The sequence below is a fragment of the Vicia villosa genome, linkage group LG1 (assembly GCF_029867415.1).
Source record: "Vicia villosa cultivar HV-30 ecotype Madison, WI linkage group LG1, Vvil1.0, whole genome shotgun sequence".
Taxonomy (NCBI): Eukaryota; Viridiplantae; Streptophyta; class Magnoliopsida; order Fabales; family Fabaceae; genus Vicia; species Vicia villosa.
In genome coordinates, this window is record NC_081180.1 from 27,332,954 (window position 1) to 27,405,042 (window position 72,089).

A 72,089-nucleotide genomic window follows, 5' to 3' on the forward strand; every position below is an offset into this window, starting at 1 on the left:
TATGCTTCAAACGACGATTGCACAGACACATACGATTGTGATCGTGTCGAAGAGATTGCAGAAGCGCTGGAAGAAGATCTAGCGGATTGTCCCAAAATGTTTGAGAGGTTGGTAAGCGATGCAGAGAAACCGTTGTATGATGGTTGTTCAAAATTCACAAGATTGTCTGCGGTGTTAAAGTTGTACAACTTAAAGGCGGACAATGGATGGTCGGATAAAAGTTTCACAGAGTTATTAGCCCTTATGAAAGATATGCTACCAGAGGATAATGTTCTTCCCAATCGAACGTATGAAGCCAAAAAGATGTTGTCTTCTATTGGAATGAGCTATGATAAGATACACGCATGTCCAAACGATTGCGTTTTGTTTCGAAACGAGTATGCAGCGTTGAATGAGTGTCCTAAATGTGGTGCCCCTCGATATAAGAAAAAGTTGTCTCCTGCTAAAGTCTTATGGTATTTTCCTATAATTCCGAGATTTAGACGCATGTATCGTAGTGAGACCGATTCAAGACACTTGACTTGGCATGCAGATGAAAGAATTATTGATGGAAAGTTGCGACATCCGGCAGACTCACCACAATGGAGTAAAGTTGATACTGAATATCCTGAATTTGGAAAAGAAGCAAGAAACCTTCGGTTGTCATTGTCTACTGATGGAATGAACCCGCATGGTATTCAAAGTATCTCGCATAGCACATGGCCTGTGATTCTTATGATTTATAACTTACCTCCGTGGCTATGTATGAAGCGTAAGTACATGATGTTATCTATGCTAATTTCTGGGCCTAAACAACCAGGGAATGACATAGACGTATACTTGGCACCCTTAATCGAAGATTTAAAGTTTTTGTGGGAGAGAGGTGTGGAGGTTTACGATGGGTATAGGAAAGAAAGTTTCAACTTGAGGGCGATGTTGTTTGGAACAATTAATGATTTTCCAGCATACGGAAATCTATCCGGGTACAGCAACAAGGGTCAAAAGGCGTGTCCTGTTTGTGAAGATGAAACCGATACGACACGATTGGCGCTTTGTCAGAAGAATGTCTTTCTCGGCCATCGTAGATTCTTAAATTCTAATCATCACTACCGTGGGTGGAGAAAAGCATTCAATGGAGAGGCCGAACATCGTACAGCCCCGCCTTTTTTGTCAGGTGATCAAATTTTTGAAAAGGTGAAAGATGTGAGCACTCAGTTTGGCAAGCCTTTTGCACATTCAATTGTCAAGGGTGGGTGGAAGAAGAAGTCAATTTTCTTTGAACTTCCATATTGGAAGTCGTTGTACGTAAGACATTTCCTGGATGTTATGCATATTGAAAAAAATGTATTTGACAGCGTTATAGGTACGCTACTCAATATACAAGGAAAGTCTAAGGATGGCGTTAACATAAGGAAGGACATGGTAAACATGGGGATGAGAACTGAATTGGGGCCCGTGACGAAAGGAAGACGAACATATCTGCCACCTGCTGTTTACACTCTATCTAGAAAGGAGAAGAAAACATTGTGTAAGTTCCTCAGTGAAGTAAAAGTTCCAGAAGGCTACTCTTCAGATATTAGAAGACTTGTGTCCATGAAAGACCTCAAGTTAAAGAGTTTGAAGACGCATGATTGCCATGTTATAATGGAACATTTTTTACCAATAGGTATACGTTCTATTCTGCCAGAAAAAGTAAGAAGCGCAATAACTAAGCTGTGTTTCTTCTTCAGGTCTATTTGCAGTAAGGTGGTCGATCCCGCGATCTTACCAACATTGCAAAATGAGATAGTTGTTACTTTATGTGATCTTGAAATGTATTTTCCTCCCTCGTTTTTTGACATAATGGTTCATCTAGTCGTTCATCTTGTGAAAGAGACACAACTGTGCGGACCAGCTTATATGAGATGGATGTACCCTGCTGAACGTTATATGAAAATATTAAAAGGGTACGTGAAAAACAGAAGTCGACCGGAGGGTTGTATTGCCGAGCGATACGTTGCTGAAGAAGCGGTTGAGTTTTGTACTGAATATCTGTCAAATGTTCAATCAATTGGACTCCCCAAATCTCATATTGTCGAAAAAAAAGAAGGAAAAAGGCTAATTGGAAATAAAGTTGTGACAGTATCAATGGTCGAACGGGATCAAGTGCACTTGTATGTTCTGCACAATGAGATTGAGGTTGAGCCGTTTGTTGAAATGCACAAAGTTGTTCTCCGAGATTTAAATCCAAATAGAAATGAGAACTGGATAGTACGAGAGCACAATCGAAGTTTCATATCGTGGTTTAGAGATCATATTTATTCAAAGTATCGTTCAGATCCTGCTTCAGTAACAGAAAGGTTGAGATGTTTAGCCTATGGTCCATCTGTAATTGTACTTTCTTATAGCGCATACGCAATTAATGGATACACATTTTATACCAAAGAACAGGATGATAAAAGTACTATGCAAAATAGTGGTGTTACCTTGGTAGCTGAAGCTATGCACATATCAAGTGCGAATGACTTAAATCCGAAATTTGCAAATTTGTCATATTTTGGGGTTATCGAGCGCATTTTGGTGTTTGATTACGCGAAGTTTCAGATTCCTGTATTTGGTTGCAAGTGGGTTGAAAATAATAGTGGCGTACGAATGGATAAGTCAGGATTTTTGCAAGTGGATCTCAATAGGGTAGGGTACAAAGATGAGCCTTTCATTCTAGCCTCTCAAGCTAAACAAGTGTTCTATGTCAATGATCCGACAAGTACGAAATGGTCTATAGTGCTTTTATCTAACAAAATAGTTGATGAAAAAATTGAAGATCAAGGTGATATTGGTGTTGGCATTGAATCTTGTACAAGAAACGATCAAAATGAGAATGAATCTTGTATTAGAAATGATCATAATGAGGGTATTTGGATCAATCCAACCGTCCGCATTGTTAAGAGACGCGTAGTACACAAACCTACCAAGAAAAGAAAGAGACGTTAGTGATAAAGGTAATAGTATACATAGTCCGACTAATTTGTTTTATTCAATTTGGTGCATATTCTCGTTTTGTACATAACTTTTGAACCATGTATCCGCTTGTTGACTTCTTTACATGTAACTATACTATTTTGACGATTCCGGAGCTGCTCATGCACTTATCTTTACATTTCGGGACTATTTTTTTATCGGTTTTGCTTCTGCCCGTAATCAAAAGTCGGGCTTAGGGTCTGAATTTCGGAAAACCGACTTTGTTTTTGAGTCCGTGGCGACGTTTTACCATAGCCATGTAAATTTCGTTCAATTCCGATAACTTTCTTTTTTTACGCTTATTTTGATTTGTACCGATTTCGTTTCCGATTTACTTGTACATGCATGGTTTGACTTCCATTTGACTTGTATAGATTGTTAGCTTATTAACAGTGTACTAATGTGCTTTAGTTTGTTTGATACAGGTTCAATGGCTTCAGATAGAGATGCTCCACCTGAAAACCCACCTGAAAACTTACAAGAAAACTCACAAGAAAGAGTTGCTTCGGATACAAATGCTCCACCTGATACTGAAGCAAAAGAGGTTGCACGAGGCATCACTATTATGAGGGATATCATACGACATAGAGACCAAGGATTAGTATACCGATTGGAATGGAATTCTGATAAACAACCAATTGGTCCTAATTCTGCAAAGTTGACAAGTTATATTGGTACACTTGTCCGTATGCATATTCCAGTCTCCATAGCTACCTGGAAATCGAAGACGAAAAATTTAGAATTGGAGGAGAAAAAACAAGCGATTTGGGAAGAGCTTCAGGTATATATCATATATGGTTAATTGTTGTTATTATCTTGACGATAAATTGTTTAAATTATTTATACTAACACACTATGCGTACTCTTTTTGCAGAGGACTTTTGAGATACCAGATGAACGTAAAAGCTACATACTTAGTTTGGCCGGCAAGAGATATAGAGGGTGGAAAAGTTTTTTGACAAACACCTATCTTAAGGATAAAGATGGAAAATTTCTTGAAGTTGCACCGGGACGGCCAACAAAGTATGCGACCTTCATTGATGAAGCAGATTGGGCTGAGTTTGTAAAGCAAAGAGATGAAGCTTTTCAGAAAAAGAGTGCCACGAATAGGGAGAGAGCATCCAAACCCGCGTATCCATACAAAAAAGGGCGTTTGGGATATGCACGCTTAGAGGATAAAATTGTAAGTAAATAGAAATTCGATTTAATTAATTGTCTACATGTGCATGTTTTAATTGACGATTTTATCGTTTGTGTCAATGCATAGTTGGAGGAGACTAAAAGTGAGGAAGCTTCACTTCCTGTACATGTGTTGTGGAAGGAAGCTCGTGTGGGCAAGAATCACGCTGTCGATCCCGATGTTCAGAGAGTTTATACTGAATGTGTAAGTATAATACTGTGTCTTTAATTAAATCAAATGTTTTTTAATATATAAATGACTTTTTATCTCCACTAATAATTATTTAAATGTAAATGAATTACAGGAGACCTTGTCGCAATCGGCATCCACCGGTGAGGAGAGCGTACTTAGTAGAGTACTAGATGCTCCCGAGTATCCCGGTCGGGTGAGGGGTAAGGGTCATGGTGTGACTCCAACCTCTTTTTATAAGAGTTCTAGGAGAAGATCAAATCTTACCAATGAAGAAGTGTTGCAAAAGTTGCAGGAATTGCAAGCACAGGTCTCTGAATTGCAAAGAGATAAAGATATGTATATGAGAGAAAAGTGCAACACTTCATCGGTGAGAGAAACTAGTGATAAGGCTAGTATCAACTATCAAAAGAAATTTCCCGAGGTAATTATAAGTTTTTTTCCTTACAAACTGTTCTATTTTATTAATGATAATGACTTTATATTTACTTTTGGTTTAGGGCATTTCATCTTGCCAACTATACTTATCGGAACCGAATTATCGACTAGTTGGCAAGGGAAAAGTGCACAACACTTCGGGAGATTTACTTCACCACAGACCGCTCCCGGATGGACACCTGAAAGTATCGGTGGATGTTGTATTAGATCGTGATGCGATTCTACCGGTACCTGACATGGTCTCAGAGACGACATTGCTGCGAGATGCAATAGGATCGTTTGTTGCATGGCCCTCGGAGCTCATTACCATTAGTGATGAGGTAAATTGAAAACGATTATGAATCATTTAGTTTTCGAATGTCAATTCTAAACCGTTTATTAATTATGTTTTACATTTTATTTTTAGACTGCTCCTATAAAACCCGCAATTAAGGGTAAAGGGATTTTACAGGAGGAGGAGTCTGTTGCATCGCTAAAAGAGGTACATTTAAAGTGTTAATATATAATCTGAATCAAAATATGCATGATTTTATATTTTACCTAACTTATATGATTTTTAGGCATCCGCTCGGGAGTCACAACAAGTGACGCAGCAGGTTCGTAGCGTACCACCCAGTGGTCCTCGGAAGCAAGCGGCAAGAAAAGGCGGTGCTTTTGTGCCTCGATACCGGGCGACACTCGCAACAATGGTTGATATGTCCGATATGAAGGATGGTGCTTTACGGGAAATCGATATGGATGAAAGTGTCTTCGGTATTGAGTTCAAGTCACATATTACAATTGACGACTTGCAAGAGATTTTTGACCAGGATCAACTAGGCGTCAGTAATATGCAATCATACATCCGGTAATATTCACTCATCCGATATATTATTTAATTAGTCCCACAATATAATTTATTTACACTTTTCAATAAAAAGAATCTAATGTTTATTATGTTTTTATTTAAGGTTGTTGTATGACAGAGTGTTGCGCGGGACTGCATTGTCTAACAGATTCCGGTTCGTGTCTTCCGCCCATTGCAGCGGAATGGAAATTGTTTCGGATCCGGAATCTGTTAGACAGCGCTTAGTCGATAGATTCATGTCCACCGGCAATACAGAATGTCTGCATCTTTGGGCGTATAATACCCGACCAGTAGGGTTAGTTTCTCATTCTTTATTCATCTAATCTCTGTTTCTTTAGTGTATAGCAATATTTTCATATAACCTATTGTTTAAATTTATAGAGCACACTGGTTGCTGCTTGCTATCAACCCGATAAGGGAAGTCGTGTATTATCTGAATTCGGTAAAGGGTGAATGGACCAATTATCCGGCCATGAAGGAAATCGTTGATTTGTAAGTGGGATCGTTCTAAATATATATTCGTGTATATTTATATATTTACTTATTTGTGGGATTGATCTAAACATATGCTTTTATATATTTGTTAATTAGATCAATACAAGTATTCCGTAGTCAACGGGACGCACAGGTATCCCGGACTAAATCAAACAACATCACCTGGATCGAAGTGCAGGTACATTACTTTTCACAAATTTGCTTATAATATTTATGCTACTTGGTAAAACAAGACAACTTATATAGAATCTTATTTGTTTTTCTATGTAGTGTCTGATACAGCGTAACAGTTCAGACTGCGGATACTTTGTATTGAGGTTTATGAAAGAAATCATTCAGGCGAATCAATTAGAGATTCCTCCCACGGTATAAAGTTATAACTTAAGATAATTTCATATAATTTATTACATTTACCTAAATATATTATTCATATTATGTTTTTGTTTTATAGTACCTTGACGAATTCCGTGCTGCTGGGTACTCGAAGCTAAAGTTAGAAGAAATCAAAGAGGAATTGTGTCAATTTTATATTAAGCAATTTTTCATGCAGATTTGAACTATAATATTGTTGATTTTGTAATGATGTATATATATAATTTTGTAATGATGTATATATATATAATTTTGGATATTATAATGGTATATATTAGTATATATATTGTCTTACTGATGGCTGAAATAATATAGTCGAAAATATATTACAGGTCGAAAATATATTACAGGTCGAAAATATTACAGGTCGAAAACATTACAGGTCGACTGGGAGGATTAAATTATAGGCTGCACATAAAAATACCTCATTTAGCAACTACAGCGCTTCTAAAAAGCGCTCTTAAAGGTCCACATACTAGAGCGCTTCTTAGTAAAAGCGCTGGCAAAGACCAGTAAAAAAGCAAAAAAAACTAAAAAATTACGCAGCATACAAAAGCGCTTTGGGAAAAGCGCTCTGGTAGGCCCCCCTATGAGAGCGCTTTGTCTGGAAAAAGCGCTCTCATAGGGGGGCCTACCAGAGCGCTTTTCCAAAAGCGCTTTTGTATGCTGCGTAATTTTTTAATTTTTTTTGCTTTTTTACTGGTCTTTGCCAGCGCTTTTACTAAGAAGCGCTCTTAAAGGGGGGTCTACCAGAGCGCTTTTTCCAGGAAAGCGCTCTTATAGGGGGTCCTACCAGAGCGCTTTTTCCAGGAAAGCGCTCTTAAAGGGGGGGTCTACCAGAGCGCTTTTAAAAGCGCTTTCGTAGCCTACGCCAGCGCTGGCTTTGGCAGCGCTTTAAAGCGCTGTTAAAGGCCAAAAAAAGCGCTGTAAAATTTTAAACGAGTTTGAAAAGAAATCCACCCAGCAGTAGCATTTCTTCTGCAGACTTTCTTAAGTGGAGAAAAAGACATGCATATGTGTTCCATTTTAACAAAACAAAATCTATCTTGTATTTGTTAGATTTATTAGTTTTGTTCATTGAATAAAGTGTTAAGTCTATATACCTCATGTTACATTTAAATATGCAGATTGTCAATATATTCACTTTATTCAATGAATAAAGTGTCAGGACTTTAAGTAGTAATTGTTGTTCTATTTAGGATTATGGGGTGATTTAATTTTGTTGTATTTTCTGATCTAAAGTCTTATAAGTCCACATGTAGCTCCTTATCCTCCCAACCAACTTTCTAAAATAATCTCTGCCTTATTGTTGCATTTTCTTCATTGGAAAAGGTTTTAGATGACTGCTTGCATATGTATTTCCACATAAGGTGAACAATGAGAGAATGAACCTTTTATACTATATTTCTTCATTCAATCTATCATCAAACTACTGGGTTGACTAGTTTTTATTGTGCAAGTCTTCATATAATCTTTTCTTCTAGTTTTAATAGATTGCTTTTTCTAGTAACTTTTCTTATTAACATCAGACTCTTCAAGGAATAACAGTAAACCACCAAACAAAACTGTAAACATTTTCAATAAATCTATTACAATAGCTCATGTGGCATACTGGGCCATATTACCCTACAAATACAGCCAGCCAAGAGTTCATAATACAACATAATTATAAATATAAGAAAAAGATGAAGGCGAATTTTTCACTACCTCTGTCTTTGTGTTATCTATTTAAGCTTGCTCATTATCGTAGGGGAATGAAAGCAGAGACTCTATATACTTGGCCACTTGAGATCCACGTAGATCGTTACAATAGGAACGATGCTCTACCATTTGCCCTTTGTCATCATATTCCACCAATCCAGTACCACCATTTGTTCCGATAATATCACCCCTTTTTGTACAGCAGCACATCGGAGAAAAATACTGAGTGAGAACGTCATCAAGAGGAAGTACAAGAGTCTTAATCCAAGACGAATGCACTTTGTATTCTTTCCTAACCCATATTTCAACGGTATCCTCTCCTACAGCCCATGGACTAAGAAATTCTCCAAATACCCACAAATCACTATAGGTGTAGGATCATGATCAAAATCATCTGGCAACATCTCTAAGAATTTCCTTTCTATTAAATCAAAAGAAACAAAACATTTATCGATAAATCACTACGATTAGCCAACCAATGAACAACCTTGATTTCTATCCATGTATTAGCTCTCAATGAGAAAAAAATTTAATGTGATGAAATTACAACTGCATTTGAATCATGGGACATTGAAACCACCAAGTGGTTATCCATTAAATGGTCATACGCAAAACCATATAGAAAACAGAAACATTAGAAATCAAAATCAATAGGGGACAAAGGTATTTATTGTGAAATCCAGTGGATGGATTACATAGATACACGTTTGAAAAACAGTCCCTTTGCATGAACTTTTAATTTCAATAAAAATAAAGAACGAGGATGCATAAAATTAGGATTGAGTGAAGTAGAAGCAGAATCGTCGGTCAGGGATGCTTCAAAATCTATAGATCTAGCTTCATGAGTTGAAGTTTCTATTAATAGAATTCTACCAATGTGTGTTACAAAGTTAAGTTGAAAATAGGAATTTGCAAAGTGGGGATCATGAGATATAAGAGAAAACCACGACTTACAAACACACTTGGAAGGTCTTGTAAAATTTTCATAAATTATATGATGAAAGCAAAGACCACTTTTGCACAGCATATATAATAGGATTACCGATAGGTGACTTCAAGTGGAATATATGTGTTATCCACTCCGACATGTAATTGTACTTTTGATTTTGATCTTTCTCAATATGCATAAACTCATCATATATTTAATTATATTAAACAATTTCTAGCAGCCACTACTAGGGGTGCTCGCGGTGCGGTTTGGACGGTTTTGACAAAAAAAATCATCCGAACCGCAAGAGAAAAAATAGTGCGGTTTGGTTTGGTTCGGTTGACTTCTAAAAAAAATCCGAACCAACCCAAACCAAACTAATGCGGTTTGGTTCGGTTCGGTTGGTTCGGTTTTTTACAAATATTTTATTGAGTCATACATACACATATATATGACAACATAATTTTATATTTAGACATTCATACACTAACAAATAACAACAAAACTCGTCATATTTTGACAACAATTTTCCATGTAATATGTAAAAATTAAATTAGACAAAAGTGGAATATTAAACATAAAATAATAGCATAAAACAATATAAAATTATTATAATGAAACAAAAAAATAGAAGAGACGAAAGATTAGTGAAGGTGAAAAAGAAAAAGAAAAAGTGTTGAGAGATTAGAGAAGAAGACGTGCGATAAAAATGAAACTGAAATACGGAACATTTACATAAAAATGAGAAGGTGAAAAAGAAAGAATATAGGAGAGTAAATATTATAGAAGAAGATGGAAGATGTATGTAGCAAAGAAGGTGAAATAGTGTTATTAGAGATTTGAGAAGATTGGGACTGAAATTATATGTGTAAGGATGAGAAAATTGTTCGTATTGATAAGGCTAATGTATAATAGGTTTAATTTTGGGTTGAATGTGAGTTAAGTAAAATATAGGTTGTAACATAATGCGGTTTGATTCGGTTTGGTTCGGTTTACAAAATACAAACCGCAAACCGAACCGAACCGTGCGGTTTTGTTAAAAAATGACCCAAACTAATCCGAACCAAATGCGGTTTTTTGCGGTTTCGGTTTGGTTTGGTTTGGTTTGCGGTTTTCTATTGGGTTGGTTTGGTTTTGAGCACCCCTAGCCACTACAATATAAATTAGAACTCAAATCATTTTCATTAGCTCTTTTGGAAGCCTTCGCTAGTTTGTTAGGACTCAGTTCAGCCAAGTCAAGTTTTTTCCATCAGGGTCTAATACAAGAACGTAGATAGCTATAAAAATTCAAACAGTATACAATCTGCTAAACTCATTGGAATAATTTATCTTATAAAACAATTTCAAGCAATAATCAAAACATATATTAGAATAAAATCCAGCTACATACATAAATAACAGTGAATCATACAAACAAAATTGTCAATTTGTTACCATTCAAACATATGATTCAGAAGAACCTCATCTACTTAAACACTTCACTGCAAAGACTATACATACATAGCCATTGTTACATTATGAGTTATGATCTAGTTCATTATAAATATCAAGAAAATAGTGAAGGGGGATATTTCGTAACCTCATTCTTCTTGTTTCTGTCATCTTCTCAAGCTTGCTTGTTATCACCATCACCAGGGAGTGAAAGCAGAGAATTTATATACATAGTCATTTTCCATATAAGATCGTATTTAGGATAAGAATGTAGCTCGAGAAACTGTCCATTTTTATCATACTTCACCAATCTATCGCGTTCACCTGCCCCAATTATATCACCACTTTTTGTACAGCACAATGGAGAAAAGGCCATATTTGGGCAAACGCTGAGATCAATAGTAAGAACAAGAGTCCAAGAGGAGTTCACTTTGTACTCTTTCATCACCCATATTTCAACTTTATCATCAGTATCATTCATAGTATATACGCTGAGATATTCTCCATATACCCACAAACCACCACATTGCAAAGGATCACCGTCAGAATCATGTGGCAAATGCATATATGAAAGTTTCCTTTCCATTAAATCAAATGCAACAATAACATCACTTCGTAAATCATCACGATAAGCCAACCAATGAATAGCTCCCTTATAGAGCAAACCACCTGTGGGCTCAATCTCGGAGCTATAAGGGAAGTGAGGACCCTCAACTTGTTTCCATGTATTAGCTTTCAATGAGAAGTACTCCAAGTGTAATGTAGGCTCATCTGAATAATGATAAGACATTAAAACAACCAAGTAATCTTCGGTTGAATGGTCATACCCAAAACCATAGAAATAATTATCGTCTAAATTGGAACCATATTTGGAACCAAAAGGAGATAAAGGTATTTGTTTGTGAACTCCAGTGGTTGGATTCCATAGATAGATGTTTAAGGAACCGCGGATAAGTACGAAGCCTCTACATGACCCTGTAACTTCAAAATTTGTAGAATCCTCTAGAAACATATAATCAAGGTTGAGTGGAACAGAAGCGCTGTCATCGTCAAGCGATGCTTCAAAATCGATGGATAGAGATTCATGAGTTTTATATGATATTAATAGAATTCTACGATTGGGAGTTGCAGAGCTAAGTTGAAAATGTGAATTAGCAAAGTGAGGATCATGAGAGATGAGAGAAAACCATAACTTACAAACAGACTTGAAACGCAAAAGAGACTTTACCGGCAATCTCAGTAAGATTTCGATAATCAATTCATGAGGAAGAAACATGATCGATCTTCTTAGAAAAATCTTGTTTGGAAGTATTCTTCTCTGCTCGCTGTATCGTCCGTTTACTGAGTTGCAGACATACAGTGCCTCTCTCTAGGTTAGAGATACAGATGAAAGAGGAATTGGCTCCAACGCCACAGCCCACTTATATTTTACTAATACAGCCCAATTATTTTTTTTCACAAAAATAACACAATTTGGAGTATTCAAACTAAAAATAAATTTACTAGAAAAATTAAAAATGTTTTTTTTACCACTATTATTATAAATTAGGTTAAATAAGTTTTTAGTCCCTATAAATATGACATTTTTTATTTTTAGTCTTTACAAAAAATTTCGTCGAATTTTGGTCCTCACAAAATTTTCCGTCACGAAGCTTATGTGACATGCCACATGTCTTGCCACGTCAGACAAAGGCAGAATTAAAGAAAAACAGGCAGATTGTAGGGGTTTTAAACCCCCTTTAAATATCTGAAAAAATAATAATTTCTCACAAACATTTAATCAAACAGTTGGTATGCAAATTGTTTATGCATCATTTCCTTCACTAGTACCTTCAAAACTTCCACTTTCCCCACTACAAATCCAAGATTCTTTATCAGCACTATTTTTCTGAAGGTGGAATATGCATCAAGGTATTGAACCTTGTAATTTGTTTCTAGAAAGATCCAAGATTTTTAGAGATCTGAGTTGGCATAATTGTGAAGGAATATAACCACTCAACATATTTTGTCGCATTCTAAGAACCTGTAATGAAGGGAACGTGTCTATTGTCCGTGATGATGGTATAATTCCAAAAAATTGATTCTCACAAAGATCCAAATAACAAATAGAAGAAACTTTTGATGATGAGGGTGCGAAGATGGTTTTCGCGCGAAGAAATTCGTCGCGGGAGAGAGCTCGTCCGACTGTTGACGGCGGCGGTGGAATGTGGGATCGAGATCGCGAACCCATGGAAGTTGTCGAATGTGTTGTCGGCGGCGGTGGTCCGGTAGATCCGCGATTCCAGTTCTTCTTTTACTTTTTAATTTCGCATTTGTTTCTTTTCTCTTTTTTCTGCAACAAAAAAGAAACTATACAAAATATATTGGTGTTGTGTTATTCAATTTGTACAGGTTCTAAAAGTTGTGAGTTATGGTTTGTATGAATTTTGTTTTGGTTCTATATACAGGTTATTTTTTGGAAGATTTGAAGGAATAAATTTGTGGAGATTATTGGGTCAGTTGATTAATTTTTTGCAGGTTTATGAAAGCTGTGTATTGAAGGTTACATGGCTATTTGGAGTTGTTGTATAGATTAATGAAGGTGAATTCTGCAGAATTTTGGAGAAGGAATTTACAGATTGAATTTGGGAGGAGATTTGTGGGTCATTTCAGTAGAGTTTCTGTACAATTTTTCCTTCTCCCTTAAGGGTCCGTTTGGTTGGAGGGTTTCAGAGGGGAGGGGAGGGAATATTTTAAGTTAAGTATGTTTGGTTCAATTTTTTATGAGGGGAGGGGATTGGAGGTAATCAGATTCCCTCCTGAAGTAACTTTTTCTTCCTCCAAATCGGAGGGATTTGGAGGGGAGGGGAGGGAGAGGAGTTTTGATAAAATCTATTTTTGCTATATTGACAAAATTATCCTTACTTTTTAATTAAAATCTTAAATTATTTTTAATATATATTATACGTTAATTTTTTATCGACTTATTAGAATTCCTCTATTTTTTATGGTAACTCCATTATTTTATATTAATATGGTGACTCAACTTTCTTTATTTTTTCATGTGTTTTATTATATTCATTTTGATTTATTATTTTGTAAGAACTTAATTGTTTTATAAGTTATTGTGTTGTATTACATATTTATATATATATTTTTTGACAGAATTACATATTTATATATAATTGTAGTATATGAGCTATATATATTATCTAAAATTTAATTTTATAAATATTTTATGGAATGAGATGGATCATCAGGATAATAAAATAATTCATTTGATCATGGATCATATGATTATTGTATGAAATTTATTAATATTTTATTTACGCTTTAATATATTTTAAAGTATTTGAAATAGTAAATATTTTGTGTTTGATTATATATATTGTTTATGATTTGGCAAAAAAAAAGTAAGAATATCACATTGTTTTTATTTGATTTAGCATGAGGGTTATATTATTTTAAGGGTTAAAAGGTAAATTAGTTTTAAAATCTCTCCCCTCCCCTCCTGAACCAAATATATTTTTAATTAAAAATTCTCCCTCCCCTTCCCTCCCCTCGTTTGAACCAAACATACTTTTAATTAAAATACCTCCTCTCCCCTCCCTTCCCCTCCCCTTTATTAAATTTCCTCCCCTCCCCTCCGTTGAACCAAACAAACCCTAAGTGTAGATGAGCACATGTATTTATATAAGAAAATTGGTGAAAAAAATAAGAGGGAAATCAATAATTCATCTTTATAAATATGAAGAAATATATTATACAATTCAATTCACTACAACAAATCTGTTTCCATTTTGCCTGATCACAAACACAAACAATTTCGATAATGATTCTAAATCCCTAATATTTGTTTAAATAAACATGTTACCTAATAGGCTAATATACTCTCCTTCACTTTACTTTTTCAATTTTCTGAAATTTCACTCTTTTTCAATTTTCTGAAATTTCACTCTACTTTTTTATTTACTTTCTAAAATATATAAAAATAATAGATAGTCTTTAATTATATAAAAAAATATTCTTTATTAGGTGAACAAATCTAGAATTACATTAACATGATCTAATATATTTTTAAACAATTATTTAATGAATAGTTATTCTAATTTAAGGCACAAAACAAAACCTAATGTTAAAAGGGAAATTATTTCTTAAGATCAATCTATAAATTACTAAAATATAAAAAGTTGTTAAATATTAGAAATAATTGAATAATTCAACACTTTCATTTGCATAAGAGAAAATTCATGAATCGCATTATTTAATTAATCTAAGAGACTTTTTTTAGTGTACAAAGGTACTCGTAATTAGGGGTGTTCAAATCCAAACCAATCCAAATAAAAACCGTAAACCGAACCAAAAAAATCGAAAATCGCAAAAAACTGAAGTTTATTGGATGTGTTTGGATGTCTTTTGGTGAGAACCAAACGGTTCAGATCGGGTTTCGGATTCATTTTTCAAAACCGATCCAAACCAAACCAAACCAAACCGCATGTTTATATTTTTTTACTTTATTTATTTTTTATTAGTATGATATGTTACATAAATTTATTATTATAGGATAATTATTTTATTAATATTATCTATTAGCTTAGTTTAATCTATTTATTTTTATTATTTCATCCATTTCAACAATAATCAATCATTCTCATTTTATAATATTAATTTTTAATATACTATATGATATATATTACATCAAATTTATGATTTATTAGTATTTTTATAATGCTAATAATAATATAATTTGAAATTTGGATATCCAAAAACCGATCCAAATTAAACCGCATTAAATTGGATCGGATCGGATTGGATTTTTTTTAACATATCATCCAAAACCGAACCAAACCGCAAATAAATTTATCTTTGGATCGGATAAGTTTTTGTCTTATAACCGATCCAAACCAAACCGCGAACACCCCTACTCGTAACTAATACAAATATTTTTAAGTGAACTAATATAAGGTACGCAGAATTTTCTAGTGTACTAAGTCTTTGAAATATTGTTAATTACAAAGAATTTAATTGAAATACACGTAAAATCACTTTAAACTATCATCCAATTAGAATGAATCATTTTGACAATAACAGTAGAATAGGGTCAATTTATTTTGGACTCCTAAACTAGGTTGACTTGTGAATATGCTTAAAATTATAATGCAATAAGTGATTTTAAGTAACAATTCCCCAATTAAACAATCCTGCAATAACAGTCAGCAAAGCAAACAATTTCAATGTTAACATCCTGCACAAGCTCCAACACAATTTATATCATCTCTACCAATACATACTCTTATAAGATGATTTAACAGTATAATAATTTGACAGATGTTTTGAACATAGAATAGCATCCTTCCAAAAAAGGAAACCTTATTAAATTCTTCTTTCAAACATTGTTCCAATTCTAATTAACAATTGTCTCTGCAGTGTCTAATTGATATCAAATCATTGTGACACTTGGCATTATTATCAATTAAACTGGCACTCATGATCAAACTATTATCACATAGCTAACACTTCACTGACATGTTTCTTCATTCAATCTATTATCAAACTATTGTTTTGCCTTGTTTTCACTGCACAAATCACAGTTTCTTTAAAGCATGTATGCAAAGCTATCATGTATGCTTTGATTCTAGTTTTAAAAATAAAATGCTTCCAGTAGTAATTTTCTTTCTTATCGATGTAACTCATTAGTTGGAGTTTTTATTTCTAACTTGTAATAGATAAATGGCAAGAGCCAAAGTTACTAGAGTCCACTGAAATTGGAGAACATAACAAATGTGGCCATGATAAAATTTCTAATAAAGTGCTTTGAGTCAGAGTCATGTAATGCTTAAACTCATCAAATAAATTATAAATACAATACAAAACCATTTTTAACATGGATCTCAGCATACAATAGAACTTAATCTGTTACACACATGCATAAATAACAATAACAGTTAACCACACAAACAACACAGGCAATTAAAGGTTACAACATTTTAAACAAACATATTACAAACAGTTGACAGATGAAAATTCCATGACATATTACATGAGCTCAGGTAGCATACTGTCTCATCATATTACCCTCCAATACCTTACTGATTGGAGCATTCCTATAGTTCATACTAGTACAAGATAAATAAGATAAATATAGTATACCTCATTCTTCTTGATTGTGTCATCTTCTTAAGCTTGTTCATTGTCAGAAGGGAGTGAAAGCCAGAGACTCTATATACACAACTACTTGAGATCCTTCAAGATCATTACAATATCAACGATGCTCTAACGATTGTCCTTTGTCATCGTATTTAACCAATCCAGTACCACCATATATTCCAATAATTTCACCATTTCTTGTACAACATATTGGATAAAAGTACCGAGTCGGAACGACAATAATAGACAAAACAAGAGTCTTAGTCCAGGACGAATGCAGTCCGTCTTCTTTCATAACTCATATATTAACAAAAGAACGGTGCTCAATAGCCCATAGACTAAGGAATTCACCAAATACCCACAAATCACAACCAGTTGATTCTTGGTCAAAATCATTTGGAAAAGACATCTCTAAAACTTCTCTTTCCATTAAATGAATGATTATTCTCATCCCTTCTAACAACAACCACCAAGTGTCCCCCATAGTCTCCTTTCAAAACATATGCATCAAATCTTATTAATGGTCTACAACTTTTTACAAATCCAGCTTTACATGTTTGTAAACATACATAAATCCTTTCAAACACAGAACCACTTATTGAATCAGAGCATTGCAGCACAACGTTACTGTTAGGGTTTGAATTTAGTAACTCTTGTGCATAACTCCTTAAATGAGTAAATTGGCCCCTTCCAGCACCTTGTATCAATTCTACTGCTTTTCTTTTAGCTCTACATACCTGGCCAGTTGACAATTTCACTCCCCATCTATCAATTGATTCATCAATTAGCCCAATTGATTTCATGTCAGGACTATGTTTAAGTATGTGGTCAAATTGACAAGCCATTCAGTCTTTATTTGTCTATTATGTACAGTCCTAGAAGATGTATGCTCATCAAATAAAGTTACAACTGGCCAATATTGGTTTTCAACCCTCTTATTGAACCTCATGTAAAACAACTTTGTGAAAAAGTTGAAGTCTTGGGATCCTACTTAAATTTTGGGACCTTTAATTTAAAGACCTACTTATTTTAGATATCATTTACTTTTAAATTTTAGACCCCTAAATTTTTAAGGATAGGTCCTTATTTTAGAAATCATTTACTAATAGACGTATCACTAAACTGATACTACTACCATACTACAACTATGTGATAAGTTTGTGTTGATTGGTTAAAAGACTATTCTTCAAATTTCAAAGAAATTATACCCGAGCCTACATAATGCCTTGTGTAATGTAGTCTACATGATATAATTCTCACAGCTCCTATTTCTATAATATCCAACACTTGGGTACAATCTACTATCATGAATCTCTTTCTCTTCATTTGTTTCTCGGCTTAGTTTCACTTTCTTCCTCAATCAAATTTAGATTTCACCTCTTCTTTATGAGGTTCATCCCTACTCCACTGAATTTCTTGTTCAAATTTCACACTGCTGCACATCGTATTTGCATTTGCATGCATATAAAGCTTTGATATCACTGTATGATTGAGTCAATCAAATAGTTATCTCTATTGTTTTCTTTGAAGCATTCTCCTCTGCAAAATTCAACCACATTTTCTCTGGTCTTTTTTCAGATTTGCCGACTGATTAAAGAACCAATCATGAACGGTATAAAAAAATGTTAAGCTAATTGTTCGTTTTGACAACGGCATCTAAATAAGAAACAAAGCTATCTATGTAAATAAGCTAATTGCAAATAGTTAACCTATAACCATTTCATAACGATATGTTAACAATAAGCTGATTGCATATAGTTAACCAATAAACATTTCATAACATATTACATTAGCTAGTGTGGCATTCTGACTCAAAAACTGTCCACAAACTCAGTACCCTTCAAATCCGTTCAAACTCATATTACTCTATCATTCAGCACCTTACAAATGCATTCATATACCATATGATTTCAGAACTTCATTCTTCTTATTTGTGTCGATCATCTTCTTAAGCTTTTCTAACTTCATCATAACCTCATCAGTACAATCTAATCCATTCTCTTATTTCTACTATCATGAACCTCATCACTTGTTTCACCACTTGCTTCACATTTTCCTCATTAAGTTTTACACAACAATTTCATGACCACCCTAATCAATTTAAATTTCCACCTCTTCCTTATGACTTCTATTCTATCCCAATTCAACCAAGTTTTTTGTTCAAATTTCACATGCCTGCACACAATATTTGCATGCATATAAAACTTTGATATCATTGTATAATTCAGTCAATCAAATAGCTTTCGCTCTTTGTTGTTTTCTTTGAGACATTTTCCTCCATAAAGAACCAGAAATGAACAGGTATAAAAATCGTTAAGTTAATTGTTTATTTTGTCAATGACACCTAATAAAAAACAAGCCTTTAATGCATTCTAAAGTTTTGATTTTCATTATTAGAATGGAAAATACTTTAAAACCATCTCATGAACACAATAAAATATCTCCCACCTGCATGTTTACATAATTTCTGCCTTCCTTTCATCATCTCTTCTTATCTCTAAAAAAAGCAGGTCAACTTAAAATGAAATATACACTCTTTTTGTGAAACAGAATTTCAATCAAACCATGCAAGGACAAGAAACTACTTTAATACAACAACTCTAATCAAACTTAATAAAAAAACTCCAAGTTGTAAGCTAGCACTATTTAGGTTCATGAGGTCCTTTAGTTTTGATGTTTCTTATGATCTAAAAAATTAAAATTCATTAAAGTGGACATGTATAGATCATTAGTTTGAAACACAAAGGACAACAACGAAAATTATTACAGTCCACCGAAATTAGCGAACAAAATCTTCAATGTCATTCAAATACATATGTAATTATGCTCAAATTTTTAATGAATTGCTGAGTCAAAGTCATGGTTGTGATCTTGGTCAACATGCATAAATTCATTGGAATAATTTACCTTATAAGACAATTTCAAGCAGTAATCAAAACATATATTAAAATAAATCCAACTACATACATAAATAACAGTGAATCACACAAAGCTGTCAATATTACCAATAAACAAATAGTTAACCATTCAAACATATGATTTAGAAGAACTTCACTGCAAAGACTCTACACACATAGCCATTGTTACATTATTAGTTATGCTCTAGTTCATTATAAATATCAAGAAAATAGTGAACGGGAATATTTCACAACTTCATTCTTCTTGTTTTTGTCATCTTCTCGAGTTTGCTTGTTATCACCATCACCAGGGAGTGAAAGCAGAGAATCTATATACATGGTCACTTTGCATCTAAGATCGTAATTAGGATAAGAATGTAGATCTAGAAATTGTCCGTTTTGATCATACTTGAACATTCTATCTTCTTCATCTACCCCAATAATATCACCTCTTTTTGTACAGCACAATGGAAAAAAGAGCGCTTTGGGGCAAACAATGAGATCAACGGGAAGAACAAGAATCATAGTCCAAGAGGAGTTCACTTTGTATTCTTTCATCACCCATATTTCAACGGTATGATTTCTATAATCCGTAGTATATAAGCTGAGAAATTCTCCATATACCCACAAAACACCACATTGGAAAGGATGTGGCAAAGGCATATATGAAAGTTTCCTTTCAATTAAATCAAATGCAACAATAGCATTATTGCATAAATCATAACAATAAGCCAACCAATGAATAGCTCCCTTATAGAGAGACCCACCTCTGGGCTCATGCAGTAAGTTATACCTATTGGCAAAAGGGAAGTGAGGAGCCTCAACTTGTTTCCAAGCATTAGCTTTCAATGAGAAGTACTCAAAGTGAGGATCTTCTAAATAATCATGCTGATACGTTGAAACAACCAAGTAATCATCGGTTGATTCGTCATACCCAAAACCAAAGGAATATTCGGCATCGAAATTGGAACCAAAAGGTATCTGTCTGTGACCTCCCGTAGATGGATTCCATATAAAAATGCTTAAATAACAGCGGAAAAGTATGAAGCCTCTGCATGAGCCGTTAATTTCATAACATGTAAAATCCTCTGGAAAGATAGAATCGAGGTTGAGTGAAACAGAAGCACTGTCATTGTGAAGCGATGCTTCACAATCGATGGATAGAGATTCATGAGTTGAGGTTGATATTAATAGAATTCTATGATTTTGTGTTTCAGAGTTAAGTTGAAAATGTGAATTAGCAAAGTGGGAATCATGAGAGATAAGAGAAAACCATAACTTACAAACAGATTTGAAACGAATAAGAGACTTTACCGGCAACCTGAGTAAGATTTGAATGATCAATTCGTGAGGCACAAACATGATTGGTTTTCTGAGTTGCATCGCTATTAGGTTAGAGATGAAATATAAAACAGAGGAATTGGGCTTTAAGTTTAACCATAGAGCCCAGTTATATTTTACTAATATATATATTTGGGTGTAATAAAACACTCTCTTTTTTTATGTTAAAAACTAAAAGTTTAATTGTTGATGAATCTTAATACATGTTTAAATATATTTTTTAACCATTGATTTTCATCAAATTTATTATTCACCTCACGTTTTTAAATTTGGTTTTTGTTATCTCTATAATACAAGTGAAATATGAAATTTCTTTAATCTTCCTCCATGTAATTAGCGAGTCGCTTATTATATAACTAGTAACAAAATCGTGCATATCCACGAGTTCTGATTTGATACGCGCATTTGTTTATATAATATATTTCTTTTAAATAAAATATTTAAAAAGAAAAAATATTTATATCAATAATAAATTTTTTGCATTTTATTTTATAAATTTCCCATTATGGTGATAATGGATCAATTTCCCATAAAAATAATTGTTAAATTAGATTAATTGGAACATAATAAAAATAAATATTAATATTTATTTTTATTATGTTCCAATTATTTTTTTCTGTCAAAAAAAACAATTATTTTTATGTACTTTATTTTGTTTTATTATATAAATGGTTTTATATCAATTATAACCGATATCAATTAGGATTGAATATTAATTTTTTGGTTTTATACCAATTATTATCATATAATTTTGGTTTTATTTCAATATTAATTTTGATTCAATTAATGATATAAATTTCTTCTTCTTATTTTATTTTATGAGCGCATCAAAAAGAAAATTATTCCCATTAAAAAAATGATTCTAATAATATTTATAATTATTGTCTAATTGATACAGATACAAAACGTAAACGGGAGTAAAAGATACAAAACCTTACATTAAAATACATTAAATTTTAAATTTAGGATAATAAATTAATTATTTTGTACTGTTTTATTGAAGATTACCATTAGAATCATCATTATTTTTGTTATCTTTATAAATGTAGCTATATGTAATATTATATTTTTAGAAATTATAAGGAATTATTATTGATTTTAGAATTATTAGAAATAATTATGCATTGTTTAAAAATCGTAATACTACTATACACATCTTAGGGGTTTTTATTCTTTATAACTATTTTTTATTAAAAAATAATTTAATTTAGTTTTATACTTCACTCAATCTTATTTAATAAATCTATATTTATACGGGTTATAGTTTATAATGGGCTTTAGTTTATAACTAAAAGACAATTTAATATTTATAATATATTTTATTTAATATTAAGATTATGCAAATTGAAACTACACATAATTATATAATTATGCAAATTATATTTTTTTAAATGTGCAAACGGGTTAAGTTATGCAATTTTTATTTTTTTAATATTAGTTGACTACTAAGATTAAACGGTCGAAGTTGGTTTCATCGCAATAACGGATTGTGAATTTGTGACACGCTATAACTTATATTTTAAATTACAAATGCAACTTATATCAAAATTATTTATATCAATATATTTCTAATTTTTTAAATTATAATATGATTTACCTTGGGAAATTTTTATATATTAAATTATTAATAAACTAACACAAATTAGATTATTATAACGAGTCAAATTTTTTTAAAACTTACACAAATTATTAATAAATTATAAATAAACAAATTATTTTATAATTTACAAAAAAAAATAGTTAAATTAACTTTTTTATGTATATTATTAATAACAATGACATTATATCTATACAATAGTAATCTAAATATAAGTAAAATTTCTAAATAAATGTTTTTAAAATATATTTTTTACTTAGAAAATATTTAACTTGTGTCTCGCACAGGTCTAATGGTGGTGTTATACCTCATTTTTTTCTCTCTTAAATTTTTTTTATGCATTTTAAAGTCAAATAAAAAATCAACCGTTTCATTTTGTTTCTCATCATTTTTAGTCCATTCATTATGCATCATTTCATTTTTTTTCAAGGTCATTATCAAAAAGTAAATACAAGGTCAAAGTTTGGATTTTGTTTTAAAAAAGTCTTTTTTTAATCAATTTTCAAATTTAAATAAGGCGTTGAATCATTGTTTTCAAACTTTGTTAAAACTATTTTGTTATTGGATTTTTATTTTAAGACAAAATGATACTTTCAAGTGAGTTTTTTTTAGCCATATATTCCAAAGCCAATTCAAATTCTTAGCCATTTTTCTTATAACAATCTCAAATCAATTTTCAAGTGTTTTGTGAGCCAAGCTTCTAAGCCAAAATTTTGAGCCTTTTTAGTCAAACTCAAGTCCTCAAGTTCAAGACTTTTTTATATATTTTGAATTGATTTTGAGTCAAAATCAAAGTCATTTGAGCCAAGTTCAGTGGGACCACCTTCATACATCATCAGCCACGTTTTTCAACAAACCAAATTACCCACACTAAATTGAAGTTACTATTTTGTTCAGAGACACACACGGTTTTACAGTGTCTCTTTTCTTCCCTCCATCAGTAACAAATTTATAAAATATTCCCTCCATCAGTAACAAATTTATAAAATAATATTTTAAAACAAATTTGAACTCAGTATCCTTAAAATAATAATATAATAATAATATTTAATTTTATCACTTATAAATATTTTAACACTTTTATTTTTTAAAGTAAATTGATGTTTACCACATTTTAAAACATATTGACATATGTTAATGTTTAACCAAGTTAATATTTTAAAGTTTTTAAATAATGGAAAAGGCATATTTTAATTAAACCGTGCCTTCTAGTTTGATTGAGAAGAAAATCACCTCATCCTTTCAATCCTCTCTCACTAATGAAAAGTTTTGTCAATGATACCTAATGCAATTTAAAGGTTTTGGTTTTATTTATTAGAATGGAAAATGCTTTAAAACCATCTCATGAAAAATATAATATCTCCTATCTCTGCCTGTTTATATAGTTTCTGCTTTCCTTTCATCCATAATAGAAAGAGGCCAAAATTAAAATCAAATATGCACTCTTTTTGGACATCTATAAAAGCATTTTGGTTTGTGAAACAGAATGTCAATCAAACCATGCGGAGAAAATAAACAACTCTTTATACAACGGCAAAGACAGTTTACTTCTGATGTTTCTTATGATCTAAAGTATTAAAATTCATTTAATTGGTCATGTATAGATCATTATTTTGAAATTAGTTTTTTTTTACTTTCTGGTTTGAAACAGAGAAAGCATAACTATCAATTTTATTACATTCCACTGAAATTAGAGAAGAAAACCTTCTATGTCATTCAAATACATATGTAGTTGTAATCTTGACCAACACGGTCATCAATGAATCCAGCATATTAGAATAAATAACAGTGAATCACACAACCAAAGGTGTGAATGTTACCAATAAGCATATCACAAATAGTTAACCAATAAACATTTCATGACATATTAGATTAGCTCATGTGGCAGACTTACTCATATTATCTTCTTAAGCATTTCTCACTTTACTGCAAAGATTCTACATACACAGTCAATTGGGATCAACCTTCATTGTTATAGTTATGTTAGGGGCTAGGATCTAGTTCAATAAATATCAAGAAAATAGTGAGGCGGAATATTTCATAACCTCATTCTTCTTGCTTGTTGCTTGTTTCATCTTCTTAAGCTTGCTGGTTGTCACCATCACCACCGGGGAGTGAAAGCAGAGAATCTATATACACAGTCAAATCGCAGCTTAGATCGTAATTAGGATAAGAATGTTGCTCCAGACAGTGTCCACTTTTATCATACTTCACCAATCCATCTTCACCGTCGGTCCCAATTAGGGTTGGAAATGAGTCGAGTCGAGTCGAACTTGCCTCAGCTCAGTTTGACTCATTAAGAATTGACTGAGTTCGAGTTCGAGTTCATGACGAACTTTTTTTTCAGCTCAAACTCGACTCGTTAAGAATTGGCCGAGTTTGAGTTCGAGTTTATCTCGAACTTTTTTTCAGGTCAAACTTGACTTGTTAGAAGTTCACGAACATCTCAATTCAACTCGTTAGATTTATCTTGTTAGGTTCAATTCGCTTATTTCACGGACTTAAAAGTATGTTTTTAAAGTCTATATATATATATAACATTTTAAATTAATATTTTTTAAATAAAAAATATAAAATAAAATAAAAGTTATAAGATTGAAATTTATACGATAATTTTATTTGAATAATTATTTGTAGAAATATTTTGCTCACTAGAGAATATAAATTATTAATTAAAACTGTTAGATTAAAATAATATATGATACTAAGATTTAGAGCAAATATTTAAATCTACATTTAAAGACAATATAATTTATCTCATATATAATCGAGTTGACTCATGAACCTAACGAGTCGAACTATGTATAGTTCAAGTTCGGCTCATTTAGTTACCGAACTTAGTTTTTAGCTCATACTCAGCTTATTTGGTTCATGAACCTAGTTCAACGATTTAATTTTCGATTCGAGTTTCGAACTATTTTCGAGTTAGTTTGGTTCATTGCCAACCCTAGTCCCAATAATATCATCACTTTTTGTACAACACAAAGGAAAAAAGAAATGAATAGGAAGAACAAGAGTCATAGTCCAAGAGGAGTTCACTTTGTATTCTTTCATCACCCATATTTGAACCCTATCATTAAAGTGATACTTAGTATATACACTGAGAAATCCACCGTAAACCCATAAACAACACTCCAAACGACTACTGGGCAAAAGCATATATGAAAGTTTCCTTTCCATTAAATCAAATGCAACAATAACATAAGCTTGTAAATCATAACGAAAAGCCATCCAATGAATAGCTCCCTTATAGAGCAAACCACCTTTGGGCTCTTCCTCTCGAAATCCATAAGGGAAGTAAGGACCCTCAACTTCTTTCCATGTATAAGATTTCAATGAGAAGTACTCCAAGCGTATTGGAGGATCTCCTGAATCAATGCGAGACAATGAAACAACCAAATAATCATCGGTTGAATCGTCGTACCCAAATTGGAACCAAAAGGAGATAAAGGAATTTGTTTATGAAGTCCAGTGGATGGATTCCAAAGGTGGATGATGTTTAAGGAACTGCAGAAAAGTATGAAACCTCTGCATGACCCTCTAATTTCAAAATCTGTAAAATCCTCTGGAAAGATAGAATCAAGGTTGAGAGAAAAAGAAGCCTTGTCATCGTGAAGCGATGCTTCAAAGTCGATGGATAGAGATTCATGAGTTGAAGTTGATACTAATAGAATTCTACGAGTGTGTGTTGCAGAGTTAAGTTGAAAATGTGAATTAGCAAAATGGGGATCATGAGAAATAAGAGAAAACCACAACTTACAAACAGACTTGAAACGTATGAGAGACTTTACCGGCAATCTCAGTAAGATTTGAATGGTCAATTCATGAGGAAGATACATGATCGATATTCTTTTACGCAACTTTTCTTTTTGTGAGTTGCAGCGGCTCTAGGTTAGGTTAGAGATGAAAGAGGAAAGAGGAATTGGGCTCCAACCCAACACTCCACTTATATTTTACTAATACAGCCCAAAGAAACATTTCATCACAAAACCCTTTTTTTAATTTTTACTATATTGAACTTCAGGAATTTTTTATAAAAATGTTATAAAATTCCTAAAATAATTCTGTCTAAAAGTTATTCGGACGCATTTATTATCATCAATTGTTCATTTGATCTTACTCAATAAAAATTAAAAATTAAAGTGTACCCAAAAAATAACTTTAGAGCAATGTTCGAAAGCTATCTTTCGGACGCACTCATTATCATATATTGCTCATTTGGTATCACGTAGTAAAAATTATAGAAGTTCGTCCAAATGGATAACTTTTGGATGCACCCATTACAATATGTTGTGTAGTTGGCTTACTAAATAAAAGTTAAAGGAGTGTAGCATGAATATAAATGAAAAGTATATTTTACACGCGTTAATGCAAATAAAAGTGCAGACATAAGAGCGCAAGAGAAATTATGTATGTGTAGAGCCCGAACTTTAATTATTGTTATAAATATATATTTTATACGGTTATATTAATTTTATACCATAATTACTACATGTTTTCGAAACTTTTAATATACATACAAAGACATATCAGATGAATAAGAAAGGTGAAAAACGTGTGAATTAATGAATATTAGGGTGTGATATAGAGTCACACTTATATAGCGATGACAGTAAGATCTGTCACCAGTTGCTCCAGCATGAGACACAGGGAGTTGTTGGATGAATATCAATGGTTGAGATGGTGACGAGGTCATGCTTTTGTGCGACTCCTCTAAGCGGATGCCCACTTGTGTTTATGGATATATTGGGCCTTTAGATCAGGAAGGTCCTTACTATATAAGCCATGAAAACTTCACCCAGGAGAGAGCCAACACATGTCTCCACGCGCCTAGCGTAGTGAGTCAGTGCACCAAGATTACTTGAGTGTAATTATGAGATCGTGGTTTCATCCTGAGTGATGATCGTGGCACTTGGAGCTCCTTTGACTCTCGGTCGTAAATCTAGGCACTTCTTAGCACTATCAATCTTCTTCCTTGTATTTTCTTTTTTCTAGGATTGTATTGTTCTTTTTCGCCTTAAATGCATTTTTGGTCACTGTAAGTTAGCGAGTTTTTGATTTTCGTCTCTGTAAGTTTTTTTTTTATGGTCTGAGTCTCTATATCTTACTTTTTACTGGCGGTTTAGTCCCTAAAGCCAAAATCCGCAGGAAAATCTAAAACGAACGTGAAAGTGAAATACGGGAACTCAGGCAAAAAAAAAGTTACAGGGACGAAAATAAAAAACTCGCTAACTTACGGGGACTAAAGGTACATTTAAGCCTTCTTTTTTTTAAGTTTGAAATGTTAATCCATATTCCAACTTGAGGGAGGGTGTTAGAGTTACATGTTATATTTGTTATAGGTAGTTATTAGTTAGTTAGTTTTGTTACAAGTTAATTAAGATTTGTTACTTGATCATGATCACTATATAAAGCGTATCCTGTATTCATTGTAATGACTATACTATCATTGAATCAATACAAAACAATTCAATCACCTCTAATTTTATTTCTCTTTTTCTTGGGCTCAACTATGCTTCTCAACAATACCACCCTTTGACGTCAACAAGTTCTCCATGACTTCTTCCCATTGAATACAGAAGTTCAAAGTTCGAAACGGATGGCGGTTTAAAGTTCAAACCCATGTCCATCCCAAGGAAACAAATTGATAGGACAGAATGGAAGAATAAAGAAGAATCTTGATGAGTTCTTGATGAGCACAAACAAGCTCAAAAGGTCTGCAATAGAAAACAACAAATAAAGATGCATTTTGTGTTAAAAGAGAGCTCGAACCTGGCTCTAAATACCAGATGTGAGGTATTATGATCAAAATTCACTTCTTAGGATTATGCAAAGCAACTTTGACGGCAGTTAGCTTATTACACAAATTAGTTAATTACTTCATAAATTAAATAAGTAACTAACTAACTTCATTGATCCTAACATTAACAAATTAAATTCACTAGCAAGACGAATTAAGTTGCTGGTTCAGTGGCTGTGATGCGTGCTTTTGTACAGTAAGGAAACAAAACGATAATATAAAATTTTAAACGAGTTTGAAAAGAAATCCACCCAGCAGTAGTATTTCTTCTGCAGACTTTCTTAAGTGGAGAAAAACACATGCATATGTGTTCCATTTTTACAAAACAAAACCTATCCTGTTTTTGTTAGATTTATTAGTTTTGTTCATTGAATAAAGTGTTAAGTCTATACCTCATGTTATATTTAAATATGCAGATTGTCAATATATTCACTTTATTCAATGAATAAAGTGTCAGGACTTTAAGTAGTAATTGTTGTTCTATTTAGGATTATGGGGTGATTTAATTTTGTTGCATTTTCGGATCTGAAGTCTAATAAATCCATATGTAGCTCATTAATTTGAATTTAGTTTTTTTTCCTTGTATGAACTCTTTGGCAATCTAAGGTTCTCTTCTCCATGATGACTAAACTGTCATCGTTAAGCTTGACTTATAGATGGAGACCACAGAAAATGTAGTAGTGTGTGTATGCATCAAAGTTATAGGAATGAAAACTAAGTGAGCTCCCAACCAACTTTCTAAAATAATCTCTGCCTTATTGTTGCATTTTCTTCATTGGAAAAGGTTTTAGATGACTGCTTGCACATGTATTTTCCACATAAGGTGGTGAACAATGAGAGAATGAACCCTTTATACTACATTTCTTCATTCAATCTATCATCAAACTACTGGGTTGACTTGTTTTTATTGTGAAAGTAAAGCATATATGCAAAGTCTTCATATAATCTTTTTTATTCTAATTTTAATAGATTGCTTCTTCTAGTAATCTTTCTTACTAATATCAGACTCTTCAAGGAATAACAGTGAATCACCAAACAAAACTGTAAACATTTTCAATAAACCTATTACCTATTTCACTAACTCTATCTTTGTGTTGTCTTTTTAGGCTTGCTCACTATCGTCGGGGAATGAGAGCAAAGACTCTATATACATGACCACTTGGGATGGGATCCACGTGGATCGTTACAATAGGAACGATGTTATACCATTCGCCAATCCAGTACCATCATCTGTTCCTATAATATCTCCACTTTTTGTACAGCAGCATATCGGAGAAAAGTACTCAGTGAGAACGTCATCAAGAGGAAGTACAAGAGTCTTAATCCAAGATGAATGCACTTTGTATTCTTTCATAACCCATATTTCAACGGTATCCTCTCCTCTAGCCCATAGACTAAGAAATTCTCCAAATACCCACAAATCACTATAGGTGTAGGATCATGATCAAAATCATCTGGCAACAACATCTCTAAAAGTTTCCTTTCCATTAAATCAAAAGAAACAATAACATTTATCGATAAATCACTACGATTAGCCAATCAATGAACAACCTCGTTAAAGAGTATTCCTTCTTTGGGATCATTACAGACATTAATGTAAGGGAAGTAAGTACCCTCTATTTCTATCCATGTATTAGCTCTCAATGAGAAAATTTCTAAATGTGATGAAATTACATCTGCATTTGAATCATGGGACATTGAAACCACCAAGTAGTTTATCCATTGAATGGTCATACCCAAAACCATATAGAAAACTGAAACATTTGACATCTAAATCAATAGGGGGCAAAGGTATTTGTTTGTGAAATCCAGAGGATGGATTACATAGATACATGTTTGAAAAACAGTGCAAAAACATAAACCTTCTACATGAACTTTTAATTTCAATAAAAATAAAAGAACGAGAATGCATATAATTAAGATTGAGTGAAGTAGAAGCAGAATCGTCGTTCAGGGATGTTTCAAAATTTATAGATCTAGCTTCATGAGTTGAAGTTTCTATTGATAGAATTCTACGACTATGGGTTACAGAGTTAAGTTGACAATAGGAATTTGCAAAGTGGGGATTATGAGATAAAGGAGAAAACCATGACTTACAAACACACCTGGAAAGTCTTGTAAATTTTCCATAAATTATATGATGAAAGCAAAGAACACTTTTGCACAGCATATATAATAGGATTACCGATAAGTAACTTCAAGTAGAATATATGTGGTATCCACTCGGACATGTAATTGTAATTTCGATTTTGATCTTTCTCAACTAGCATAATTGTAATTTCTAGCAGGCACCACAATATAAATTAGAACTCAAATCATTCTCATTAGCTCTTTTGGAAGCCTTCACTAGTTTATTAGGACCCAGTTCAGCCAAGTCATGCTCTTGGAGTTTGTGCTCACTAACTCTTTGGATGCTCCACAAATTTTTTTCCATCAGGGTCTAATACAAGAATGCAGATTTGATATATAGTCTATTTAATATAATTTTCATCATCAATGATTTGCAATAGCTATAAAAATTCAAACAGTATACAATCTGCTGAACTCATTGGAATAATTTACCTTATAGGACAATTTCAAGCAATATTCAAAACATATATTAGAATAAAATCCAGCTACATACATAAATAACAGTAACAGTGAATCACACAAACAAAACTGTCAATTTGTTACCATTCAAACATATGATTCAGAAGAACCTCATCTACTTAAACACTTCAGTGCAAAGACTATACATACATAGCCATTGTTACATTATGAGTTATGATCTAGTTCATTATAAATATCAAGAAAATAGTGAAGGGGAATATTTCATAACCTCATTCTTCTTGTTTCTATCATCTTCTCAAGCTTGCTTGTTATCACCATCACTTGGGAGTGAAAGCAGAGAATCTATATACATAGTCATTTTGCATATAAGATCGTATTTAGGATAAGAATGTTTCTCTAGAAATTGCCCATTTTTATCATACTTCACCAATCTATCGCGTTCACCTGCCCCAATTATATCACCACTTTTTGTACAGCACAATGGAGAAAAGGCCACATTTGGGCAAACGCTGAGATCAATAGTAAGAACAAGAGTCCAAGAGGAGTTCACTTTGTATTCTTTCATGACCCATATTTCAACTTCATCATCAGTATCATTCTCAGTATATACGCTGAGATATTCTCCATATACCCACAAACCACCACATTGCAAAGGATGTGGCAAAGGCATATATGAAAGTTTCTTTTCCATTAAATCAAATGCAACAATAACATCAGTTTGTAAATCATAACGATAAGCCAACCAATGAATAGCTCCCTTGTATAGACACCCACCTGTGGGCTCAATCTCGGAGCTATAAGGGAAGTGAGGACCCTTAACTTCTTTCCATGTATTAGCTTTCAATGAGAAGTACTCCAAGTGTAATGTAGGATCATCCGAATAATGATAGGACATTAAAACAACCAAGTAATCTTCGGTTGAATGGTCGTACCCAAAACCATAGAAATATTCATTGTCTAAATTGGAATCAACATTGGAACCAAAAGGAGATAAAGGTATTTGTTTGTGAACTCCAGTGGTTGGATTCCATATATAGATGTTTAAGGAACTGCATATAAGTATGAAACCTCTACATGACCCTTTAACTTCAAAATCTGTAAAGTCCTCTAGAAACATATAATCAAGGCTGAGTGAAACAGAAGCGCTGTCATAGCCAACCGATGCTTCAAAATCGATGGATAGAGATTCATGAGTTGAATATGATATTAATAGAATTCTACGAGTGTGTGTTTCAGAGTTAAGTTGAAAATGTGAATTAGCAAAGTGAGGATCATGAGAAATAAGAGAAAACCATAACTTACAAACAGACTTGAAACGTATAAGAGACTTTACCGGCAACCTCAGTAAGATTTCGATAATCAATTCATGTGGCAGAAACATTTTCTTAGATAAATGTTGTTTGCAAGTTTTCTTCTCTACTCGCTGTATTCTCCTTTTACTGAGTTGCAGACAGTGCCTCTCTCTAGGTTAGAGATGACGGATTAAAGAGTAATTGGGCTCCAACGCAAGAGCCCACTTATATTTTACTAATATAGGCCCAATTTCTGAAAAGAGAATTTCTTATTAGACCCTGTAATCTTCTTGGTCACCCGCGCTGAAATCCTTTTACTTAAGTCAATTTTTTATGAAAAAAATGTGATTTCGAAAATGCACTTTCAAAAATATATTTTTTAACAAAAAAAAAAGTGTTTTCAAGAGTAAGTTATTTTCCAGAAAAAAGTGATTAATATTAGGACAACGAAATTCATATAAGCTATCACTATATTATATATAAATAAAAAACTAAAAAAACACTGAAAATACACTCTCAACATTAGTATTATTAAAAATATTTAATGTTAAAGTCGGCTATTTGATATTAAATTTTTTTTTTTAAGATTGAATTATCTCTCAAATTAACAAAATTAAAAAAAAAAAACAAAAAGTCCTCTTTCTATGGAGAGTGGTGTCATAAACTCTCTCATATTATATTGGTTAATTTAAAGTCTTTTCCTTGTTTAATGTTCTTTTTCCCTCTTTAAGTTGAGCTAATTTTTTCATGATTGTTACTTTTTTTATTTATGATGCACGGTATTACAAGATTGTTTAGTTGCATTTGCATTTGTTTATTCATTTGTCTTATCTATTTTTTTTTTATTCAGGGCCGTCTTTGAGGGTGTGCAAGGCGGGCTAGCGCACAGGGCCTCAAATTTATTAGAGGCTTAAACTATAGCTAAATAGAGTCACATAAAATATTTGTCATGTTAAATCGTTCTTAAATAGGGCCTCCATTTGTTTTTCTATGGTTAAACCTGTGTCTAACCTACATAGAGCTTCTAACAACTAGAGACAACTCTGCTTTTATCCAATTGGACACTCCATTGAAGATGATGAGTTATATTGATAATTTGAAGGTGTTTCTAGATTAGACGATGATGAATATTGAATATACGTAGAATTTTTTTTTTTCTTTTTGAAGAATTCTCAGTCGATGTTATCTTCCATCCATGCATACTCAATATTGAATAACGCACCTTCAACTTGAGAAAAAGTACATTAATTAAGAGATTTTTCTCTGATGTCACACTTTTCTTTTTTTCTGTGAACAACTCATTGTAACACTCAATAAATTTTTGAACAAGGTCATTTATTCGATATCACCGATATTTTAAATGGTTGGGTTGCTTTTCTCGAGACTTTCCAGTTCCCACAATACTAATTATAATTGACAATAAGATTGATGATGCATAAAATTAAGGTATGGTTCAAAATATGTAGATTTAGCTTCATGAGCTAAAGGTGATATAAACATAATTCTATGATTGTGTGTTGCGACTGTAAGTTTAAAATGTAAATTTGTAAAGTGAAGATCACAAGAGATAAGAGACGTAACTGACAATCTCAATATGATTTAGATGATCAATTTATGAGAAAGATACAAAGTCTTTGTTTCCATGATTTTTTTTCCTTAGCTTTATGACTATTGGATAAGATTTCAATGTCGGATGAAATAATTTTTATTATAAAAAACTTATGTATTACTTAACCCAAATTTTTATTAAATGTAACCATTCAATCAAAAAATTAAATATAAATGAATTGTAACAATGCAATCAATTTTTTTAAGTTGAGATTTTTTTAAAATTTCTAAAAAAAAAATTTGATATATGCAAAGACAATGCCACAATCTAATATTAGTTTTTATAAAATATAGTTTATGCAGAGGATGCAACAATGCCACTACCTCATATTAGTGTTGCGCACTTCTGCTATCTTTACTCTAGGGTCTATCAGTTGGACCTATCACCGAAGCCCATAAGTTTCCCCACTTTCTTATAAATTCAATGATAAAAAATTTACTTTGTACTCCAACAATTAGCATTATTTTCCTATAATTTTTAAAAATATCAATTTTACCCTTCAATATTTCTAACAATTTTATCATTTTACTTTTTAATATTTATAAAAAAAATAGAAAATTGTACCCCTACGCATACAAGGGATGGCAACAGGTCGGATCGGGTACGGGTTTCGCACTACCCAAACCCGCATCTGAAATCGACACCCGAAGCCAAACTCAAACTCAAAAATTGTTCGGGTGGCAAAATGACACTCACGGCCACACCCGCTGGGTTCAGATTTTTTCACCCAAACCCGCAGCAAAATACATTTTTACTACAATTTTTCACAAAATATAATATATATATATATATATATATATATATATATATATATATATATATATATATATATATATATGAGAAGGGTTATATTTACTCCAAGAATAAGTGTTGAACACTTACTCCAAATCTTAACCATTGATTTTCATTAATCTAACGGTTTTAATTGATCATTTAATATAATTATTTTTGGAAATATTTTTCTATATAAAACTTTAATTAAAACCGTTGGATTAATGATAACCAATGATTATATTTTTCTATATATAAGCGGGTGTGATTTCGGGTTTCTGGTGCGGGTTTCACACTACCCAAACCCGCACCCAAAATATCGGGTGGCATCCGAACCCAAACCCAGTCAACTCGGGTTTTCACCCATTGACTCGGATGCAGGTGGACCCCGCGGGTTTGGGTCTGTTTGCCATCCTTTTTTAAAGTGTTCCGGTAAATTTGGAGAATTTAACTTGCCACTCCCCAATTTATACCTGCCACCCCTTCAAATAGAGTGTTTTTACCAAATTATCCCCGTAAAATACCGGATTTTTTGAAATTTTCGGTATCGTACCAGAAATTTTGATTATTTTACCAACTTTACCGTGCCTAATGCTACATATCAGAAAATTAAAATTTCCGGTACCGGATTTTTCAAATTTATGGTATCCAGAGAAGTTAAAATTGATATCGGAAATTTGAAATTTTCGGTACATAGAAAATTAAAACAATCACAGGAATAGTGTATAAGAGTGCACATCACCACCACATGTATGCAAATTTCCGGTTGATATATAAAATTTTCTGGTATAAGAGTGCACATCACCAATATTACAGGAAATTTGAAATTTCCGGTATATGAAAAATACCGGAAATTTGAAATTTCTCCGGTAATATTGGGACTTAATTTTTTAAATTGCACAGGAAATTTTGAAAATTCTAGTAAATGGATACTAGAATTTTTTTAAAAACAAAGAATTTCCGGTATCGACCATAGAGAGGTACTAGAAATTTGCTCTGCAGTACCGGAAATTTACTTTTTGATGATTTTGGCAACAATAATTTTTTTTCCAGAAAAAGGTAAATTTTTTGAGTAAATAGTGTCAGGGGCATTTTGGGAATAACATAAAATGGAGGGTGGTAACTATAAAAATAGGGGGTGGCAAGTTAATTTCTCTTAAATTTGTGACAATCACAATTCTTAAGCCTCTCCAAAGCATTTGAAGTTTGAGAGTAACAAGATCAACGATTTTTCACAAGGCTGCAGTCAACGATTTCCAAAGAAATTTTATGTTGTGTCATAGGATGCAAGAATTCATATTAGCCATGGGATAAGATCCATGCATATTTCAATAGGATGTTAATGTCAAACTATGTCAACTTTGCTCTGAACTAAAAAAGATGAGGTTTGTAAGTGGCTCAATCTTGGAGTTCCTCAAAATTGATTCCACTATATTTTCAAGTTTTGGCGTTTTTATTTTTGGATTTTATCTGTATGTTAATGGTCATCTTGAAACCAATAAGGTAGAGGATTCATTGACAAAGAAACAAATATGATTCCTGTTGGTAGGAGGTTGACTGTCTTTGATTTTTGGTTAACATCAAATGAATGACGCTTGGTTAACATCAAATTATGCAGGTAGGATAGAAAGAATTGACGGCCTCATGTAATCGCATTATTGAGTCTTGTTTTCACTGAGCTAGTCACAGTTTCTATACAACAAGTAGACAAATTTTTTGCCTATGGCTAATAGTTTAACAATTAAGACCCATCTCTTCAGTTTATGACCTGTGCAAACTGTATTCACTTTATCTTAAACCCTTTTCTTTGAAAACTCTAATTCATGTAAATGTGGCACAAATTAGGTTCATGAGGTGATTTAACTTTGATGTTTCTTCTGATGTGAAGTCTTATAAATTCATGTGTTGGTCATTAATTTGAAACACAAGCTTTCAACATTTTCAACAAAGCTATTACAAATCTTTGACCAATAAATATCCCATGAAATTTTACATCAGCTCAATCATCATACCACTCTCTAAAACCTTATTGATTGCAGCAGTCCAATAGTTCATTATACAAGATATAATGTATTACCTCATTCTTCTTGTTTGTGTCGTCTTCTTAAGCTTGCTCATTGTCACAAGGGAGTGAAAGTAGAAACTCTGTATACAGAGCAACTTGCGATTGACATGGATAGTTACAATATGAACGATGCTCTAGCAACTGTCATTTGTTGTCATACTTCACCAATCCACTACCAACATTTATTCCAATAATTTCTCCCCTTTTTGTACAACATATCGGTACTGAGTGGAAATGACATCAATAAATAGAACAAGAATCTTAGTCCAAGACAAATGCACCATGTATTCTTTCATAACCCATATTTCAACTTTATCATCTTCCATAGCCCACAGACTGAGAAATTCTACAAATACCCCCAAATCACAATCTATAAGTTCGTGGTAAAAGTCATATGGAAAATCTATCTCTAAAAGTTTTGTTTCCACCAAATGAAAGGCAACAATAACATCCATGGATGAATCATGACGAAAAGTCAACCAATGAATAACCCCTTTAAAGAGCAGCCCTACTCTGCGATCTTCAGAAGCATTCATGGAAACATAGTGAGTATAGTTCACCAATCCATGACACTCAATTTCTTTCCATGTATTATTTCTCAATGAGAAAAACTCCAAATGTGATGGAATTATTGGCTAAGGTTTTACTTTTGTCATGTGAGAATGAAACCACCAAGTAATCATCCGTTGACAGATCATATCCAAAGCCATATACAAAAGAGGAATATTTGGAATCCAAGTTGGAATCAATAGGGGACAAAATCAATAGAAACAAAATGAAGCTCAAAATTTAGTTCATGAATCAGAAACATTATTTAAATTTTTAATCCCTCTCATGAGTTACTAAACCAAATTTTTTTCCCCAAAATGATTTCCTTGACCTAACTCAGTTTCTATCGCCTCCGCCTGGGTTCTTCTTCTTCTTCGTTACATCATCTTCTCCCCCCTTCACCTTTCTTTTGGTATTCCATGGTGATTTGAAATTCAAGCTCAACAATAAGCGGTTCGTATGCATCTTCTTTTATGAAGAATCGAGTTGGTCGTTTATGTGGTTGCAATGGTTGGATGGTATCATACCAATGCAAGAAGGGAGCTAATAAAGGGAGGTTATTTTGGAGGTGTCCGTTCTAGAATAGTGTAGAAACTGGTGATTTGTTTATCTAGGATGATGACATCGAAGAATATGGAAATCGTGATGGGATGAAGGTGAAGACAGAGTATGAAGACATGGAAGAAAGGTTATATTGAAAGGGTCGTACGAGGATACAAAGAAGAAGAACAAAATTCTGAAGAACAAAATGTAAGAAGAGGAATTTTCTGGAAAAATTAAAAAGATGTGTCTTATTGTTTCGATATTGTTCAATGTTTATTTGTTGTTGAAATGTATGTGTTGAAATGTATGTTTATTGTGTTCTATCCATGTGTAATGTGGTTCAATTGTTTAGGGTTTGGTGCCAAGCTTGGTCCTGTGTAATGTGGTTCAGTTGAAATGTATAACTTTCCATTGTAACAGTTTACTCTTTAATCAATAAGCAATGGTACCTTAAATATATGAGTAATGTTATTGTTGGTTAACATCATATTTCCACTTATGTTGCAAGCATTTTGAAACATTGAAACATTGTTTTGCAAACCATATCTCATAATGTTAATACAAAAGAGTACATATGGTAACAAGAGTACAGATGCTACAAAAGAGTGCATAATGCACAAGTTCAAATCAAGAGTACACATAAATCAAAAAGTGTGCATCAAACACAAGTTCAAAAGTAGATTACAAAATTACATAATAAACTTAGTATTGTTAAACATTTTTCCCATTGAAAATTATATGTCCTCTTCTGGTATCACAAGTGGATCCTCGACATTCCTTCCTGGACCAACAATGTTTCTTGTCTTCAGAGTCATAAGGCGATCGCTCTTCCTCGTAGGAGTCGCACCATGTGTTGGTTTCTTTCTTTTTGTCGTCATTGCCTTCACCTGTCATGACAGAAAAGTACGGTGTAAATTAGTCCCTCACACTTTATTTCAATAATTCAGTTTAATACAACATAGTGGTCCCTCCCAAAACAAATTGCAAAAATTCATAAACTTGTCGGGCAATAAAGTGCAAGTGGGTGCAAATGGATACCATAAACAAATCAAAAGGCAAACCTAAATCGGGCGACAAAAGAACACACTGGTCCCTCCCGAAACATATTGCAAAAGAAATAACATTCTCGTTCGACAAAGTACAAAATCGGTACCATAAACAAATCAAAATGCAAATGAAGAAGACTAAATGGTACAATAACTAACCTGCTTTAGGACCACAACCACCATTTAAGTGAGTGAACTCGAGCTTCAACTCCTGTTGAAACGAAGAAGACAATGTGTCACAATACTGAGTGGAGAAATTTTAGGGTTTCTTTTCTTATCTGATTCGTGAAATATGCTTAAGTTATTTTGGATTACAAAATGTGTTAATAGGTATTAAGCCACGTATGATAATCAAGAATCCATAAAATATAATCTTAAATTTCAAAAATACTACACGTATAGTGCCACGTAGGCTGCCGTTAGCTCAGATTGATGACAGGGACTAATGTTATGGATGGAAAAGTTTAGAGGGATGATTCATTAAAGGAAATTTTTAGAGGGACTAAACTTGAAAACCGCAATATTTACAGGGACCAGAAACATATTTAACCCTAAAATTAACAATGTTTAAAATTTGTTTAGGACTCTTGAATATCATTTTATTTGTTATGGCAACTCGGGGAGCATTTTAATGTTTGGTGACTTTTCTTTTTTGAGCAATACAATTTTGTAAGAAACACACCACATATTCACCCAAAGCCTTAAGGTGACTGGTATGCGAACTCTCCCACTTATAAATGCTCAATTCTCCACATTCCTAATCAATGTGGAATTTTCCTACTCTACTCACACTTGTAATTCTTTTTCAACACTCTCCCTCAAGTGTGAGTCTATCCACAAAGCTCCCCCTCAAGTGGAAGCTCTTTCTTCCACGTACACTTGTACCGTTGTTGACACTTTTCAACGGGACTCTCTTACCGAGAAGTATTTTTGATACAAGTAAGTCGATACCTTCACTCAAACAAAAGACTCATGATACCATTTGGCTTTTACTTCCAACTCTCTGATAAAATAATACATATGCAGCCGAAGGTTTAATTTCAGCTTCACTACCAGGACTGACATGACTGTCAATCTATCATCAAAATGGTACCACTTATTATCATCAATCAACTTAGCATATGCAGTATAATGCCTACTACCTAGACCAAGACCACCTTAATGGTTGCTGATTACATAAATGTTATACACATAGGGTTGTCCTTCCTTATTCTTCACATACTTGGTCAAATCAAGATTGTGAATAGGAAAGTTCACAAAGGTGTCAAGTTTGTTTTTCAAGTATCTGCTATAAGAGAATCCTTTTAAGTGAAATACCAGAATCTCTGGCAATTTCCACAAGTCCAGTTTCTTGGTGGCCTGTGTTCCTTGCATTAAGGGAAGTACCACATGTCATCTGGTCCTGGAGGTTCTTCAGTCAAGAATGCCTCCAAGCATGAAAACAAAGAAATAGCTTCTTGGCGTGTTTTTTTTTCCAGTGAAACTGGTTTTGTGGACTTCGGGAAGATCTTTCAGATAGCTGGCATCATATAATTCATATTCTCTCTCAGTCCAGTCAAGAAAGACCTTTATATGTGCACTGGGTTTTATCACATATGCCTTTTCATCGGGCTCATAGCTAAAAGATCCTTCATTAGTTAAAGTAAGTTGGAAATATGACTCCCCACAGGATGTCCCCTCCTGTTCTCTGGAGCCATGTGTCAGGTTTCTTGGTTCACTTTCAGAATTAGAGATGTTTGATTGCTTATCACAACCAACATGATTCTCAAGAATTGCTTGCCTTTTTATTGGATGGGCTGCATGAAGATTTGAATTGTGTGAAACCAAAGCCTTACGTTGAAATGAAGGACTCATTTAATAGGTCAGATGAGGAAGTTGCGTATGAGTGTTAGAAAAATCATATGGCTCGGAATAATTCATTGTTTGTTGATGTATGCCAGGGTCAATACATATCAACATTGGTTTGTCCTGAATGTGGAAAATTTTCAATCACTTTCGATCCCTTTATGTATTTATCATTACCACTTACTTCCACTGTCACCCCTACAGTGATAGTTACTGTCTTTTATTATGATGGGAGTGGTCTTCCTATTTCGTACGCAGAGTCAGCCTGGGACGTGTCAGTAATCATGTTCTTAATGAAATCCCTGTGTCTGGGGGCATCAATGACAGTGCAGTAGTACTCGAAGGCTAGGTATGATGAAATTATGAAGGAGGTTTCTTCATATTGGAAGAAGGTTGGCTATAATCCCGACAAAGTTCCGTTTGTTCCCATCTCTGGTTTAGAGGGAAATAACATGATTGAGCACTCTACAAATCTTGACTGGTACAAGGGTCCAACCCTTCTTGAGGCCCTTGACAATATCAACGAGCCTAAGAGGCCATCAGACAAGCCCCTCCGTTTACCCCTTCAGGATGTCTACAAGATTGGAGGAATTGGAATTGTGCCTGTGGGACGCGTTGAGACTGGTCTCGTCAAACCTGGAATGGTGGTGACTTTGCTCCAACCGGACTGGAGACTGAGGTCAAGTCTGTGGAGATGCACCATCAAACTCCAAGGATGACCCAGCCAAGGACGCTGCTCAACAATATTAACCATAACAACTGGCTTATCATGATTTTTGCATTTCTCGCTTTTCACATACTCCACAAACATGCCAATCAAATCGTTCCTAGAATCAACATGATCCCTTTTCTAACTTTTACTGGATATAAAAATGATATAAAGTGTTCACTGCAATTATTTTGATACACAATGCTAACTCCATGTCATCGCAATTATTTTGATACACGGTGCTAACTCCATGTCATCGCAATAAATCTGCTGACACTTCGAAAAAACAGGAAATTCGAAAAATAAGTGACACGATGTCTCTTCCACTCCACAACCTCCAACACAATTTATATCATCTCTACCAATAATTTTTCTTATGGACAAGTTATCCTTCAACACAATCCTATCTTGACTCAGTTGCCAAGCAAAGAACGCCGCCACCTTTGACGGTGTGAATTTATTCCACATCTTAACGTTTCGCACCTCGTTCCCAAGCATCGTTAGCGGACAAAAACAAATCGGTTACTAATATATCCAATAATATACAAAATTCCTCAATCTAGACACATACACTTAGTGATGTAGACAGAAATCAAATTCACAAATTGCAAAAAAGTAATGAATTTGCATCCCTACTAGTTTCAGCTTCAATATGACATAGCTAAAACAAACCGTTAGTCAGCTAATATACAAAGTCCTCGATCAAAGCATTACATGAAATTGAAACAAGGTACATTCTCAGTTGTGATGATTTGGAGGAGTAGCACGTGCGGAGTTTAGTGGTGGTTGGCAAAGTGTAGTTTAATTTGAAGTTGGTTCAATCAAGAACAGGAACATAATTGCATTCTTCTTAGGAAAAGCTTTTAGATGAGTGATAACAATGTAATTTCTACATAAGGTGCACAGTGAGAGACTGGACCCTTTATAATATGTTTCTTCATTCAAACTTTTATTAAACTACTATTTTCCTTTCTTTTAGCTGTGCAAGTAACAGCTTCTATAAAGCATGTATGCAAAGGTATAGTATAAATTTGTATTCTTGTTGTCAAGAATTCTCCCTCTATAAAGCTTCTATTAAACTACTATTCTCCCTCTACGTAACATAAAAGACATGAAGTTTGTTCAATTTTAACTAAAATCTATCTTGTTTTTGTTACGTGTTAATTAATCCCCAGTTAGATAATGCCTTCGGTAACTTGTAGACTTTGTGCTCACTACCTTTCTTCACATAATTCTTTGGTTGCTCCACAAAAATATTGTTAGTCTGTGTCCGATACAACAGTGAAATAGCTTTGATCATTTTCCATACTTCTATTTCTGCACGCTCATGAATCACAACTCTTATCTCTGCAGTGTCTAATTGATGATAGAGCAAAGTTTTCATTATAGAACAAAATTAACAGCTATTGAAAATGGATGAAGAATTTACTGATTATAGTGGAAATATATGTAAAGAATGGAATAAAAATTACCAAAGCCTAAACTCCTCAGTTGAGAGAAAACAATTCTCTCTACTGCCTATCACAACAAGGTTTCTAACAGAATGATGAATGCATAAATGTGTCAATTCTCATGCTCACAAGCAGAAGTACGTTTACAAAAGAAACAAAAATATTTTATTACTCAATCTATAACTTTTACAAAGACAAAAGTATGGCTAAAAACTATAGCTAACAAAGACAAAACCGAAGCAAATTTAGCACATGAAGCACAATGAAATCATTTAGCAATGAATACATGAATTTTCTTTGGTTTACTCTTTCAGGCCAAAAAGGAAAAATAGGAATCTGTTTCGTTGACAGTAGTATTCTGGCGGTTTTTATTACTTTTATGTTTTCCTTTTGCCACCTTGAGGTTAGCTGCCTTTTGATTCCAATTTTGTTGACAAAAATTGGTTTCTTTCTCTTCATTGTCCTTAAAGGGTATAAAACAGTGAAATACTATTGTTTTTTCCTACAAAAAATAGATCAATGTTTTCTGAAAATCTTTGAAACTCAAAATTACCCCTTTTTGATGGTCGGATGCTGGCATGATAAGACCAGATATGTTAGCATGAATCAATTCAAGTCTCTTAATTAGAGATCAAAGTTCAATTTTGCTAAAACTTTGATGGAAATATTAGATCCATCTGTGGAAGTGAGTAAGCTCTTTGAAATGAGCACATTAAAGATGCCAGCAGGAAGGAAACTACAAATTTTGTGTCTTTGACTGGATATGAAAATTCACAAAGGCTCATGAAATAATGCAACTCTATCAACTTATCCACGCGTGTAGGTGTTGGAATTAGACTCTCAAACCTTTGAGTAATTCCTTATCGTTAAAGATGACAATGAAGAAAATAGGAACAAAACTAGGATTAGGGTTTGCGGAAATTAAAAGAGAAGAAGGAAGTATTTTCTGCAGAGTTTCTCTCTGCCCACAAACTGTGGAAATTCTGTTATTCACTTGCAACTGCAACTTCTGTGAATACAAGATTAATGACTTGATTACAAATAATGAGGGTTACTCCCTATTTATAGATTTAGGTTAGCCTTCTCCCTAAGCCAAAGCCCAAAACTATAAAAGCCCAAAATACCTATTTTGGAGCTAAATCAAATCTAATCTATTTTAAATCTAAAACAAACTATCTAAATTTAAAACAAACTTATGTGTAACAAACTGTTACACATTTAGACACACCTTGTGTTCGAGTAACAACCTGCCTCGACACAAGGAATTACAAATTAACACACCACCTAATTCATTGTGTCTAAGCTATCCACATTCATCATAGCTCTTAGTCTTCTGAAAATTTCGACCAGCACTCCCTTCGTCATGATATCTGCAATCTGATTCTCAGTTCTGCAGTGTTCCAAATTCATCTTTCCTTTAGCTACCTGCTCTCGAAGATAATGGAACCTCATTTCGATGTGCTTGCTTCGACCATGTGCTATCGGGTTCTTCGCAAGATTGATAGCTGACATGCTGTCAATCTTCATGGTAATTGCTCCATGATCTTTACCTGTTATCTCTTCGACCAAGTTCACCATCCATGTTGCTTGACATGCACAAAGAGAAGCAGCTATGTACTCTGCTTCGCATGATGATAGTGCCACTACTGGTTCCTTTCTCGAACTCCAAGCAACTGGTGCACCACCTAGCATAAACACATATCCTGCTGTGGATTTTCGATCCTCAGCATCACTACACCAACTCGAGTCGGTGTAACCCACTAATTTGCATTCTTTTCCCTTATCAGCTGCAGGAAACAGAATGCCATAGTCGAGAGTTCCTTTCAGATACCTCAGTATCCTCTTCGCCGCTGCTAGGTGTGATACCTTTGGCTTCTGCATGAATCTACTTATCATACCTACACTGTACGCTAAGTCAGGCCTTGTGTGACAAAGGTATCTCAATGACCCAATAAGTCTTCTGTATTGGGTTGGGTCGACATCTTCTTCATCTGGGTTCTTCGACAGTTGCAATCTTGTTTCAGCAGGTGTCGAAGTCGAATTGCATTCTTCCATCTCAAATCTCTTGAGAATTTCACTTGCATACCTTCTTTGATGCATCATCAAACCTCTACTACTCTTGTAGAATTCAATACCAAGGAAGTATGAAATTTCGCCCAAATCTGACATTTCAAATTCCTTGCTGAGATCACCTTTAAAGCCTTCGATCTCTTTCTTGCAGCTACCTGTTATCAACAAGTCGTCGACATAGAGACATAGTATAAGCAATTCACTCTTGCTTCTTCTTACATATACCCCATGTTCAGTTGTGCACTTCACAAATTTTTTCTCCCTTAGGAAACTGTCGATCTTCTTATTCCAAGCTCTTGGAGCTTGCTTCAGCCCATACAGTGCTTTATGCAGTCTGTACACTTTTTTCTCTTCTCCATGTTTCACAAACCCAACTGGTTGTGCAACATAGACTTCTTCGTCCAAGGGTCCATTCAGGAATGCACATTTAACGTCCATCTGACACATGTGCCAATTGTTCATGTTCGCCAGACCAACAACCAACCTGATCGTTTCGATCCTGGCAACAGGTGCAAAGACCTCATCGAAGTCAATTCCTTCCTTCTGAAGAAATCCTTTTGCCACAAGCCTCGCCTTGTATCGAGTCACTTCACCTTTTGGATTACACTTCACCTTGTATACCCACTTCACATCAATTGCCTTCTTGCCTTGAGGCAATTCGACAAGTGACCAAGTATTGTTGTCTTCGATGGACTTCAATTCTTCATTCATAGCTTTCACCCACTTCGAATCCTTCAATGCCTCAGTTGCATTGACAGGTTCGACATCTGCGTAGAAAGCGTAATGTACCAGCTCACCTTCATCATTGACTACATCATCTGATGTAATCACACATTCTTGCAACCTTGCAGGCATGTGTCTTGTTCTCTGAGGTCTGCCTGAGCCTGCATCACCTCTGACTTCTTCTTGTCGAACTTCTTCTCTTTCGACTTCAGTAGCTGGTTCGTCATAAAGAATTCTCACTGAATCCTTCTTGACATTTTCAGTCCAATCCCATTCTTTAAGCTCATCTATGATCACGTCCCTGCTGATCACTACTTGCTTGTTCACTGGGTCGAACAACTTGTATCCTCCAGTCGAATGATATCCTATAAGTATCATTTGACTCGACTTGTCATCAAGTTTTCTTCTCAACTGATCTGGCACATGTCTATGTGCTATAGATCCAAATACCTTCAGATGGCTCAAGCTAGGCTTCACACCAGACCAACATTCTTCTGGAGTAATTCCTTCTAGCTTCTTTGTCGGACATCTGTTTAGAATGTATGTTGCAGTCGACACTGCTTCTCCCCAAAATTCCTTAGGTAAATGCTTTCCTTTCAACATACTTCTCACCATATTCATGATGGTTCTATTCTTCCTTTCTGCAGTTCCATTTTGCTGTGGAGTGTAGGGTGGCACCACCTCATGCATAATCCCTTCTTTCTCACATAACATGTCGAAGTCTTTCGACACATATTCTCCACCACCATCAGTTCTCAAAACCTTGAGCTTTCGACCACTTTGTCTTTCGACCATAGATTTGAACTTGACAAATACCTCGATCACTTCACTTTTCTTCTTGATCAGGTAAGTCCATAGTTTTCGACTGAAATCATCTATGAATGTAACAAAGTATTTGTTACCTCCATTCGAATCCACCTGGATTGGTCCACATACATCAGAGTATATGATTTCGAGAATAGCCTTCGACTTACTTCCTGCATCCTTGCTGAAGCTATTCTTGTGCTGCTTCGCCTGCACACATTCCTCACATACCTCGTTTGGAATGTCGATTTCTGGCAGTCCTGAAACCATATTCTTTCTTTTCAAGTCTCTGATGTCATTGAAGTTGAGATGCCCTAGTCGATAGTGCCATATCCATTCATCTCTGCTAGCTGCAGTTGCAAGGCACTCGTGCTCCATCACATTGAGTTCGATCTTGAAGGTTCTATTCTGTGACATAGGAGCCTTCAAGATTAACCTCCCACTTGCATCGACAACTCTCATCATCTTGTCTTCGATCGAAACTTTGTAATTCTTTTCGACTAACTGCCCAATGCTGAGTAAGTTGCTCTTCATGCCTGGTATGTACAACACATTGGAAATTACTGACCTCTTTCCATCTTTCCTCGTAATCATTACATCACCAATACCTTCAGCTGCTAGAGTATTGTCATTTGCAAATTTCACCATATTTTTCATCGAGGGTCTTATGTTGACAAACCAATCTTTTCTTCCAGACATGTGTGATGAGCATCCTGAATCCAAGTACCATTGGTCCTTGAATTTATGTTCATCTTTTGTTGTGACCATCAACAACATCTCTTCTTCTTCTTGTTTTGCAAACTTTGCATCACTTTCTTGACTTTTATTCTTTTCTGGACAAACTGTCGAATAGTGACCATACTTCTGACAGTTGAAACATTGAATGTGACTCTTGTCAGGCTTTCGACCACCACCTCTTCCTCTACCTGCAGCACCACCTCTTTGGTTGCCTTGATATGAGGGTTTTCTCTGATTCGACCAATTTCCTTCTTGCTGATTTCGACCAGTCGAATTGTTGTAGCCACCTCTACCTTTATTTCCAGCCCAGCTTCCTTTGCCTTTCTTTTCGTTTGCTGACTGAGCCTGCAGAGCCACATCGCTCTTCGACTTGCCCGCAGCTCTTTCAGCCATTCTTTGTTCATGAGATTCAAGCGTCCCTTGAAGCTCTTCTTTTGTCAATTTCGACAAGTCCTTCGACTCTTCTATGGCTACCACGATGTGGTCGAACTTAGGAGCCAAAGATCTTAAAATCTTTGAGACAACAGCTCTTGTTGTTAATACTTCTCCACATATCTTGATTTGATTCACTAGTTTCGTAATCCTAGTGAAGAAATCAGTTATGCTTTCGCTATCTTCCATCTGAAGTAATTCATATGTTCTCTTGTGAGTTTGTAACCTCACCTCTTTCACCTTTTCTGCACCTCCAAAAGATTTTTCAAGAATCTCCCAAGCTTCTTTTGAAGATTCTATATCACTAACCTTTTCAAAATTATCTGGACTCAGACATTGATGAATTATAAAGAGAGCTTTATAATCTTTCTTCTTCAATTCTTTATAAGCAGCTTTTTCTTCCTCCTTCGCACCTTCTGCAAGCGGTTCTACCCCTTCTTTTACAAGATCCCAAAGATCTTGACAACAGAATACAACCTTCATCTGCTTGCACCAATTCTCATAGTTATCTCCTTTCAGAATTGGTAGTGTTGCTGGAAAATGCCCATTCGGATGATTCATTGCCATCGCCATTCTTCTTGCCTTGAATCGATTAACCGGAGCTCTAGATACCAGATGTTGGAATTAGACTCTCAAACCTTTGAGTAATTCCTTATCGTTAAAGATGACAATGAAGAAAATAGGAACAAAACTAGGATTAGGGTTTGCGGAAATTAAAAGAGAAGAAGGAAGTATTTTCTGCAGAGTTTCTCTCTGCCCACAAACTGTGGAAATTCTGTTATTCACTTGCAACTGCAACTTCTGTGAATACAAGATTAATGACTTGATTACAAATAATGAGGGTTACTCCCTATTTATAGATTTAGGTTAGCCTTCTCCCTAAGCCAAAGCCCAAAACTATAAAAGCCCAAAATACCTATTTTGGAGCTAAATCAAATCTAATCTATTTTAAATCTAAAACAAACTATCTAAATTTAAAACAAACTTATGTGTAACAAACTGTTACACATTTAGACACACCTTGTGTTCGAGTAACAACCTGCCTCGACACAAGGAATTACAAATTAACAGTAGGTAGCATTGTACCACTAACAATTTCTTACGAGCAACATAAGAATCAAGTAATTTTGATGATAAATATTATTGTTAAAAGGAATATAATAGAGAGCCTCGTGAAGCAACGAACATCCCTTTGGTGGGAAAATGAATCTCTTTTGTTCCTCTTCCTTAGTCAAACCAAAAGAACAAGGAAGCAAGAATGGCCACTTTTGATACAAACAATGACAAAGAAGCAAGCTATTGTAGTTGATCAATCTCACATCAAAATTAGGGGTGGACAGCATGGAACCAACCGAGAAAAACCGTCCGACCCGTATGAATATTTTAGCTTTCGGTCGGGTTTATTCGATTCTGCGGTTTGTGCGGGTGAAAACAACGGATTTAAAGGGGTAAGTATGGTCGGGTTCGGATAGATTTATTGAACCCGTCGGACCCCGAACCCGACCGATAGTTTTATTATTCTATTGGTTTGTTACTCAGTTTTATCCAAATAACACAGCCCAATTTTCAGGCCCAGACCAATTTGATAAAACCACTTTGTAACCCTAATCTCATTCATTCATTCTTACAGAAATCAATCTGCCGCCGCTCTCCTTCATTCCTTCATCTTCTTTGTTGCTACCATGAACAACAATGAACAATCACTCTGTTCCTCTCTTTGTTTATTATCACGTATCTCCCCTTCGTAGTTGTCACTACCAAAATTATGATACTTCAAAATACAAGGTTCATTTTGAAATCTGACCCAACCCCAATCGATCTGTAAACAATATCGTCTCAATACTTGAAGAAAGACGACTTACTAGTGTTTGTTTGAAAGGTATAATATGTTGTGGTTTGTTAATCTCATAGATGTATTCTATTAGGGTTTGATTTGTTTCACTAACATGTGTTTTGTGATTTTTTGTAGCCACCCATGTCATCTTCATACCCTTAAGGAGGTTAGTTTATTCTATTTTTCTATAGAACTACATCTTACTTAATTTTTCAATTTTTTTTTGTTTGCTGCAACATTGTATGGCTTTGATTTAAGTTTAGGTTTACATTTAAGTGATTTTTGACCTGATGTTTTAATTAAAAGATTTTTTATTTTATATTTTTTAGAATAGTTATGATTTATGAATCCAGTGAAGAAAGACTCAAAACACCACTTGTCTTTGTTTGAAAAAGCTTTTGGAAAGGAGATTCAGATCTGGACTCTTGATTTGCTGCACAACTCACTATCCTGTCGTCAAAAACTAAAAACTGACACTGTAAATTCAATATCTAACAATTTTTAATGAAAACTTTAAAATAATGCATCTATCTTGTGTAATTAGTTTTACAAACTTGATCCATAAGGTTATATTTTTTAAACCTTAAATAATGCATTTTATAGTTTGTTTCAAGTAACAAACTTGCTTCTGTTGTTAGATCTATGAGGTATTTCAATCAACACATTTTTCTTGCTGCCATATTTAAGAGAAATTGAATGTCTTATCCTTTAATAATATATATATATATATATATATATATATATATATATATATATATATATATATATATATATATATATATATATATATATATATATATATATATATATATATATATATATATATATATATATATATATATATATATATATATAAAGCTTGCTTAGTATAATGTGTTTTTGAGGGAGATATTATAAATAACCTGAGAAAATTTATGGAGGACCTCTTAATGAAAGGATAAGTTTAACAAGTCCTTTTTTTTTTTTTTTCTGTTATGTCATGCTGGAATTCTTTTTATTTACTCTTGTTTAAGTGTTAGTAATATGTATTTTTTGTTTTCAGTATCACTGGAGTTTCAAAGGCAATTGGAGCAAAAAGTGTTTGAGATGGTGAGTTTAGAATTAACTGTTAAATTATTTTAATCTTTTGAACCGGATGTTTGAATTTGGAACTAACTATGTGAATTTGAAACAAACTCTGAATTTAGAACTGTTATGAACTCATTTGTGGAACTAACTCTAAATTTTGAATTTGGAACTCTCTTAATTTTGAAATCTATTTCAATATATGCATGATTTAATTCTGAGATACTTCTTTGGGAGTTTTGGAGAGGTATGATATTATATAGATTTGTTTTTATAGTTGAGTTTCTCTGGATGTATGATAATGAGATACTCCTCTGGATGTTTGAATATGGTTTTATAGTTGAGTTTTGTTTTTATATAATTAATTCATTAGATTTGTTTCATCAAACTTTTTAATTTTCTGAATTTTTTCTAATATCAGTTTTATTTTTTCTATGTAGGATCTTGTTGGTTATGGATAATTATAGCATAATAAAGGAGGAAATTGCTTTGTCTTGTATCCGCTTCAAGTCTATTAAATATCAATATAGAAATTGAAGGAAAAAAATTGAAAAGATTATAATCAAGAAATAGAAGACAAATTTGCCTCAGCTGTGGAGAAAGCATCACCATAACACAAATATGAACATATGTGGACTTTTGGACAAACATAAATTGTGTTATTTACTCTGCTATGTTAAATGTTTTAATTTTAATAATTTTAAGAAATAACAAAAAAACAAGATGTTTATTTTTTAAATTAAAAATTAAGTAAAAATAATTCAATTTCCTAATTTTAGAATGGATATAAAAAGATCCTGATTTAAGAAGGGCCAAAATTTAACCTGGCCCAGTAATTATAAATCTGCAAATAAATAAAAAAATAAGTTAAATTTTAAATTTGGGCTTAAAAGGTTATATGGCCCAACTTCATTCTTAACCGAATTAAACCGGTTTGCCTAACCGATCCGAACTAAACCGGATCCGACCAAACCGAAAGGCCCAACGGTCGGAAATTGGGTCTGGATAACTCACCCGAGGGTTGGTCCGGTTTTAGGTTTTGGGCCCGAATCCGAACCGAACCGTTGTCCACCCTTAATCAAAATCATTTGTCTTGTTGATGCTGGTACTATTATTATTAGTGTTATTATAATTAGTTGATAAACATTTTATTATTTTTAAACATAAAGCATAAGAATAAGAATTGCAGGAAGAAGAGAAGAAGACAAAGACATAGGAACCTTACCTGTGAACCAAGTTTTGAAGGTCTAAGAATATCATCTGTGCTTGAAACAAAACAAGAAGGTACGGGTGATTTGTTTCAAAAAAATCCATATTTATATCGTATTGAAAATGAAATAGTGTTATCCAATTCTCTTATAATCTAAACAACTTTTATATTTTAATATTCTCTCAGATTTATTGCAGCTTATAAGAAAATACAACTTGATATTTGATGATTGGTAACAACATCTGAATATTCTGAGAAATCAAAAACAAGTAACAATTGTTATAATTTTGCGTGCTGCACTGCGGCTGAAGCAATTATAGACAAAAAAATAGACATAAAAGAACAGTTTTATCGATACAAGATATTTACAATCACCTGAGGAAGATAAAAACAGACACCCTAATAATATCATGTGTTCGAGTCTCGTAGAAATATATTGTCCTTTTTTATCTTTCTCATCCTTTTATCAAGTGACTGTAAATATCTTGTACTGACAAAACAAAACAGTTCTTTTATATCTATTTTTTTTTGTTGATAATTGCTTCAGCTTGTTGATAATTGCTTCAGCCATAGCACATAAAAGCATAACAATTGCTTTTTGATTTCAAAACATTTAGTGTTGTTTCCAATCATCAAACTAGTGTGATACCCGTGCGTTCGCACGGGTACCCGTCGTTTTCGCGCATTTGAATTGAGTCAAATAAAAAATATTAGTAAAAGATTATATTTTGGTTAAAATTGAAAAAGTTATAAAATTACTAATAATAAAAAATTGAATATTAAAAATAAAAAATAATTAATAAAATAAAATTTATATTGTTTTAGATTGAAGAAATTAATGTAGAGATTCTATAAATAATATGTGTAAAGATAATGTATGTAATTGAAAAAGAAATAATAATATAAATAAGTATATTAAAGGTATTTAAAACAAATAATAGGTTAAAAAAAGTAGATGTGATTTTAATTTTTAAAAAGAAATAATATAGATTTGATTTAAAGAAAAAGTCAAACGGTTAATAATAATAATAAATAATTATGAAATAGTGAATATAATAAAATGATGAAAGCATAATGAAACAATACTTGCGTATGAAGCTAGTGGGAAACTCGTGCGCTCGCATAGGTTCTGCTGTGGACCTCGGATATATCACAAGTTTGTCATGAGAATTCAATAAAATTAAAAAATATCCAAATATTATTGTGAAAAAAAGAGAATGATAAAAGAGAAGTAAGTTTAATGAAAATCAGTAAAAATATAATTTTACATAAAAGTCGAAAAAGAGAATGATATAAAAGAATTAAGTTTAATGTTTTATTTAATGTAATAATTCGTGCGTCCCCACGAGTAATACTATGTTACCCGTGCGTCAACATGGAATTTGGTCTGGTTACTCGTGCGTCCACACACGGGTACTGGTGTGGACTGTGGAATTGTCACCAGTTTAATTTTGAAATTCAAATAAAATAGTAAACAATTAAATTTAATTAAAAATGAAATGTATTTCTCAAAACTAATTACCCGTGCGTTTACACAATACTGGTGTTTACCCGTGCATCCGCACGGGTTCTGGTGTGGACTGCAAATATATCACCAATTTGTCATGAGAATTCAAACAAATTAAAAAATATCAAAATATTAATGAAAAAAAGAAGAAGAAAAATGGACTGCAGTATAATTTTATAAGTTTTTAAAAATTTATTTTGTTAAAAAAAACTATTAAACACAACTTCGTAAAAAACAATTGTGAAAAATAGATAAAATTTTCTAACTAAAATAGTTTATTATATTTATAACAGATAATAAATTGGTTTCAATAGTTTCTTCCGTATATAAATTAGATTCATACATTATTTTAAATTTTTAAATTTTCATTTTCTTTAATTGTATAAAACATGTAAAAACTTGTGCATTCACACAGATTTTGGCCTGATTACCCCTGCGTTCACACGGTACATACGTGTTACTCGTGCGTTCACACAAATTTTGGTATGGTTACTCGTGTGAACCGGGTAATGGTGTGAAACGCTTAAATGACACCAATTTATTTATTTAATCCAAATAAAATAGATAATATTTGTAGTAGGTAATAAAAAAGAAAATTAATCTTAGTTGGGAAAGAAATTAATATATAGAAATAAAAATTAATTATTATTAACAAATAAAATTAAACATCCATACGTAAATAATACATGTTAATGAATGAGTCTTAATATTTTGGACCAGCCTTACATGTTAATGAATGAGTAATAATCTTCAACAGACATAAAAATTTGAACACCTTTGGCCTAAATTGAAATGTGATAGTTGTAGAAAATTGGGAGACAATATAGATAGTAGTAGAAAATTGAGAGACAATATAGAAACTTGTGAATTATATGAAAATATAAAAATTATTAGTTTGATATGGGAAGGATTTCATCTAAGGCTATTCATTCTTCAAACATTGAAGCATCATAAAAGTGTCAATAGTATGAGCTCCGAAAATTTAACATGTTCAGTAATCATCACATTCACATTTAAAAACAATAATAATAGTCCAGTAATCACCACATTCACATTTAAAAACAATAATAATAGTCCATACAATGGAAAGATTGAGCTCTTTAAGTTAGGATTTGTGAGTTTACATTGTAATCATCCATATTAATCTCATCTTATATGTCATAATTTCAGCCATGTGACAGGCTACACCTTATAGATAATGAGTGGAAATTAAGAGGAACGGAAGATCGAGAATCACCTATTCCATGCTGTCTATGATAATGAAACATCAAAGTATCAGCCACACGTTTCCCCTCATCATAGCAACTACGAACTTCTGTTTTGGACATAATTAATTTCTTAGTTAAAGCTACATTCTCATATTAGCTTCTTAAGTCAATAACGAATTTTCATATGTAAATATAAAGAATAATCAAACAATAAGCTATTTATATTTTATACAAGTTAAATATAACAGAACTTCACGGCTTATTTTGTACAGCTATCTTTCTAAACCGTAGCAACAAATATAATTTCATTTAGGCCAAATATAGGTTAGAATGACATAAAAACACGTACCAATAGGGTTAACATTTCCCAAATAGGTTTAAGGTTGAGGATGCTCGAGAGGATCCCCATATACCTCCAAAGTTGATGTAAGCAAAATCCTGCCAATAAAATAAGAACTCAGACTCAACCAAGAAAAACAGAACAAATAAACCTGAAAGACTAAAAAGGTACAAATTCTATAGCAGACAAATAAACAGGTTATAAGAATCTACTTCTATGTATTTATCTAAAAAGAAAAAAAATTGATACTATAATATCACTTCTAAGGATTAAATGCACAAATAAACCATTAGAAATAGGCATAAGTTATAGGTGAGACGTCAATGTTACCGTGCACAATTGAATTATAGGCATAAGTTATGTTGCTTGTATCAGTGGTCACACTTCATACAAAACCATTTGAAACTCACCACCAGATTGCTTAAGATCTTTCCACTGATTCTATCTTCAAAATTCAAAAACATTTAATCATATCTTCAATTTCAAACCAAAAAGTTAAAAATCACAAACATAATGCAAAGAAATATATACCTACAATATCCTGAGTATCATATCATATGTGCCTCTATAGAAAGTACCACAAGCCCCATGAGCAACAATATATCGCAAATTCAATTTCTCCAATTCAATATATATAAAGCACTGTAATCAATACAATAAATAAAACATCAAGTATATATGTAGTGGCAAAGTTTCGTTTTCTGTACATTAAAAATAGCCATTGTATCAATACTCAATTCACAAAAAAATGCAGAAAATACATTGTACAGCCGCCATAGCATTGAACATATTTCTTAATGAAGTTCTCGAGCAGACCAGCAAGTTTTGGGGTATCATGTGCCCCATTAACATGAGAAGTCCCAGTTTTCTAATCCAATTTTGACTGTGCACCAAGTTCACAACCAAAATACTTAGTTGTGTATGCAACTGGCCTTGCTAAAGCTTTTGCAATATCCACCATATTGACAATGTTTGTCTTGATGCCATTACCTTTGCCCTCAATTTTTGTTATCATTCTAGGCATCTTATATTTGTAGAAGGCATCATCACTGTTACCAGCACGAATGTTCTGTAAGGCCATGATGACTCAAACGACGGAATAAAAGATAAACAGGTCCGAATATCACAGTCGACAATGTAGATTTGCTGGTAATGATCAGAGAGAATCTCCTTCAGAGATTGCGGGAGGCTGCAAATAGAAACAACAGAGCTCGGTATGTTCCTGATAAGGGGCGCGATGGATACAGCTGATTTTTCTCGGAAAAGGCTTGTTCTTTTTCTTAGAAGAAGTAAAACTCTCTATAAGCAACTCAATTGCTCCCAAATGGTTTTGCTTATATAAGTACATCACTTTCTCTTCAGAACATAAAGAAGCAACTGTTTGTATACTCCCTATTGCATCATTCGCCACTTGACTTGCTTCCTCATACAATTTATGTTCAATGAAAACAATATCAGTATTGACAAATTCACAACATAAGGCTAAGTCAAAAATGCTTCTAGAGATCATGCTAAGTGCAAGTGGATTTGTTTTGCTTAGTTATTTTTCAGTAGCAGGGGCAACATAAGGATAAGTCAACCTTTGCTTTAAAATGGCATCATTATTCATATGAATGATAACAATGAGTCAAGCCTAGCGTTTCCCTCTTCTGACATTTTCCAATTCTTCTTCAGCATCTTTTAAGTGGCTTTGTAACACTGATACTCTATGCTCTAATCGCTTTACTTGATCACTACTACATAATGGTTTATACGGTATTGTAAAATGTCTTGAAAATGATCTTACAGCATCAACACCAGTAACCTGTCAAGAAAATGAATTAATTTGTTGCCATGAGCTGCAACGCTGTTTACAATGTATTCATTACAATAATCATAATCTGTAAGACTTGAAGTAAGTTCTATACCCGAAAACAAAGTCACATATCAAACATAAAAAAGTACCTTCAACAATGCTCAAAAAGTCTCGGTATTTTGAATCTTTTTGCACTAAGAGCTTCAACTTAGTTTTACCAAGAATAGTAGAATCAGAATTTATATCGCCAACTGCAGTTTCCACCGTAATTTTCACTATTCTACCAAGTAATTATGTTGACGTTCATCTTGAAACTATCATTAAAAGACAGACTCAAGAATTTATTAAGTTCAGCTCCACTCAAGCTCTTCATCCATTTCACATGCTGCGATTTGTTTGCTCTGTCTCCAAAACATCTCTCCTCCATAAAAGTAATGTTTGCTCTGCAGTTTAGTGTACTTCACATATTAATGTATAAAAACTAAAATTGTGAAGATCAAATAAATGAATGAAAATTTGAGACTAAACAGCTGGCATTAGACTTGTTATAGCTATCAATAATCTGTTGAAGGCATGCCTCACATGAACCATAAATACCGTAGAGGCAAGCACGGCAACGCCTTACTGAATGAGTAAAGCTACAATCAGCAAAAGGGTGCTGGTCCTCTCTGGCGTTCAGTGTTTGATAAAATAGAAGCCATGGCATTTGGAATTTGAACAAATCTATTGTATAATGGAATTAGAACATAGTGTTGTTTTCCGCAATCTGCGATTGACAACAGTGTTGGCATCTGACCTCAGCTCCTTAGGTATGCCTATGACTATAGAAAGGGACAAAAAATGGAGAGTAACCTTTCAACTTGCAGTTTCCGCACTGTTTGCAGTGCAGAGCTCCTATCTCAAAACCCAGAATTTCGAGCAACAGTATGAGCAAGGGCAGTTGCGGAAACATCGGGAAGAAAATGAATAAACCCATCAAGAAGATCTGGGTGGTCTTGGAAGAGTGCAGCAGCCTGAGGAAGTGCAATTACGAACAAAATCATCATCATCAAAATCATCATCTTCAAAATACAAATCCTTCAAAATGTGAGGAAAAAAGAGAGAAAGACGATTGTTAAGTTCACGTTAAAGAACCAAAAACATCAAACACAGAGAAATCACAAACATCAAGAAACCCAAAAGTTGTTCATCATTTTTAATTTCACAAACCCTTTAGAAAGTTTGAGAGAAAAGAAGAGAGATTAAAGAGAAAATAACATAAACTCAGAAAGATCTCACCTAGCTTTGCCGATTCAGACTTGTTTCAACTTAACATTCATCACCAAACGTTCAAAACCGAACAGCACAGCTTCAAACGCGAACGAAACCGCTCAGCAACATCATCAAATCGTCGGTTGCGTACATATTCTTCCTTCCGCGTGATCCAACAGATCCAAACCTCAAACAACAAACACTAAATCAGAAGATATCACAAAAAGTGATATATGAATGGATAAAACATTATTGAAGTTGAGGAAGGAAGAAACAAAAAGATCGTCATATCATAAACTATAAGCGATAACTCTGTTAGATAGTCGACCAAATACTCCAACTGCATCAATGGAACCTGAAAAAAGTAAAAGGTAAACATCTCAACAGATAAGTTAGAGAGATAAAAAATAATCTACGTTGTGTGGAAGATTTTGGGTTTGGCTAGGGCCTAGGGTTTCGTTAGTGAGTTTTGATAGCAGATCTGGATTCGTTAGCAAGGAAGAACAAAATTTGAAACACAACTCAGTTAGGGTTTGTTTGCAGGAAATAGAGATGAAAGAGAAGAGAGATGAAGAAAAAATAGAGAGAGAGGTTTAGAGAAAATGAGAAAGGTTAGTGTTACATTGGGAACCATTTTCCTCTGCAAATTCATAAAAAGTACAAATATTTGAATTAAATTTGTGATTTGTCTTTTCAAGAAAGAAATAAAATAAAAATATTCATAAAAGCTTGTATTTGGATTTTCTAAAAGACCAAACGTGATTCCATTCCATTAGGTAGTAGATTGGGAAGCTTTGCAATTAAGGTGTCCACTTGGCACAACATAGAAGCAAAGGGGCAAAATAGTATTTTCCAGATCAATTAACTTTCTTATATTGTAGATATCACGTTGTCTTTTCTTATAAGTTGCAACAAGTATGGAAGAATATTAGAATGTAATTATAAAAGAAATGGATAACATTATTTCATTTTCTTATATGGTATAATCTATGAATTTTCTGTCATTCATAGATTAATTTTAATTATCATAACTAAAGATATCATCAGGGCCTAAATTGGAAAGAATTGAAGGTATTCGTTAATGCAGACCGGTGGATGGGTTCCATAGATAAATGTTTGAAATAGATAAATTCCAAGAACAATACAAAAGTATAAAGCCTCTACATGAACTTTTCATTTCAATATGAAAATTAGCAAGGCCGGCCCTGTGGCTGTGCAAACTATGCAACAGCACAGGCCTCAAAAGAACCTAAAGAAGTAAAGGGCCTCAAAAATTATAATTTGAATTAATACTACACTACTCGTATAAAGTAACACAACATTTGTATATTAATTTAATTTAATATAAAAATACTTGCTACTGGGCCCACCACCACAAATGGTCTTTACATTTATATCACATAAGTTAGTTTAACAACATTCTTCGGCTGCCTACATTCTTCATCAGAAGTGGAGGCTGCCCCTGGATGTTCAGGTATTGTTTCCTGGCCTTGCTAACATTCTGTCTCTTATCCACTTGTCAGTAGAAGAAAAAGAAGACATTCTGGTCTGGACCCCCGCTATTGATGGAATACTTACTTTAAAGATTGCTTATGAGTTTCTTTATCGTAAACATAACGATCTCGAGTGGGGAAAGATTATCTGGAAAGTGCATTCTCCTGCGTCTTATTCTCTTCTTTTTTGGAGACTGCTTCATAACAAGATACCGACGGATATCTCCTTAGCTAGCAGAGGGTTGTATCTCCCTTCTCAATGCTCTCTTTGCGGCACCCAGGAAGAATCTACCAATCATCTCTTTTTCTTTTGTCCGTTTGCACTAAATTCTGGAATTTTTTATCGATAGCTTTGTCGCACAGTTTCAGCTCTATCGAGGACGTTTGGATTGCTTACAATAAGCTGTCCTCGGCCCAAGGTAAAGTTGTTCTGCTGGCAGCGGTTATTTGCATCATTAGCAAGATTTGGAAAGCGAGAAATGTTAGAAGATTTGAAGATAAAAATCTTACTTGGTCCTCTCTTCTAAATGAAATCAAGATTGAAGTTGCTTTCTCCGGTAATAACACTCCGAAGGTTGGTTCGAACTCGATTCTGGACTTCAAACTTCTTACTTATTTCAACATTAAAGTTCACCCTCCAAATGAGTTTATTGTTAAAGAATTTTTGTGGCATCCTCCTATCCTTCACTGGATCAAATGTAATACGGACGGAGCGGCGTCGGGCATTCCTTGGCGAGCAGCTTGTGGGGGTATATTCCGAGATCACGTTGGAAATCATAAGGGTAGTTTCTCTAAATTCATAGGTGATGGAAATTCTTTAGTGGCAGAACTTTACGGTGCTATTCTTGCGGTCGAAATTGCAAAACAGCGTAATTGGAGCAACATTTGGCTTGAATCGGATTCTATGTTTGTGGTTCTAGCTTTTTCTAAACCTTGTATTGTTCCTTGGGAGCTTCGTAACAGATGGGAGAATGTGCTTCATCATACAAAATCAATTAATTTTTTGGTAACACATATATATAGGGAAGGGAACAAATGTGCGGATAGACTTGCTAACATCAGTTTATCTGTTAATGATTTTATTTGGTGGGATGCGGTTCATAGGGAGATCCTCATGAAATTTGCTAGAAATTCTATAGGACTTCACAACTATAGATTTAATCATTAAGGGGTTTTGGTTTAGTCCCCCCCTTCTCTTTCCCTGTATCTTCTTTTTGGTTATATATATTTTGTGGGGGCTTTGCCCACCTTTCACTTAAAAAAGAAGAAGTTAGTTTAACAACAAAATCCTGATACTTCAAATATCTCTAATAAAATTTTAACAAACTATAGAAGTTATGATAGAACAATATTAAGGTTTGATTGCACTTACTCAACGATAATAACAAATACAATATTTGCATCATCATCAACAAAACCTTCACTCAATTTATAATAATAATAATAATAATAATAATAATAATAATAATAATAATAATAATAATAATAATAATAATAATAATAATAATAATAATAATAATAATAATAATAATAATAATTTGGGTTATGTTACTAATAAACAAACTAGTTCTTTCTCAAATGCAACAACTATACTTCATAAGGCTGAATAAATTACTTGCTAATGAATTTATAAATTTACAGGAAACATGCTTGAATTTTAATTAATATTATGCTCCGTACAAGTTCTTACAACCCAAAAAATATTATGTTATTTACAAATATGTAAATTTACTTATATTTATTTTTATTATTTATTTATGTCTATTTTTTTGGATTAAAATTTAGAACAGGACCTCCCAATTGTTTGGGCCGGCCCTGAAAATTAGATTGGGAATGGGGATGCAAAAAATCAAGTTGAGTGAATGTATATTTTACCTTAGGTTACGTATCTTTGTTGATGTTTTATTTGACGACAGTCTGTCAATGTATATTCATTCAGGTCAAATTAATTTAATAATATTATTCACTAACTTTTGACATGTTGTATATAAGGATGTCAATAGGGCGGGGCGGGGGCGGGGGATACATTCCCCGCCCTCGAATTTATTCTCCATCCCCGCTTCGGATCCCACTACGGGGGGATTTTCTCCCCCATCTCCGTCTCCGCGGATCTCCAAGGTTCATGTGGAGATCCATAAATTTGATTTTTTTAATTTATTATTTTAAATCAAATTGATAGTAAAAGCTTCAAAAACTAACCACAAAAAATTTAGAAATGATTCTTTTATGATAAATATATTGTTTTAACAATATTTAATCTATAATATTGAGTGTCATGACCACCAATATTTCAAACTAAAAAAAATTGAAACAATCATTTAGATCCCACTCTTTTACTAACAATGCATAAATATTTTAAATTTGTGTATAATATTAATTATATGAAATGAAAAATAAACTTACATAATAATTTAAAATTATACATAAATTAAGGACATTATGGGCCCGTTTGTTTTGGCTTTTTTTAAAAATGATTTTTATAGTGTTATCAAATTTTGTGAAAAAAATTTTAGGTATTTCATGGAAAAAAATTTGAATATCAAATTTTCAAAAAATCACTTAATTTTGAAGCTATTTCAAATAGATTTTCATAAAAATCATTTTTGAAATACAACCTTTTAAAAAATTATGATTTTGACTAAGTTTTGGTCTTCAATTATGTATGTATATGTTATAGGATGTCAAATTAAATGTTTCATTATAGAAAAAACGAATATAAAAAACTTGTAATATTTTGAAAAACGGTTTTAGAAAATCTATTTTCAAAAATACAAAGAAAAAATCCATTTTTTTTAAAGCTGAAACAAACTGGCCCTATGTCATTTTAGGCGGGGCGGAGACTCCACGGGGCGGGGATCACAATTCTTTTACGTTAATTATATCTATCGCTAATTTTTTTTATATTAGATTGAGTATTTTTTATACTAGATATAAAAAAATAAATCAAAAAGTTAATTAATAAGAAAAATCTCATACACTCTAACGGATTGGACCAACATTGAGAATCTACTATATATCATATACTATAAGATTGAGCATAGTTCCGAAAATGTCCTTTCCTCCAAAAAAAATGCACTAACATTTGTTCCTTTTGGTAATTAACAAAATCAACCTTTCCTTCTACTACTTTTCTGAACAAATTCACCAAATGTTGCAATATCATTGGTCCAATTTCATTTTTCCCTCTTTCCCTCATTTCAAAATCGTTCTCTCCTTCTCTCTGCTATCTTTTTCTTGAAACCCTAAATCTTCAGCCGAGTCACCTCTCACCTCCAAGGCGGAACGCTCACCCCACCTCACAACTTCACCATTAAAATGCAACAATACCTTTTTCAAACTCGTCACCGCCACCGGATCTGCAACAATCACCTCGCCAAACATCCGAATTTAATAGGTAGTTCCCTATCCTTTGCGTTTTTGCTTGATTCGTGATGGTTTCAGTTTTGATTTCAAAATTAAAAGGAAAGTTTGAGTGATTGGTTTGGTTATTGTTTGTCTCACGAGAAAGATTTGATTATGTGTTTTTTTGTTTGAAAAAGTGAAAAGAAAAAACTCATCGCACGTTTCTTCCTAAACAAAGCTATCACAAATCAATGATTTTTCAAAAGCTCAACTCTGTTGAAGGAATGACATGTATGTATTTCAACCCATTTTGAGTTTCTTGGCAAGCTTTATTACGTTTTTCATTGTTGGACTGAACTTAATCTCAATGATAAGGTATAAATCATATGACTTTCTTTAGATAAAGTGTTGAATACTCACGTGTCTTTTATTCATTCTTCCATTTTCTTCTTTTGTTCAACAAACTTTACCTGTTGTTGTGAATCTGAAGTGATTCATGGGGTTAACAAGATAGTGATGGAACTTATGAGCTTTGCTCACTACCTTGACCCACTGACTTCAAATGATCTTTGTTCATGATTCTCTTGGAATCTATTTGATAAATTCTGTTATTGATTTATTGAATCATTACAATTGAGTTAGAAACTGATTTCGAGTCCTAATATGTCATCCTCCCCGCAGTGCGCATTAGGCTGTTGCTTGGAAGAATTATGTTTATATTTTTTGGTAATTTAATTTGGCTCTGTCTTTGAAATTTGTATGGATTTGTAGATCACTCTTGAGAATTTATGTGTCAAGTTTTATTTATGTGCTTTAGGTGGTGAATTTACATCTCCAAATCAAGAGAGGTTCCATCACTACAAGGTTAAAGTTGCACTGCCTTGCTTCTGTTTGTGATTAAGGAAAGTATGATTTCCTTTACTAATTTTGACTGTTTGGAGATGTTGCTTTTGAATTTTGATTGCCATGTGCTTAGGCCATGCAGCCACAATAAGGCTGATGTTCTAGAAAGAGGAAGCTGAACAATGTGTGTGCAATATCCTTTACCCATATTTGGACTATGTCTATTTATTGATAAAAGTTGACCTCAAATTGGAGCAGTGTTGCCCATGGCGGGGAGCCAAAATCCTGACATACCGAACGCTTTGCGATGCCGATATGGCGGATTATGGTGGACAAACTCGCAATATCGTCCAATATTTACCATTGGGGTAAGCTCAAAAACCGATACGTAAAGACTCCATAGTGCTGCAATTGCGGATATTTGATAACACTTAATTGGAGTGTCTTTTGCAAGGCCTCACCTGTTGGAATGTAGGATCACTGTCAAGACATGTGATAACTCTCAATGTTCTGCATGATAACTATTAAATTTATGTAATAATAGCTCTATTAATTTTAGGTCTATAGCCATTGTATAATATGTTTTAAGTGAGTTATGTCAATGAGTATTTTATGTGGGAATGCAATAAAGATAAAGGTGTTATACAATCTTACGTACATTTTGTATTGAAGTTAAAAATGAATATTTAAGTTGTATATTTTAGCTTATTAGTCTGAAAATTGATCCAATTTCAAGCGAGCTAATGATGTCAGTTTCTTTTTTGTGACTGCTATTTCTCAATGCAAAGAAATACTCTTAATAGATTTTTCTCTAAATTCCAGTAATCCTCGACAGAATTAACCTTACTTGTATAAATACCATTCTTTAGTTATAGCAGACCATTAGATACAAATATTTCTCTCTGTTCTTATATTATTCAACTTTTTTTGTATAGATCTCAATTGACATATGGGAGAATTACTTTTACACTAATTTTGTACATGCAAGATAGAGAGTTTTGAAAAAGTGATAATATTAACTTAAATATGTTTTACATTAATTTTGTACAATATTTTTTTTATTATTAATTTAAAAACATAATATCTTCAAAATAGAATATCTTTTTCTTTCCAAAAGAAATATAATTTAAGTTGAAATATAATTCAAGTAAAAATTAATAATGAGACGGTTATTTACTTATACACTGGCTTTCTTTTTTCAACACTTTCAAACGGTCATTTTAATTTTTTTCTCTATTTATTGATTATCATTAAAAATACTAATAATTTATTTTTTTAATTTTAATAAAATAAAAAATGTATTTATCTCACGGGTCCCTATCAATACGGTATATATTTTATTACTCTTTAATCTATAGTGACCCATATCCATTTCTTTTAATTTATTTTTTGCTAACCTAGGTCAACTATTTCTATAACGTTGAATTATATAATGGGTCATGTTATCCTCTATTGTTGTTGGACCGTCAATTATTTTATTTAATACTTGGCTCTATTTTGCTATTGTGTTCTTGACCTATCTTAAACCTTTTTTATGGATCATTATTTTAACTTTAAATCTAATTTTCATACTACTAATATCTTATTAGTAAAACTTTTTATTTTACATATGCAATTTGATCAAACTTTTTTACTTCATATTTTTCGCATCGTTCAGAAAATACTACACCACAAATAATACACCCGGACGACAGCACGGGTCTCTGACTAGTTTGAGTAAGAAAGAACTAGTATACTTCACCTTCACCCACTTCCAATACACCATTTGAACATGCTTAACAATATTAACCGTAGCAATCGGTTTATCAAAGAAGATTTTTGCATTTTTTTTTAAAAAATAATTTCGGAGATGCATTTCTGAAATGTAAGAACATTTTGAAATTTTTGGCGCGGGTGAAGAAGAAAGTTGGGGTGTACAAAGAAATTTTTCCAATAAAATGGGAAGACCATCTTAAAATGGAAGATTAATGTTTGAATTAAAAAAAAATCGTTAATTGGTCTAGTGGTGATTAGCGCTAGACTTAGTAGAGAGAACCACACTTCGATCTCCCAACTGCAATTAGGAGGGAAGAGGAGTCTGGAATCACTTATGCCAAAAAAAAATGTTATACTCCCTCCACCTCTCTTGAAACCCAACGTGACCAAGTAAAAAAAAAAAAAAAAATCAAATTAAGACCAAAAATTATTTCTCTCTCAAAACGTGTATGACCAATTATTTCTCAATCCAACATTAATTTCCATTTCAATTAAATCTCTTAGTTGCTTTTATAATTAATTAAATTTTATTTAATTGGAAAGGAAAAGAAAATGAATCCCAAGACTTTCTCTTTTAGAACCGATGGCCCTCACGCTCTCTCCTTTTTTGAACAGAGGAACTATCTTCTTAAAAAAAAAACAAAAACAGAGGAAATAGTGCTCTCTTCTCTCCTTAAAGCTTCTCCTTCTCTATTATGGCCGCTAGTACCGAATCCGGCCTCGATTTAACCTGAATCCTCCTCAAATGGCCGAATCGGGGGGTTCGCAGAATCCAAACTCAAACGAAATGGAACAAACACGCATATGAAAAAGAAACAACACACCATATCGAGCATGAACAGTCAAACAAAACGGCAAGGATACATCAGGCGCGATTAAATCGGAGCAACGAAGAACTTACCTCTTGAAGACTCCTTCAAGTAAGATAATATTAAGCTTCCACGAATTTCTTCTTCTCCTCATGTTTGAAAATATCTGTGTATTGTGTTCAGAGAGATAGGTTTAGCTCGACTACTTCAGGACTTCAGTGTGAACTTCTGAAGAGTTTCAAGATTTGTGAGCTTTCAGTGTTTTGGTTGTTGGTTTGAATCTTGCAGAGTAACAGTAACAGTAGGGTTTTTCGGCTAACTCCTCTCCTTTTTGCTTTGTTCTTTTGTTCTGATTTATAGCAGGTGAGAGGTGGAATTGGAGGGAGAGTTGGAGCCAAGATTTTTGAAATGAAAATAAGTTTTAGTGTCCTGATTCATGCTTTCTGATTTCATATTACTATCTTACCGTTTTTGTGCAAGGTGTAAGGCAGGTCTGACAGCAGCATTTTTGGACTGTTTTTGCTGCACTTTTTGGACAGCAAAAGTAACGGGAAGCAATGCTTAAGAGTAGTCAATTATCTTGCCTTAGTAACTTTATAGGTTTAGGATACATAGGCTATTAGGAAGATCTTAAAGTCCCACATTAGTTGGATTCATATTGAATGCTATTAGGAAGATTTTAAAGTCCCAGGTTAGTTGGAGATGTAAACTTGAATGAGAATGGTCAACATGACTTGAGATTTTGAATGTTCATGAATTTCCTTGTGAATTTAATTTGATGAACTTGTATCTTAAAGTTTGTATCAAATTCTTGAATTGAATAGAAATCTTTTCATTATAAATGGTCCTGGTAGAAATGTATGAACATCCTTGATGATATCAATTAACTTTTTCTTTTGAATATTGAATCAAAACTTGTCATTTGATTGCTTAGATAAAATATGAAACTTGAAACTTTATGACAACATGAATCATGCAATTCTTAAGGAATATATTTGATTCTTGGATCTTGAATGAGAATCACATTATTTGCCAATCTTTGAACAATTTGAATGAATAAGTTCATAACCAATTGCATCTTGAATCAAAGGACGAACAAACTTGACAAACCAAACCTCAACTTTGACTTTTCCAAGCAAAGCAATGACTTTATCAAGAACAAAAAGCAATGACCATCTAAAAGATAATGAATGGATAGGTAATGACCAAAGGACTCATGAATATACGATGAACCAAAACTTGATGAGCAAAACCTTAATCCTCAAAGAGAACTTTAGTTTTTTAGCCATTAAAGCTATGAATCACAAGTAAACCACCTTAAGTGCATACGGAAAATATCTTGATGAAAGGATTTGAATTGTCTTGATTAAATGAAGAACAAAGACTAGGTCAACAAAAGTTCATGATCTTATGTACTATCTTCTTCTTCAATGAAACTAAGGTTCGATTCAACTACCAACATCAAAACCCTAAACTTGATGCACAACCACAATTGAATGATGATCATTAGGGAGAAACCTTAATCTTGAGTGAGAATTATATGGCTTGAGCCTCATGGGGAAAACCACTCCAATCTCTCCAAGACCAATGATGAATGATCTTATAACTTCATAATGCAAAATAAATGCTTCTAGATATTCTAAACCATAGCTTCAAATTCTTGTTGAGACAATCTTGACCATAACTTATAACACAAGCCAGCCAACAATAATGAACTATCCTCCATGATCAGTAAAGTGTCTTGAGGAGCACAAAGTCTTAGCAATGAAACACTAATACCTTCAATCAAGCCACCATGCTCATGCTTTGGGCCATAACTAAAATTTATCAAAGAAGCAAACTCCTTGGGCAAGGACATTACCAAAATCCAAACACAAATGAATGACATATGTTAAAGTTATTGATGGATGATAAGTGGTATTTTAGAGGTAAAAATTAGGGTATGACAGTTCCACTTCATTTCGCTCCATTCTATTTCATTCCGCCATGCTCTGTTAGTTTTAAATTATTCAAAGAAACCCTTAGGCTACTTATCTTTGTTGATGTTATTATTTAGATTTTTCTATTACTATATTAAATTAATTTAATAATATGAAAAGTTTTATTTAGTTTAAAGATAGTGCACTGTCGGTGTATAATATTTTATACGGACAATGCATCACAATTCTTAAAAAAAAATTATATATTATTTAAAGAAAAAGTTAAACTTCTACAAAAATTAACGGTTATGATTTCATTTATAGTGTAAAACTGCTTTACACTGTTAGTGTATTTTCATTAAATCTGAAGTTTTATTATACTTAATTAATTGAAAAAAAAGAAAAAAAAATGATACAATATGTATATTATTAACAATCACTTTCGTGTATCCCACTAAATTTCGTATATATTTAGAATATGGATAATGCTAACTTGTGCCCCAAGAACACAAGTTAATAACTAGTAATTAAAGAAATAATATTTTGGAACTTGTGCCCCAAGAGCACAAGTTAATACTACCTCCGGTCCCATTTATAAGAAAAGATTCTCTTTTTAGATACATTGAATAAATAATGTATTTAAAGAAAGAGTATCTAAAAAGAGAATCTTTTCTTATAAATGGGACCAGAGGGAGTAACTAGTAATTAAAGAAAGAATATTTTGGAACTTGTGCATTGATTTTAATGAAAGTCTAAAATTAATTTTTTTAGGCTTAATTGCAACTTTAGTCCTCCTATTTTGTTTTTTTTCTTGATTTTGATCCCTCTATTTTAAAAACCACTATTTTAGTCCCTTTTTAAAGTTTTCTGTGCAATATTCGTCCCTCTATTTGGCTTTTTTCTGCAAAATTAGTCCCTATTTTTGTCTCTTTTTCAACAGAAAATTCAGAAGGGGGACCAAAACCGTGGTTATAAAAATGGAGGGACCAAAATAAAAAAAAACAAAATAGAGGGACTAAAGTTGCAATTAAGTCATTTTTTTATTGTATTTTTCAAAACAAAATTTCTAAAAATAGATTTCTAAAAGAAACAATATTTTGGAATAATTTTGTAGAATTAAAATAATATAAAAACAAAAAAAAAGGATTGTGTCACATCAGCGGCATTTAAAATCAAATACATATAAATCAAATAAAGTTCAAATAATCAATAATATCCCTTATAATTAGATTACTTATAACTTTTAATCAGAGTATTTATCTTGTCTTTTTCACTTTTAATATATTTATAATAATAGATTTTATGATAGCTCTCTTATATTTATCTTGTCATCCATATATCGCCAATATTTTTATATTATATTTCTAACATAAGTTCATCAAAATTATCAATTATTATGTAGAATACTTTTTTATACTAGACATAAAAAGTAAATCAAAACTTTATTTGTAAGAAAATATAATTTAATATACTTTTTTTTTAAATTTTTGACACGTTCTACAATTTATGAATTATGCGTAGAATGAACATAAATTTTTTACACCAACATATTTTATAATAACTATGTTATCTTTTAGTCATCCATCTTTTCCTAATTTTTTTATATTATATTGAGTATTTTTACAAGATATAAAAAAATAAATCAAAAAGTTGATTAATAAGAAAAATCTCATACATGCTAACAGATTGGACCACCGAGAACTTGAGTAAGAAAAAGCTAGTATAGTTTACGTTCACCCACTTCCAATACACCATTTGAACATGCTTAACAATATTTAACCGTAGCAACCGGTTTATCAAGGAAGATTTTTGCATTTCTCACTTTTCACATATTCCACAAACATGCCAAGCAAATTGTACATGCTCGCTGCAGTTATTTTGATATGCATGCCGTGCTTGTGCCCTTACTTTCGAAAAAATGGGATATTTGAAAAATAAGTGACGCTTCCACTCCACAACCTCCAAGTTATTCTTCGACACAAATCTATCTTGACATTTGGCGGAGCTTAACATCTTATAAGATGATTTAACAATATTCTATATTTATTATTCTGTTTCATGAATACTTTCCCAAAAGGACAAAAACATATGGGTTAATAATATAATATTTTCCAATAAAAAACACAAATTCTCAACAGAGATACATATTATTAGTGATGCAGACAGACTGCAAAAATGTAATGAATTTCCATCATAGAATATAAAAGTATAATGAACCCAACTAGTTTAAGCTTCAATTTTGACAAAGTCCTCGATCAAAGCATTACATGAACTTCAGTGTCAGTTACAATAACAATAGACATGTGTAAGGAGTAATTCGGAGGAGTGGCATGTGGGGAGTGCAGTGGTGGTTGACAAAATGTAGTTTTTGTTATATGTCAATCCCTCATCACATTATGCCTTCGATAGCTTGTAGACTTTGTGCTCACTACCTCTCTTCATATGATTCTTTGGCTGCTCCTGATAAATATTATTAGTCTGTGTCCGATACAACAGTGCAATAGCTATGATCATTTTCCATACTTCTATTCATGCACGCTCATGAATCACAACTCTTATCTCTGCAGTTTCTAATTGACAGTAGTGTTCTGGAAGTGTTCAAAATCGTAAGTTGTGACTGGTTAGCTGCCTTTTGGTTCCAATTTTGTTAGAAAATATTGAATTTTTAATGACAAATTCTCTCGTTATAGTACAGAAACAATTAATAGATAAATTTGTTTCTTTCTCTTCATTGTTCTTGAAGCATATAAAATAGTGAAATACTTTTGTTTTTTCCAACAAAAAGTAGATCTATGCTTTTTGAAATAGTCATCTTTGAAACTCAAAAATACCTCTTTTGATGGTCGGAGTGATAAGACCAGACATATGTTAGCATGAACCAGTTCCAGCCTTGTTGTTGCTCTCCACATTTAGTGGGATTAATCAGAAAACTCTTTATTTAGCTCCATCTGTGGAAGTGAGTGAACTCTTTGAAATGAGCATTATACCACCAACAATTTCTCCAATTGCACCACTCTATAGCCTTAACATATTCTCAACATATATGACAATCTCTTACGAGCAACTTAAGAAGCAAGTAAATTTTAATGAGAAATATTAATGTTAAAAGAAATCTAACAAAGAGCCACGCGAAGCAATGAACATCACTTGGTGGAAAAACCAATCTCTTTTTTCCTCTTCCTCATTAAACAAAAACTTTGATTCTGTAAAACCAAAAGATCAAAGAAGCAAGCATTGTGAGTTTGTGACTTCTAATACAAACAATGGCAAACAAGCAAGCTATTATAGTTGATCACTCCCACTTCAAACTTACGTGTCTTGTTGGTGCTGCTACTATTATGGTTAGTATAATCATTATTAAACATAAAACGAATAAGAATTGCAGGAAGAAGAGAAGACGGCATAATCTTACCAGTGAACTAAGTTTTGGAGGTCCAAGAATTTCCTCTGTGCTTGAACCAAAGGTACCACCAGTGAACATCAACAGCATCATTTGATACGACAAACTTCAGCTTACCTTTTACCATGAACAGATTCCATCCGCCCATTTTCTTACTGTTATGTTGCCAAATTCATACCAAAATGGAAAACCAGTCCTAATGGTTAGGACTTGAGTAGACTGGAAAAAAGGCATACAGCCTAGGCAAGAACGTCCTTCCAGGGAAGAGGAGAGGATCTCTCCTTAGCAATTTATGAAATAGTTTCACCATTATATTTTGCAATCAAAATGCATACTATAAAAAGAAAGATACAAATGATCGCTGTATATTGCAAATGGAGTGAGGCAGAGGAAATGAGGAATCAATAATAAAGAAATACTTTTAACAAATTCTACTCAGTTCATGCTGGTGGGAGGTAATCTATCTTTGATTTCCGGCTGATATCAAATCATCTTGGCACTTGAAATTATAGGTGAGGATATCAGTTCTTTAGACAAGGTTCAATCTCAGTTGTGAACTTGTGATACCAATAGACCCGTGTGTGAAGTAATTTGGAGGAGTACAATGTGGGAAATTTATTGGAGACTGAGAAAGTGTAGTTTAATTAGAAAGTTCAATCAAGGACAATGGTGCCATGGCATATGGCTGCTGCAGAATTATGTAGGAATTGATGGACTCATGTCAAGGAATTATCGAGTCTCTATTAGTTTATATAAAGCTGTAATCTGATTCTGATATATAGCTTTATGTTTGTACTCTTCCA

At 33.1% G+C, this 72,089-nt stretch overlaps 3 protein-coding genes, 3 long non-coding RNA genes and 2 pseudogenes across 6 annotated transcripts; 3 read left to right on the forward strand and 5 right to left on the reverse strand.

Moving 5' to 3' along the window:
• Positions 1–8,030: 8,030 nt before the first annotated feature.
• LOC131632244 (F-box/kelch-repeat protein At3g06240-like) lies at positions 8,031–11,959 on the reverse strand. The gene has a single exon (XM_058903030.1). It carries the CDS (start codon positions 11,831–11,833, stop codon positions 10,733–10,735), a length of 1,101 nt encoding a protein of 366 aa, XP_058759013.1. The 5' UTR covers positions 11,834–11,959; the 3' UTR covers positions 8,031–10,732.
• Positions 11,960–19,645: 7,686 nt separating this feature from the next.
• On the reverse strand, positions 19,646–21,108 carry LOC131632235 (F-box/kelch-repeat protein At3g23880-like). The gene has a single exon (XM_058903021.1). The coding sequence runs from the start codon at positions 20,961–20,963 to the stop codon at positions 19,803–19,805; it is 1,161 nt and encodes a 386-aa protein (XP_058759004.1). The 5' UTR covers positions 20,964–21,108; the 3' UTR covers positions 19,646–19,802.
• Positions 21,109–29,386: 8,278 nt separating this feature from the next.
• On the reverse strand, positions 29,387–30,507 carry LOC131603386 (F-box/kelch-repeat protein At3g06240-like; annotated as a pseudogene).
• A 421-nt stretch (positions 30,508–30,928) lies between these two features.
• LOC131603385 (F-box/kelch-repeat protein At3g06240-like) lies at positions 30,929–32,320 on the reverse strand. Its single transcript, XM_058875688.1, has 2 exons — positions 32,171–32,320; positions 30,929–32,032 (listed from the first exon to the last, which is right to left on the reverse strand). The coding sequence occupies exons 1-2, from the start codon at positions 32,247–32,249 to the stop codon at positions 31,164–31,166; spliced, it is 948 nt and encodes a 315-aa protein (XP_058731671.1). The 5' UTR covers positions 32,250–32,320; the 3' UTR covers positions 30,929–31,163.
• Positions 32,321–36,431: 4,111 nt separating this feature from the next.
• LOC131603394 (F-box/kelch-repeat protein At3g06240-like) lies at positions 36,432–37,392 on the reverse strand (annotated as a pseudogene).
• An 11,749-nt stretch (positions 37,393–49,141) lies between these two features.
• On the forward strand, positions 49,142–51,085 carry LOC131603404 (uncharacterized). The gene is made up of 4 exons (XR_009284377.1): positions 49,142–49,394; positions 49,485–49,515; positions 50,392–50,438; positions 50,855–51,085. It is a non-coding gene; the product is annotated as an uncharacterized LOC131603404 (long non-coding RNA).
• An 11,185-nt stretch (positions 51,086–62,270) lies between these two features.
• Positions 62,271–64,048, forward strand: LOC131603412 (uncharacterized). Its single transcript, XR_009284383.1, has 3 exons — positions 62,271–62,612; positions 62,758–63,286; positions 63,378–64,048. It is a non-coding gene; the product is annotated as an uncharacterized LOC131603412 (long non-coding RNA).
• Positions 64,049–65,690: 1,642 nt separating this feature from the next.
• Positions 65,691–66,809, forward strand: LOC131603416 (uncharacterized). The gene is made up of 2 exons (XR_009284384.1): positions 65,691–66,078; positions 66,328–66,809. It is a non-coding gene; the product is annotated as an uncharacterized LOC131603416 (long non-coding RNA).
• The last annotated feature ends 5,280 nt before the right edge of the window (positions 66,810–72,089 follow it).

Coding starts and splice junctions, on each gene's coding strand:
- LOC131603385 (XM_058875688.1), bottom strand. CDS start 32,249: ATGTTTCTGCCACATGAATTGATTATCGAAATCTTACTGAGGTTGCCG. Junction 32,033..32,170: donor TATACGTTTCAAGTCTGTTT/GTAAGTTATGGT, acceptor TCGATTTTGAAG/CATCGGTTGGCTATGACAGC.
- LOC131632235 (XM_058903021.1), bottom strand. CDS start 20,963: ATGCAACTCAGAAAACCAATCATGTTTGTGCCTCACGAATTGATCATT.
- LOC131632244 (XM_058903030.1), bottom strand. CDS start 11,833: ATGTTTCTTCCTCATGAATTGATTATCGAAATCTTACTGAGATTGCCG.